Genomic DNA, 72,089 nt, shown 5'->3' with positions numbered 1-72,089 from the left:
TGATATGAAAATTTTTGAGTAAGTTAAATTTTTAGCAACTAGAACTAAAAGACACAAATAAAATATTTTACTGAAATTTAATTTATCTATAAAGATAGATTACTAGCCAAAAGGTATAAAAACATAAGTTTAAAAGACATTTTATAATGGTTTCAAGTATAATCTATTAGTTCATATATATTTTAATTTTAAGTAAGAACTAACTTAAAGAATGAGTTTAAATATATAAGGTAGGTTATCAGTTTCAACACCATAAGTAAACTTTAGAAGAATTGAGTCAAAAATTTCATATTGTAAAAATCTCTGAACTAGATGAAAAGACTTTGTGAACTTTGGAATAAAAACTTCGCGTTGTCTTAACATTCCAGCTGTTATTTTAAGTATTATTTTTTTACGTTTCAGCTTCTTTTTATTAGTTTATTATGTTACTTAAAATAATTTTTTATATAAAATTTTTTAAATAAGTAAGCAAACATTCTTAAATACTTATACTAAGCTTTTCTTACCTTTATCTTATTTTTATAAGTTAAATTTCTAGATAAATTATTTATAAAAAAAATGAAATATCGTATGTATACTTGCATAATTTAAAAGATATTATAAGTTTTTGCTTGTTAAATACATATAGTACAATTATTTTGAAAATAAATTTTTAAAACTTTTCATTGAATAGTAAAAACATAAAAATTAGTTATAAGAAGTTCAAAGAAGATTAATGTAACGAAAATAATGTGTTTATAACAATGTGTAACATAATATAATGTTTAGCGAAAAATAAATAACCTTCAATAACTTCTTCTGCAGTTTTTTTAACTGGATAAGCTTTTACTGTAACTTTTCTTTGACTGAAAAATGTTAAAAAAGTGTATTTTCTAAGTATGAAACAAATCAAACTAATTTTGTATGAAGTATTATATTTCGCAAACAATTTTTAACTGGGAAATTTAGGTAAGTGATAAATATATTAATTAGGAAAATTAAGAACTATTTAGCTTTAAAATAAAACTTCAAAAACTTATACAAACTACTTAAAACACTTTTTAAAGTGCGTTTTACTTAAAAAACTGCTTATCAGATTATTTGATTTCTCTTAATTCTTATTTATTCAAACCTTTAACTTAAACTATTTAAAAACACTGAATTTAGTTTAAGTTTAAACTTGTTTTTTTTTTAAGTTTTTATAACAACCTGCTGTAGTCTGAAGAAGTGTCAATAAGCCCCAACATACAACAAGTAATTGAGTATTGGTCTTTTCGCCCTCTAGACAGCATTTCGTAACGCAGGTTGTCGTAGAAACGGTTCAAAGCCGCCTTGGTAGCTCCATAAGCCGTCGTGTTGAGAGTCTTCATAGAACCTAAATTTTATACACATAAATGGCTAATGTTTGATAAGTTAGTTTTATTAGAAAACTCCTTATCTAAAATTAGAATATTTTTTGAACTTCTAAAAACATATCATGTCCTTTTAACTTAGATGACAATAAATTGTTATTTTTTACATCTTAATAACTAATTAATTACCTGCTAAAGATGAAACAAACACAAGTTGGCCATTGGAAGTAGACAAATATTTATCCGCATAACTTGATATGTGCACATATGATAAGTAGTTTACTTTTATTGACCTGAGAAAAATATTTAGAACATCGAAACATAGAAAAAAGAATTTTATAATTTTATACTTTTGATCTCACATTTTTGTTATAAAAGTCTTTTTAGTTGAAGCTTAATAATTCTTTATGTTTTTTTTGAAACAATGAAAACTCCTTAATAAAACAAACTTACTGATCTAGATAATTTAAGTTCTCTTTGCTGTTAGTCCATTCTAACGTTAAAGTTCTCATTATGTGGTTCAAAACCAGAATATCTATTCCACCTGTTTTTTATATAACTACTTAGGACACTGTTTAGCAGTTTTTGTTTAATTTTACACAGCTGTTTTAAATAAGTATAACCTAGATTCTGGATCAAATATTCTAAAAGTTCGCACTTATTAACTGTTTAAGCTTACAGATACGTTAACAACCACACAAAATAAATAGTATGTTATATGTATCAAAACCTAACCTATCGTAAACTTTAAGGGCTAAAACAAAAATATTTTAACAAAAATTATTTGTTTCCTCGAAAAATAGTACTGCATACCGAACTAACCCATTAAACCAGCAGCTTTACTGACAAACGTAGGTATTTCATCCAAGTGCGACATGTCGAGCGGATAAATATCACAGCTCAATGCCCCTAGTTCCATGCATTTGCTTTGAACCTTTCAACGTAGAAATTACGATTGAAGATGACACACAATAACAAACTAGTTGTTCTACAAAATTTCTATGTGCTGTTTATTTTAAATGGGAAAATTTTCAAGTTAAAAACAACCTGAAATTATGTTTTGTTACATACGAAAAGTAAATATGTACTCATATTTAGCAACAAAGTATACTTCTTGTAATTTATTTTTTCTTCTTGCAGTGATGACCAACTTAGCACCTCGTTCACAATACTCGTATACAATTTGCTCGCCTATATTTTGACTTGCACCAGTCACAACCACTCGTTTCCCGCGATAGGATTCTAATTGTTATAAAAAAATATTTTCGAACTGTTTTTAAATTGTTCAAATCTATTATTAGTTTAATATGTATATTAGTCTATTTAATATTTTAGTAATATATTTTAAAAGATCTACTTTTTTTATCCACCTATAGATTTTTGGAGTAATCTTATTAGTAAAGCTTTTTCGTAAGATTTTTTGATGAGTTATAAATTATATTAAAAACTTAAAAGTACACGAGTCTAAAGTAATAAAACTATGAAAATTAATTGAATATTCAAATACATAACTTACCAGGATCTGGTTTTTTATTTGCTTGCAACTTCAAAGCAACAAATACAGCCAAAAATCCAACTATTATTTTGTACTTCATTTTTATCAAACTATATAAAAAACTCTAAAAAAAATGTTTAATTTATATTAAAACTTTCATAGTAAAAAAGTTTGAACAACTATAAAAAAAATTGAGAAACTGTTTCATTTTACATTTAAATTTCAAGATACTATTTTATACATTAAAAATTTTTCTTCATAAAAAAGTATTTAGAAATTGGAAAACTATTTTTTATATAACAATAATACTATATACATATAGATAACAACAAAACAAACAATTTTTATCTATTGATAATGTAAGTTATGACTAATATTTTTTTATACACTTAAGTGAACAATTAAAATAATTTTGTTATAACTATTGTTAAATGAAAAACGTGACTGGTAAACAAAGAATTTTTATATAACGTTTTTCATACCAAAACAGCTTTATAAACTCTTGGTATTTACTTTTTCACAAGCAAAAACCTTTGCGTTTCAATGGCAATATATAAAAATTTGATAACTATAATATAAATATTGGATATGGTTACAATCATCAGTTTTTACTGTGTTTATATCATGCAAATAGACATTTTAAGTGCTTAAATGATATTTTTGTGCCAATTCAGTACTTAATCAATGTTTACAAAATTTCTAATAAATCTTAAGTTAACTTCAATTATTTCTTCTAAAATCTAAAAAATGAAATTTAATATGGCTGTTAAATAAATTAGAACATTAAATTACTAAATTAGGCAGCTATTTTCAATTTTTGGAAATAAAAAAACGTAAACGTCTGGGTTTTTTGTCGAAATTAAAGTAAGAACAAAGTTGTTTTTCTCTTACTTGAGAAAAGTTATTAGTACTATAATTGATATTGTTACAAGTTAAACGTATTGAACTAAAATACATCTTAAAAACTTATATTGGTAGTCCTAACTTTTATGTATTTAATATGATTTCAATAATAAAAAAAGATAGCAACTGGATGTAACTACCAAATTAAAATTTATACTTTATTAGGTGCAAAGAAATTACAACACTAGAAAAAAATTATACACATGTACAAAACTAACACTTAAACTTTATTGCACACAAATTGTATTCTCATGATTCAAGATTATTCACAAATGACATAATTAATAACAAAATTTTAATCACAGGAAAAAACAATTACAAGCAGCATTTATAATGTAGTCAAACAAAAATCAATAATAAATTAATTGGAGCAGCCGTTTTGACTTAGATAAGTTAAAAATACTAAAGAGCTTTTATACATATTGTCGTCGGAATTTGATATTCAGCAAAACCATCACTTATTAAATTTCTTAGAGCATTGTAACGATAAAATTTTACAGCTCTTCTTCTTGTTTTTCATCGTAGCTACTGAACAGTAACGGAAACATTCCAATTATACATCCGATTGTTATTCCGAATAGTTTTCCCTGCATGTGTTTTAAACGTCTTTGATTAAAACTATTTTTTGGGTTTAATAAATTTGGCGGTCAACACATATTAAAAGTATTTTTTAACTCTATTGGTTTTAAGGTTGTAGCTATAGTGAACTAAGTTAGTTATAAATTCTAAAAATTATTTAAATTTTATTTTTATAAAACATCATATGTAGATAAGTTAAAAATATACAACATGTATCAGGGTTGCCACTCGTTTTTTCATTTTTTTTTTCCAGGTTTTCAAAATTTCTTCCAGGTTTTTAAAAGTACATTTTTTTTAGTTTAAAGTTAAGTTTAAGGTAATAAACTGTGTTAAATAGTATAAAATCATTGAAAAGATACTCTTAAGCTATTAAATGTGTTTTTAATAAAAAAATGTTGATGATGACAAAAATTTTTGTCTATATGATAGATTTTTAGAGTCAAATCTTAATTTTACGACTTAAGATGTTAAAATTGTTTAAAATTACAGGTTTTTCCAGGTAAAGTGGCAACCCTGATGTATATATAACTATTATAACTACAACTATAACTTTAACAACAATCTATACAAACACATGTAAGAGACAGCAGATGGCTTTTTAATTGAATTAACAAAAAGTTCAAAAAATACAAAATGTCAATCTTCAAGGCTGCTAAAGGTTTATTGTGAATTTCTTCAAGTTTTTATGAACTTTATCCAGGTTGTTTAAAACCAATTTTTTTAGTCCAATTTTAGTATAATTGATATTAAAAAAAACTGTTTTCAATAGTATAACAACGTTATAAAAATACTGTAAAGTTACCTTAAATGTGTTTTTCAATGATAAAAAAATTGAACAACACAAGTTTTTTTTTCATCTTTATAAAAGATTTTCGTATTTTGTCAAAATTTCGTTACTTCACATGTAAAAACAGTTCTAAATTCCGTGTTTTTCCAGTTTTTTTATACTTTTGCTTGAAATTCAAGGTTTTTTTTTCAAAATTTGTTAAATTCCAGGTTACACAGATATTTTGCCTAAATTATCAAATTCCAGGTTATTTGGCAACCCTGAATTTTGTCTTATTTTTATTCGAGCTTTTATTGATATACTTTAGGGTGCTTATTTTTATAGCTACTCTGATTTTTCGGCTGGAAAAAGTTTTATGCTTAGGAAATATTATAAAAACACCCTGTGCAAAAATTTAGTTGATTTGAAGAAACTTTCACCATTGCACCAACCGATTTTCTAAAAACCACCTCAATGCAAAATGTATGGGATCCAAAAAATGTGACCGTGGAATTCTAAGCTGAAGTTTTTTTTTTACATTTGGCCAGTTATCACGCAAACATATTTTAAACAATTTAAAGAAAATTTTATGGTGGCATTTCTTAATTTTATGTAAATTTTATCACTTTTTGTAAGTTTTCTTGAATTTTCTTTTTTTTTTTTAAACAAGAAATACCACCATAACATTTTCTTTAAATCGTTTTAAATGTTCACAATGTGTTTGTGTGATAATTGGCCACATGTAAAAAAATTTCAGCTAAAACTTCAAGGTCGCATTTTTTGGATCCCATACATGGGGGTGGTTTTTAGAAAATCGGTTGGTGCCAAGGTGAAAGTTTTTTCAAATCATCTCAACTTTTTTACAGGGTGGTTTTATGATATTTCCAAAGCATAAAAATTTTTGCAGCCGGAAAATCAAAAGTAGCTAAAAATAAGCACTCTAATATACATAACAATGCTTTGATAATATTTATTCAAAGTTAATAGTAGGTTTGAAAAAATATATAAAACTATACTTTTCTAATAGTAAAAAAAAATAGAATAGGAGAAATTTACTTTTTACTTACTAAAGCTACAATTAAACGGGTTTTTCTCAATTCACTTTGTTTGAATGTGAGGTATGGAGATTTTAGTCCAAATTTTAAACACCAAGATTCAATATAAACTGATAATCTGTAAAGAGTAAAGTCTAAGTAACAAAATAAAACGTTTTAGAAGTATTTTTTTTTTAATATTAGTAGAGCAAACTCAATTAAAAATAGTGTAAAACTGTTGAAAATTAGTTTTATTTAGTTAATAATGAGCATTATAAACAAAAACAAATGGTAATGGTTTTGTGTAGTAAATTTATAATATTTTTAATTTCGTTAAATGCATGCAATTTTTATTATTTATGCTAACTAATACATCAACTAACAAACTGCTTTGTTTCAACAAGTGTTTGAAACTGTTTGTTATTTGTTTTAAATAATAAAAGATTTTATTAAAAAGTATAAAAATAAAAATTTAAATATAAAATTTTTAAACACGATTAATTTATATCTATATTTCTCTTGGTAGAATATTTTTTTATATATAGAATATAATTTTCAAAAGTTTACAGCAAACTGTTTTTCAAAGCTCAATCAATTATTAACTTTAGAGTGCTTATTGATTTTTGTTAACATCATTAAACCGAAAACAAAGCAAAACTTTAAGAATAAATAAGTTAAATGTAGTACTAAAATATTAATTTTATTGCTGTGAATTTATGATCAAAAAAGTATAAGACGACGGTTAAATCAAATTATAATTAGAATAATTTTTTTTTTTGATGCAAAAATGTTTAAAATAGACAATACTTAAGTAATTTTTATGAAAGTGCTATATTTTTTAACGTTCACAAAATCAGAAAAAAAAGGAATGGATTATTATGAATTAAAAATTTAAAATACAAAGAACTTACTTGACACCAAAACAGTCGGATATTAAATTTCCTAGAGCTGCAGCTGAAAATAATAAACATCTTATATATTAAAGTTCTCACTTTTTATAATAGGTTTGCTTAAAAATTGGCAAAAAAGTGAGCTATCTACTAGTTTTTCATATCAAAATACATGTAATGTAAATTTGTTTAATACAATAATGATTAGATCAGCAGCTACAGATGTTTAGCAATAGTAAAAACTTAATAATAATTTTATGAATAATAGTAAAAAATTATAAAAAACCAAAAATTAACAGAAGGTTTGAACAAAACTATTTTACATATATTGAATAGACTATTAAAGAACAAGCTTACGTTTTGTTGTTTTAAAAACTTACAAAAGTTAGAAAAAGCTTTTCGCGCAGTCATATATAATAACTTCAATTCGGTTTTTAAATTTCATGAAAGTTATAGCGATAAAATATTTCAAACAATTTCATTTTTCAAATTGAAAGCTTTTTTTTATATAAAAGCAGTTAAATATTTAATTCCATTTTGTATATAACAAAACACTATTCAAAATTAATTTTAGCATTTTCTAAACAACTAAGATTAAATTAAAACAGTTTTTTGTTCTAAACTATAAAATAAAAGTTTTAATAGTTATAAGTATAACTTCATCTCTATTGTATTTCATTTCTTATAAATTTTTTCCCAAACATTTTAGTACTAAAACTACTAATACATGAAACATAAAGTAGATGAAATAAGACGTACCAGCCATTGTCGAAATTCCGAAGACCATACCAAGCTTTAAGTCGATGTATTCACCCTAAAACATATTTATATTTCATCAATTTTTTTTTTTTGTTGTTTATAAACTAAATAGATACAGGGTGGTCATTGGCTTTTTAGAAAATTCTTCCAGACTTTTATAACTACATAGGCGTTTCTTTGACTATCTTTTAACTAATTAAATATAATAAATTAAATTTAAGGTAAAAAACTGTTTTAAGTTTAATGTAAAATATTAAAAAAATATTGTAATTTTACTTCAAATATTTTCAATGAAAAATATAATTCTAAGTTATAAAAAGTGTTTTTTGTACATAATAGATATTTTGTACCTAATTAAAATATAATTGTTTAACATGTAAAAACTATTCAAGTTCAAAGGTTTTTTTAACTCAAAACTCAAGGCTCTGTTTTTTAATATGAGATTCCAGTTTTTTTTTTTGTTTGCCTAAATTTAGATTTTTGTTTATTTCAGGTTAAATGGCCACCCTGTAGATAGTAGTTGTTCGTAATTCATACTTATAGAAACAAAAAGCCATTCATGTGATAATTATGAGGTAATAATCTACTTACTGCAACAATCATTATGAGGTTGTCAAAAAAGCCAAATCCAATAAATGGAACACAGTTGATGAAAAACACTGTTGAAAGTATGTTCAGTATAAACTATCACAGTTTGAGCTAAAACTGCATGTCAAATAAAACTTTTTATATATAAAATGTATTGTTTTTGTTTTTACGAAATCTATGACAAGTAAGTTATATTTTTATTAGTAGTAACAAAGATAATATTTAACAGTCAAAAACAATTTTACATCAATATTTTTCTTGCTAATTTAAATCCATTACCTTTTTTTTTATTTAAACTGAAATAAGCAAGCAAAAACAAGTTGTATAATAAAATAATTTATAAGAATTATTATTTAGAAATTCGCTGTTGTGTAAAACTTTATTAAGTTTCACTATATTATACATTTACGCTAATGACAACGTGATACACTGAATTTTTTAGTTCAAAAAGTATCTGTTTTGAATTTTTTAATATTTTCCAATTAAAGTTTTTAATCTTATTATAATAAATCAAATACAAAACAATATTTAATTAACAAATTGATTGTATAACTAAATTAAAAATATTCTTGTATAAAAGACAAGATCTTTGTTATACAGGGTTGCCTTTTTTTTTGAGAAACTTCTTCAAGGTTTTCTGATTTTCTTCCAGGTTTTTTAAAGTACACGTTTTTGGGTATATTCTTAGTTTAATGCCAAGTTTAAGGTTAAAAACTGTGCGGAGTAGTATAAAAACATTGAAAGGATATCTTGAAGCTACTAATTTGATGACTACAAAAATTTTATTTATATGATTTTTCGTGTCAAAATAAAATTTTACTATCTAGCATGTAAAAATGATTAAAATTCCAGGTTTTTTCATATGTTTTAGTTATTTTGATATGTTTTTTCAAAATTTCTCAAACTCAAGGTTTTTCCAGGTTTTTTTAGCTTAAATTGTCAAATTCCAGGTTTTTTCATAATTTCGGGTTTTTTGGCAACCCTGGTTAAACAGAGTTTCTAAAGTGTGCGTAAAAGAAAAAACAATTAAAAACATTCAGAAAAATGAAAGAACATTTTACTTTAACACAAACATGTTTTTACAATTTTTACGAGAGTGTGTTTACAATTGCAACAGTGTTACAAATAAAATAATTTAAAATTTAAACAGCTTCTAAAAAGTTAAATTTGCTTTTTAATTTTGCGATTATACTTACTAAGGTTAAAAAGTTTAGTTGAATAATTAAAAAAATAAGAAATAAGGCCAATTTGGTATTTCTTTAAAATACTTAAATTTTGAAATACAGTGAAAAACCTTTATTTTATTTCTGTCTTTTATTTCATAAATTGTTAAGAATTTTTTAAGAAAGCAACTTTTTCAGCTCATGTAAGAAATCCTTACATTCCTGGTATTTTACAAAACAGAACAAAACTAATTCAATCAATTAAATAGTTGTAACTATAAAAAATATTTGCAAGGTATCAAAGAATGGAAAAAATAGTTATAAAAGCAACTAATCATTTGTTTTACAACAAAAGCTTTAAACATGTAAAAGTACTAGAACAGTTTTACGTTAGATTTAACTTTTTAATACATACTTTAAAAAGGTTTGAAATTTTGATTGAACACCTACAAAAAAAAAACTTTTCAATTAAACACTTACTTTATATTATGAGCAGAATATAAGAACACGTATTAAAAGTCTAGAGTAAAAATAATAATTACAATATTGTAACATTTGTTGTTTGAATAAATTAAAAACTACTAACAAGTCATTGCTTTGTCATTTGTTATCTTTGAACTGCCATCACTGTTAACATCTATTTCTTTTTTGTTATCTAAGAATATAAAACAGTTTTAATCGTAAAACGAAATTAAAGAACTTTGAATAGTAAAACTAATAGACTAACTATTTAATTTTCATTGAAACTTATCAAACTTTTAATAATACATACAAAGAGAGTTAAACATGTAATTCAATTGTAGAATTTCAAATGAAAAAACTTTTTAAACACAAAACACGCTCATAAACTAAAACAATAAAATATCAAACCCCTAATCAAGAAAATATATAACTTTCTTTAAGTTAACCAATAAGTAAACAAAAATTTATCTAAGAAAAAAATTCTTCAAAAACTGTTTGGTTTGGTGAAGCAAGGATAAATCAAGATATAAATGTATCTTAATACTTTATAGATATTCTAAAAGCTCTTATAGTAAGTTTACATTTCTACAATTTATAAACAGCAAGGCCAACTAAATTATTTTAAACCAACACTTTTCAATTTCGATGAGTAATAGACTTCTTTCTTCTTTATTCAAGTCTTTAATTGTTTTTTGTAAAATAGCATAACTGTTAGATTCTTCACTTTGATATCTATAAGAATTAATATTAAAAATGAAACAAAATATTTCTTTTAATCTAAAAAAATATTCTAAAATGCTTACAGAGCATTTTTTATCTAACAATTTTCAAAAATATTGTTAAGATTTTTTTGTATATTTTCATTTATGTATTTGTTTTTGTAAATCACACAGCATAAATTTTATTTATTTTGAAAACTAATTGAATTATATTAGATTTTAAGTAATCAGCCATGGAAACTATTACAAAAAGCTAAGTTTTAATTTTAAATTAATCTTTTTTAAGATATAAATTATTAAATCATTTTTTAATACATCCATGGCTGTCTATTATTTTTATACTCTATGACTATTTTTTTTTCACAAAGCTTAGTTTTTACTTAATCATCTGTGTACATGAAATCTTAAGGTATCAAATTATTCATAACACATTAAAATATTCAACATTAAATTTACTCAATGGTTATAAAACTTTAAATAACACATAAAAGTTTTTTAGTAAAAACATAAAGTTTAGTAATCATAAAAATAACTTATAATGAAACTCTTGTATCTAAAACAAAAAGTTTTTATCAATAAAAGTAATTTTCCTACCTTACTGTTGTAAACAAATGATTGTTTGATTTTTGACAACTTGCTGATAAGTTTTTTAGTTTGACTTTATTTAAAGTATTGATTATACATATTTTTCTACAAGTGCTAGTAGCTTTGTATAAAATACTCATCTATCTGCTTTTACTAATCTGAGAGTATTATATATTACGTTTTTTTTAAATATAGACCTTTTTTTTTAAATTTGGAGTTGAAAAATATATTTGTAGTGTGTCTGCTCTGACCAAAACTAACTTCTTATTTGTAGAAAATAGTGTGTTAAAAATTTTTAAGAACCTAATTAACAAGTTTGTTTTCAGAATACTAAGATACTAATGTTGAAACACTAACAAAAAGTTTTTTTTAGTTTATTTACATATTATATGTAAAACTTATTAGTTAAAAAGACCTAGGTATTAATTTTGCCAGCTAATGTGCTTGGATCATGTTTTCTGTTAACAAAATTGTCTCATCTGTAAAAAATTTTAAAGAGAGAGAATTTTAAAATTTGCTATAAAAAAATTGGGTAGGTGTTAAATTTTCACGAGGGGATAAAGTTGCACAAGTGCACAAAGATACTTTTGCACAAAGACATTTTTACACACGGGTATAAATTGAACAAAGAAAAAATTGCACAAAGATGCTTTTGCACAAAGAAATTTTTGCACAGGTTGAATATTTTTGTATTTTTTATCAATTTTAATTTGTATTTTTAATTTAGTTCTTTTTTTTACTATTACTGTTACCCCTAACCCTTACCCTCTGTTGGTAGCTTTTTTTTTAATAATTTTTATTTCTTTTTTATTTGATTTTTACTGTCAAAATTACCCCCAAACCTTACCCTCGATCAGTAACTTTATTTTTCTTTTTGTTTTTTTATTATTTAATCTTTTGTTTTTTTTCTGTTTTTTTTTTCTATTTGTTTTACTCTCGTGCAAAAATGTAACTCTTGCAAAATTGACCCTTGTGCAAAATTGTCTTCATGCAATTTTGTTCCTTTGTGCAAATTTGTCTTCGTGCATTTTGTGGCAATATTAACTTTGCCAGCTAAGGTGCTTGGGTAATAAGTTTTATTAAGTTAGATTTTCAATTGCTTTTAAAAAATTTAAAGAGAGAATTTTAAGATATGCTATAAAAAATTACATCTAGTCTTTGTAAAAGATGAAGTAAGAAAGATTTTGTTTACTTAAATGCTTATAATTATTGTTTACTTCTTTTCACTTTATTCAACTTATATGATATGAAAACTTTATAGATTCAGTTCCTATTGTTATTTTATATCTAGATTAAAAATACATGAGCTTTTTTGTTTTTTTTAAACTAGATTGACCACACAAGAGCACAAGTCAAAGGATAAAATTGAGACCCCAGCTGTTGTCAATGAAATATGAACTCACTCTCAATTTTGAGATGAGGTTCAGCGAAATAGCAAAGCTGATACAGACCAGATCCATCGAGTGATTTTACATTAGAAGCTTTTAGGATTAGTCTTAATATAACCTAACTCAAACGTTGGGCGACTATTGTTTTTGATAAAGCTCTGAAATGTAAATGAAAGAACTAGAAACAATGAACATAGAACTAACAACCAGGTTAAAGAGTGGCCAGTCTGTGTAATCATGTGCTAATTCTGTGTTTTTTAGCATTGGAAAGAGAACAGATGATTATCAATAACAAAGTCAACACACTCAAAGCTAGCTTTTTTTTTTTTTTTAAGAAAAATAAGTATATTGCCTGGAATAATCTTCAAAAAAATAGTTGACAAAATGGAAGAAAAAACTGTAATTGAATTTTTTCAAGCTATTGCTTGTAATTATAGTTAGTTTAACAACTAGTGACTTTTTATTTTTTGTTAAAAAAGTTTTTTTTTGTTGTTATTTTGTTAGTCTTTTTGTTGTTTTTATTCTTTTTTTTAAAGTAAATGTAAAAAAATAAGAGAATCTAACAAAAAAAAAACAAAAAAATTCAAGTGATACTACATTTTGGATATTATATATAAAAAAGTAAAAAAATATTTTAAATAAGATTAACTAGACAAGATTTGATCACCATTGAAATTGTTTTATTAATGAACAAGTCTGATTAAGTGTCAGTAATTTTTTTTGCCAAAGATCTAAGGATAAATTTATTAATGAAACAAAAACTAGACAGTCAGCCAACATTAAATGCTTTAGCGTTTTGATAAATGGCATATTCTGTTTTGTAATCTTAATTCAGAAACATTATATCTAAAAATTAAGATTTTCTACTAACAAAACATAGTATTCAAGTTCCTCTAGTGTTTGATTAAATTCTATTATCAAAACAGGTCTGTGCAATTTTGTAAAATTTTTAAGCTAAAATAGTAAATTGACCAACTATAAAGTAGTGTTAGATTAGTTAAAAATAATACAAAGTTGTTTGTGTTAGACTTAAAACTTACAGCGTCTCTTATAAACTGTAATTTAAAGGTTTTTGTATTTGGAAATTACGTTTGTAAACTTAAACTTTTTTTATTTACTTGTGTTAAAATATTCAAGTTCTGTAAATGACAAGAAGATGTAACTTCAATATGGTTATACCAGTTTATTCTAAGAAGTCAAACAAACAAAATTCAAAAACACTGAAAAACTGTTAAGTATATCTTACATTATCAAAAAAAAAATTGATTTAGCCAGATTGATAAAAAATTTAATAAGTTGAACTAAAATAGCTTAAATTTATATTAATATGAAAAATTTATTTTAATTCTAACTAAATACACATTAATAAGTTTTTAAGTTTTTCATTAATATTTTCAAAATTACTTTATTATAGCTTGGCATTGTACATATAATTTTATTTACCTATTATGACGCATAATCTTACAATTTTATTAAATTTACTGTTTTACACAAATATCTTTAGTTATCTTCATGAACTTTTTATAAGCGTAGATTGATAAATTTTAAGTTAACAAAAAATAAATTGCAAAAAGAATTTCTGTCTCCAATTTTTATTTAAATAAACATTAAGTTTTCTTCGAGACAAAATTTTTATAACAAGAACAATTTCATTAATGTTTGTCTAATAAACCCTAATTAAAAGAGTCTAAAGCAGGGTTTCCCAAATTTTTTCAAAAGGCCCCCTTAAAAGAAATTAAAAAGCTATTGCCCTGTCAAAAAAGATTACTCAAAAACTACCATAAAAAACACCTAAGACCTTTTTTTTTTTTTATATATCTAGTGTAAGTTTCAAACTGTTGCCTTGTGGCCTTACTGAACATAGCCCCCTAAATTTCTGTCATGGCCCCCAAAGGAATCACTTGGCCCACTTTGGGAAACCCTGGTCTAAAGAAAACAAATGTTTACTTAATAAGTAAGATATGATCCGGTTAGAAGTGTTCGGGTTAGAAATGATCAGATTATATATGATTGGGTTAGAAATGATTGAGGGTTAAAAATGATAGTAAACAATTAAAATGTGACCCTTAAAAAATTTTTGAGAATGCAGACTAATCAATCCGGAAAAAAATGAATTGGGCAGAATAAGCAAAGTTATATTAGAAAGAGCAGTGACCAAAATAAGAAAAAAATAATACTTATAAAGTAGATAAAATCATTTGAAATTATTGAAAACGTCAAAAACAAAACAATAAAATTCTTGATAAACTTTGAAGTAGTCAATTTTTGGTATAAATGAAACTCAAATGAACAATCTGCAATAAATTTCTTGAGATTCTATAACACAATTGACATTAAGTAATTAAACATACAACATATAAAACTTTGTCAACTTACTTGAGTGACCTTAAACTTTCTTGAGTCATGAGTTTTTTCATAACCTTGAATTTGGAATTTTTTGTTTTTTACTTTTAGAAACTATTAAAAGTTAAGTTCTCCATAACATTGGTTATGAAACAAGTAAAAAATATTGCTACTAAATTGGTTAATTCTTTTTAGAATATATAGAAAACTGTCCTTAAAAATCTTTAAATTATTCTGAGTTTTTTTAACTAAACTATTCTGAGTCAGCCTTAGTTGGAAACATAACAAATTATGGGCATAGGGGGGGGGGGGGGTACACCCTTTTTTGGTTTTTTATCTTATTTTATATAGTTTTTACTAAGCTACAAGATGCTTTTTACAGATTTAAAAAATTCAAAGTAATTTTTGAGATATAGCCGGTCAAAGTCGGAGCCGACAATAGGTTCCTTATGGGAGGCGCAAACTAAAATGGCAAAAATAGACTATTTCACTAAAAATCTATCTTCTCCTACGTTTTTTGAGATAACTACCTCAAACTTTTAGGAAGTGTTCCTTGATATATTTAGAAAATTCTGTCGGAAGGAATTTTTAAAAAAATTAAAAATAAAAAAATTATAAAAAAAATAAACAAAAAAAACAGTTTTTTTTTTGTTTTTTTATTATAAAATTTTTTTTAAATAAATCTTTTTAAATTCCTTCCGACAGAATTTTCTAAATACTGCAAGGAACATTTCCTGAAAATTTGAGGTAGTTATCTCAAAAAACGTAGGAGGAGATAGATTTTTAGTGATTTCTAGTTATTTGCCGTTTTAGTTTGCGCCTCTCATAAGGAACCTATTGTTGGCTCCGACTTTGACCGGCTATATCTCAAAAATTATTTTGAATTTTTTAAATCTGTAAAAAGCATCTTGTAGCTTAGTAAAAACTATATAAAATAAGATCAAAAACCAAAAAAGGGTTTTTACCCCCCCCCCCCCCCCCCCCTATGCCCTTATCCTGAGTTATCATGATATTTTCAAAAACTTCAAAATATCCTAAAAGTCTCAAGTATTTTGAGTGTTTTGCAACCTTAAAAATTAAACAACAAAAAGTCAAATAACAAAAGCACAGAAACTATACAGCAGAGTTTCCCAAAATGGGCCACCAGGATATAATTTAAAACTACTTAAACTAAATATTTTGGAGTTGGTGATTCTATATAATATTATCAATAAACTGATTTTATTACAAACAATATGCATATATAATTAAATGTATAGTAAATATAACATAAAAAAACTGTGTCCTGATGGTGTAGGGGTCCTGATTGCAGTTTTGAAAATTCTCTGATGTCAATGCTGCAAGATTAAAACTCAGTGGTCAACACATATACATTAAAAATGGTCCAGCACTTAACAAAAAGAGTAACATTCTTTTTTTTTTTATTCTACCAGTGTTTTATGAAAATTTTCAACTATCTAGAGAAATATAGTGTAGTGAAAATTCAACAGATCCATTGACCATTGCTTTGTTTCAATTTTTTTTTGTTACTTACAAAAGAGCTTAGGTCAAAATATTTACTACATCACACAAAGTTTTGAATTTATGTCTTAGCTTAGGGAATTACTAAGATCTGAGATGAAAAATAGATGGCTGAACTGAACAGCTTGGTAGATTATTTTCTTAAGCGTTGCTAGTTTTATCGTGATACAGAAACTAAACAAAAATTTTAGTTAAAAACAGCTTACTTTAAGTTTTAATATTTTTAAATGTGTTTTTTTTAATTACTTGTTATAAATATTTAAGTTATGCCTTTAATTTTTTAGCTAAAAAAAAATAAATATTGATTAATTGAACGATAAGAAAATAAGCGCTGAAAAAGCTTGGTGTGAAAAACTAGTACTGGATTATAACCTTTTTTTTTCCGGTTATCGAGTCATATACCACGGATACAGTTTGATGTCTTTTTCAGGATCAAAAAAAAATTGGTCATACAATTTCGATTTGGATTATCAAAAAACAAGCCATTGGTAAACTGAGAGCCGGCCGGGTTTCATTTCTATTTGAAACTCGCCAGTAAGTCCAAAAGAAGAATTAAAACTCGGGTCGGATCTCTACCAGTGGCGTCGCGTGGGGTGTTGCACTGCCGCAATTGCACCACCTTAAAATTTTGTAGGAAAAAATTAAGTATTTTTAAAGTTTTAGTTATTTTTTAGAACAAAATCTCTTATAAAACTCCAACTTTGACAGCGACCGATTTGCTCTTTACACTGCCGCAAACTTTACTGACTACCGCAAATAAACTCAAAAAGCAAAATTTCTTTAAGAATTACCGAAAAATCAATATCTTGCGGTAGGTAAGCTAAGTTGAAAATTCTCTGAAACAGTTCATTTCAGGTTTAAGTATCATTCTACAAGCAATTGTAAACAAAGCTAAGCAGAGCTGAGGCAACTCGAGCAGAAACAACTCGAGCAGAGCAACTCGAGCAGAGGCAACCAGAGCAGAAGCAACTCGAGCGAAGACAAGTCGAGCAGAAACAACTGGAGTAGGGGCGATTAAAGCATCGGCACCTCGGTTTTTTTTTTTCTGCACCACCTATGAAAAATACTACGCGACGCCACTGGTCTCAACCTACCGAGAACTTGTGGTATGGTGATCTTAATGGCAAGATCAAAACTTTATGTTAAATTATTTTTTTCAAAGCTGACAAAAAACCATGCTTTAGCTCTGTAAGACTTCAGAAGATGTTTTGTTTAAGAAACTTTTAGACAGAAAAAAAAATATTGTCAGTTAAGTTAAAAAATAGTGACAAAAAGTAAAAAGTGCAATAGAATTAAAATTTGGATGGTAAATTTTTTTACAGAAGATAAACAAATTATCTTCTACCTTATATCATTCGAATAATTTTTACCATGTATGATTTGCTTTGCAGGCCGCACTTTGTGAACCCCTCAACAAATATTGAAAAATTTCGGGATAATTTACACTATTAATATGAGTAATTGTGATTGACCAGCTATAACATAGTTGAAAACATGCTACCATAGTTGCCATACTAGCCAAAAAGTACTTAAGTGAATTAAACATTCAAAGGTAAAAGTGTCAATGGAAGTTCTTACTAACTTGACCAAATTAAATATATCTTTTAGTTTATGTGCTATTAAACAATCTAAGTTTTTACTTCACGTACGCAAAAGTTAGTTTAGCATACACTGACGAAAAATAAGTTATTTTAACTAGATAATCTATAAGTAAGTAATTTCTTATTTAATCTATATTTATCGTATTAAATTCATTAAATAAAGATGAATATATCAGGCAATTTATTGTAAATTTTATTTCTATATGATTGAAAAAATCGCCTAATGAAAAAACACAAAATTAGTCGACGATGACTTTGCTGTTAACTTTCGAGTAGTTGCTGAAATACGACTCGTACAAATCTTCGCACTGCTTGACTGCCACCGTTCCGCAAACTTCTCTGATAGAGTGCATGCTCCACTGGGCCGCTCCGATGTCGCAAGTCTGCATTCCCAGCTTGGAAGCTATGAGAGGACCAATGGTTGTTCCGCAAGGCGAGTCGTTGCGAACCTGAACGTCTTGCATTTGCACGTCAGCAAGCAACGCACACTGACGAACAATCGTAGCAGTGACTGCTGTTGTTGCGTACCTGTTGTAATAATGATAAATATAATAAAGTTTAATTAGAGTTTTTAGAACAAACCACTAGTGCTTGCACAAAATTCACTTATGTCTTTAATTAATTAAAACAACAACTACCTGGTGTTGTTGTTTGTTTTTATAACTGGACCATCCCACAAAGTAGGCTTCATGTTGGACTCGTGTTTTGAAGGGTAGTTGGGGTGAACTCCATGAGCCATGTCCGCGCTCAGCACCATTGACTTGACAGTTGCCTCCTGGAACGCCATCGGGTTTTCTGAATTGTTTGCGATCCTTTGAAGAAGGTACTCGACATGAGATGAGCAAGCTCCTTGAGCCGATTCCGATCCAACTTCTTCGTTGTCGAAAGACATGTACATGCGGACGTTTGACTCATCTTCAAGAGTTTTGCAAGACTTGATGATAGCCACAAGACCAGTGTAAGTGCTCATGAGATTGTCGAGACGTGGCGCAAAGACGTATTCACCGTTTGCACCGCCAAGCTCGCTAGGAGTGTAATCAGCAAGAAACAAGTCGAGGTCTACAAGACTTTCAGGTTCGATTTGTGCCTCATCGCAAAGCACCTTCACCAGCATAGGGTGGTGCTTGTGGACGCATGTTGAGGCTGGATTGGCTTGGCAAGGCGCGTTGAGCTCGTTGCTGACCGCTTGGCCGAGAACGGGAACGAGATCGGTCTCTTTGTTGATGGGAAATTCTTCGTTCATTTTGCGCGCGAGATGAATGGCAATGAAGGGAACTCTCATCAGCGGCTTGTTGACGTGAACCAGTTTGCTGACAATGTTTTCGCCTTGTTTGACGAGCAGGCGACCGGCGACGCGCAGGTCCCTGTCAAACCACGACAGCCAGTTGCCGCCGCCGTAGCACTCGGTGCCGACCTGCACGTTGCCTTCGCTCACTTTCTTGCTGACCACCTTGACTCGCAGACACGGGCTGTCGGTGTGGGCGCCGAACATGGTGAACCCGTTTCCCGGCTTGTACTGCCCGCCGACGGTCCACGCCATTATGTGCGATTGGTTGCGGGTCATGAAGTACTTGCCCATCGGTTGCGTTTCGACTGCGTCTGTTTCTTTCAGCTGAACGAAGCCTGCTTGGAGAAGCATCTCCTTGCAGTTTTCCACGACATGGTAAGGAGACGGGGAGGCGTCGATGAATTTCAGGAACTGCTTGGCCGAGTCGACGCATTCGTTTGTTAATTGTGAACTCATGGTTAGTTTTATATAGTCTGAAAGATATTACTAAAGTTATTTCAATTCTATAAACTATTTAAGTTACCTTTTATATCGCTTTAGATTTTCTTTTATTTTTTAATGCAAGTTTACATAATTTAAGCTATACTTAATAATTACTTACGAGGTCTTTATTATGATTCTTTTATCATTACAATAGTTGTTTATTAAGTTAGTTTGTCAACTTTGTTTTTAAACTGCAGTAACTCAATATAAAATAACTTATCGTATCTGACAGTATTTAATTACATTTGCTAATTAGATTCGAAATATAGCTGCTTATAAGTTTAAATATTTTTTAATGTTTAAAATATTAAGTAATAAAAGAGAACCTACAGAGTTCTGTTACAATATGCTTGTTTAAACTTACTATATTACTGGAAATAAAATAATTAAGCGATAAGCTCTATACATTTTTGAACTACATTTTTCTTAAATCATTAGTTTAAACTGAAAATGATAAATTGTTCTTGTAGACTAATTATAACTATTTTACAATTAAAATCATTTTTAAACATTTAAAAGTAATGCTTACAATGAAAAGTTTAAGATTTTGAAATGTTTATTTAATATCACTTGTGTAAGTTTTGTCTTTAAAGCTGCAAAGATATTTGAACAGATAAGAGGAGTTTTAGCTCTTTTGGAAGAAAAAAAAAACATTTCTTATTTTTTCACAGACCATTTTTTTAATATGGTTGCCACTGTTAATGCAAAATATTAAACCAAAGTGAACACAAACTAGCCTATGTCAGCCTGGAATGTCGAAACAACGAGCCTAAAACTGAGAAAAATGCTGTTATTTAAACTTGATTACTTATCAATAAACTTAATTAAAAACATTCATTTTGTAGTCATAAGAACTGGCATGAAGTAAACCAAGTTAATCTGAGATTAAAAAATTTAAGTAAATTAAAAATTATCAACAATTAATTTATATCCTATACGTAAACTGGAGTACTTTATACTTTTAACTTTGGAAGACACAATGACAAAAACTTTAAATAATAAATGTTAAGATTGATGATGATAATAATAAAACTTTAGTATTTTTGATTCTAAACACTTTCACTTTGAAACAGGAGGATAAAGGTATAAAAATCTCTTAAATTTAAAAAGATATAAACTCATTACTTTACTACTAAATTTCAAAAGAAATATAGATTTTAGCTTACTAAAATAGTTAATACACTTACATACGATTTTGATAAGTAATTAAAGTCATCAAAACTACTTAATCAGAAACTGTAACTGATTTTTTTAGTTTTAAGAATTAGTCTTACATACTAAATTGTTACTACTAGCTCACTTAGCTACAGCTGATTATATTAAATGCCTTCGGCTGAAATACAGTTTCATTTCAATAATATTTCTGATTGAAAATTTGTCCTTAATTTCAATTTAGGAACTTAACAGAAATCTTGTTAGAACTTAATAGATTAAAAAGGCTTTCTTTCATGATTTATCAAAACTGCCACTATTGTAGCAAAAAAAAACAAGCATGGTTTTTTTAAAGTTAAGTATCAAGTGCCAAAAAATTAACAAAAGACCCTTAATCAAGTTTGAAACCTGAAAAGATAATTAGAAACAAAACAATAAGACTTAACATCTACAAGAAAAATGAAGTTAAAAAAATGTTATTAATAATTCTCAAAATAACCTGACCTTTGCACAAAATCTTCACATAGCATGAGTTTTAAATTAGCCGGAAATAAAAATAAACATGGAAGAGTTGGCTAGTAAGTTCGAGTGACCGACTTACAAAATTAACAATCAGATATTTTAAACATTTAAACAAATACTACTAAATAAAACTCTTGTGTCCTATTTACTAAACTAAACCATCAAAACTACATCATAGTAAAACAATTGCCTTCAAAAAAATACATTAAAGGACTATTTATTTTATAAATTATATAAAAAAAAAGTTAAACACTTAAAACTTAGAAGTTACTTTGTGAGCCTAAGAGCTCAATTGAGAATAAAACAGAAACACAAAGCTTTTATACTGTTTGATAAGCTAGAAATGTTGCATCAGCCAGCCCGCAGTAAATAATAACATTAGTTATTATTACAGCAGCTGTTAAACAGCTTATAAGAAAAACTAAGCAGTTTATATGTGCAACTATGAAGCTTTTTAAAAAAGAAAGTTGCTTGATGACGTTTGAAACAAAACTATTACAAAGCGTTTATAGTATTACTTATCTATAAAACTTAATTTAATTATTTAATTCAATAAACTAATTTGATTCAAATAATAATTATGAACAACTCTTAAGTGGTTTAATTGGATTATTTTCTTTTGTTTCACAGGTTCTTGATAAATCAATTTTCTATATAAAAAAAATTTTGATAAATTTTTTAAGTAACACTTAGAAAAGATTATAAAGTTTTTAGAATAAACTTTTTATCAAAACTAACGGCTCAAATTACACGAAGTAAAAAAGTAAATTAATAAATACAAACTTTAAAAAAAGTCTATTCTGAAAGATAAACTGTTATGTTTAAATAAAATGGACTTCAAAATAATTACAAACGCAATATGTGCTTTCGTAAGGTATTCGCTAAATCTTGAAAACAGTTATTTGAAAATTTTTTGAAATAAAATAAAAATATTAAACAAATGACATTTAGTGAAAGAAAAAATTATCCTAACATGATCAATAAACATCAATTACAATTTTATTATTATTATTATTATTATTGTTATTATTGTTATTACATATTGTTATTATTGTTATTATTGTTATTATTGTTATTATTGTTATTATTATTATTATTATTATCATTGTTATTATTGTTATCATTGTTATCATTGTTATTATTATTATTATTATTATTATTATTATTATTATTATTATTATTATCATTATCATTATTATTATTATTATTATTATTATTATTATTATTATTATTATTATTATTATTATTATTATTATTATTATTATTATTATTATTATTATTATTATTATTATTATTATTATTATTATTATTATTATTATTATTATTATTATTATTATTATTATTATTATTATTATTATTATTATTATTATTATTATTATTATTATTATTATTATTATTATTATTATTATTATTATTATTATTATTATTATTATTATTATTATTATTATTGTTATTATTTTGAGTTTGTTGTCAATACGATGGACCCTAGTATCAAATTTTAAGCTACTTAAACTAAAAGACACAAAACTTAGAGATGGAAAATATAAAATAACAAAAAAAGTTCATAGTTTTTAAAATAAAAATAAATCATAACATAAGTTAAATTTAAGTATAAAGATTATTATAAAAATTAATTATCTTAAAAAACAAACTTGTAAACTCGGAGCCATTTTTATCAAAACTTGCCAGTCAGTCGCAAACGAAAGATGAAACCCGTGTCTCAACCTACCGAGAACTTGTGGTATGATGATCTAAATTGTATGATCAAAACTTTATGCTAGTTCAAGTTCTCTCACGGCTCACGAAAGCCCATTCTTCGGCCCTTGAGATTTTATCAATATAAACTTATCTTCAACTAAAATTTTTAAAGATCTTGAAGTTTTTATTGCTGAAAACTAAAAATGGAACCTCTATTTTAATTTTATTCACTTATTGCATCAACTACATATTTTCAAGTTTTAAAGAGCGTTAAGTCTACGGATATAAACACTCTTAAAAAGTTCTATCTCGTGTAAACTCGTCCTAAGTTTTATTATAACACACCAATCTGGTCTCCTTACTAAAAAAACTTTATTAACCACATAAAATCTGTTCAAAGACGGTCTTCAACCGCTGCAATATTTTTTGTACTTCTTACTTTTATAGACTAAAAATTAAATATTAAATCATTAGAATACAGAAGCCTTGTATTGACCTCATTACTTTTTTTTTAAACTAATGAACGGTGAAACTACAATTAATTTGTAATCAATTTTTGAAGCAAATAAAAATAATTACCTACTCAAAGAAAATACTGCAGAGATTATTTCAATAATGAAGTTTGGTATAATTCTTTTTTCTAACGTTTAGTAAAAATGTGGAACAAACTTCCAAACGAATAAGTTTTTGCAAAAAAAAAGAAAAATTTCGATTAATGTAAAAAAGTTTAAATAAAACGTTTGTTAGTAAAATAAATAAGTAATTTTTTTAGATTTTTTTAATATTGTGCAATAATTTTATTTTTTTAATTTTCTTTAATCCATAGCTCGATTTTATTATCAGCGTCTTTCTGCTAATTAAATCCTTTTTCAATCAGTCCTTTTTTAATGTGTTCGATAAATATTTATTTGGCCAGTCTATTGTTAATGTGCTTTGGGCTTTGGATTTTATTTATTATAATTTTGTTGTTAGTCAATGCTTTTAAACTTTTTATTACTTTCTTCACAACTTATATCTAAAGTTTCAATTGTGTCTATTATGCCCTGACCTTGATAACAACAAATGCAAAAAAAAATTCTGCAGAGTCAAATTTTAAACTTCATGGTTTGTAAAACGGGTTGGTGTTTGTTTAAGATGAAGAACGAGTTTTGAATTTTTTATTGCTTTTTTGTATTTTGAAATTCTAGTGTGTTCAAACTGACTTGAACAAAAATGATCCAGAACCTTATATTGATGCAGAAGTGCGTGATTTATTAAGCTGCTGAATTTTGCACCAGAAGCACTGAAGTGATTGACTTGAGCGTCCCAGTATGTTTTTTCCTGAATTTTGCATTTTAGGATCTCTATGGTAAGAAGCTAGAATTTGATGCAAAAATGGTAATTATGTAGCTGTCTTTGCTATTGATGGATTTCACAGATCAATGAAAGTGTTAATGAAGAAATTTTTAGGTAGTGAAAAGACAAGATTTACAAACAAATCTACATCTAAGCGTAAAAAAGTACAAATTTTTTGGTTAAAATTTTGATTTTTATGTTAACCTATAAATTTAAAATTAAATTAAGTTATGGTTTTTTTTTTTTTTAACAATATAATTTTTTTTTCTGATCTTTTATTTTACGTCTCTCCGTTTTGTGTCTTTCAGTTAAAGCGGCCTAAGTTTTGATGCTAGGGTCAAAACAAACTTGGAATAATAAAAATAATAACAAAATTGTAATTTTATGTTTTTATTTATTTTTTTTATTATTATATTGTTTATTGTGCAATGATGGAATCAGGCATCAAAACCTGAGCCACTTAAACAGGACACACAAAAAGAGAAAAAGAAAATAAACTTATATTCAAAACTTTAAGATAAATTGTATTTATATATATACAAACATAATTTAAATGAAAACACAAAGTTAAACACAATATGATAAACAAATGAACTAAATTGAAAATTCAATTCAAAAAATTCAAACTTATATATTACTTAGTACACACAGTAAAGAAGTTTGTCTAAAATCATCGCTTATAAAACAAAATTCATAACTACAAAAAAAATAAGTAAACTAATAGTTTGTAGGGGGGAGGCGTAGGGAAACGAATATTTTTTCTTTTGTTTACAGTGGAAAATTAGTGAATTTTACTGGTATTTATTATATTTAAATCAAATCTTTTTAGCTTTAGACGAAATTGTTCTACCCTCTCACAAGATACTATATCCTGAGGTAGTCTGTTCCACATAGCTTTTGCTCTGTGAAAAAATGCGCCTTGCCACTGACTGTTTTGAAAATCATGTTTACATTTTATTTTTAAATTATTTCCTCTTAGTTGATATTTACTTTAGGAAAAATTAAAAAACTGGTTAAAAAAACTTTTATATTTGCCATTGATAATTATGTAAAGAGTTAATAAATCAAATTCCCATCTTCTATATTCCAGTGATTTCAAGCCAAATTTAATCATTCTATCATTATATGACGTGTAAGATATGTTGCAACGACTACAAATATGACGGGTAAATTTCCTTTGCACAGATTCAATTTTGTTAATATCCTTTTTTAAATGGGGTGACCAAATTTGGGTACTAAACTCAAGTTTAGGGCGAACGTATGTTTTAAATAGTTTTGTCAGAATTGAAGCAGAATTAGTTTTAAAACTTTTTAATATTTGATAACATGTAGTTTTTGCAATCTTATATAAATAGTTGATATGTTCATTCCATTTCAAATCTTTGGAAATATAGATTCCTAAATCTTTAAAAACTTTAATTTCTGGTAACTTGATGTTATTGATTAAGAGGTCAGTTGGAGAAGATTTTTTTTTGTTAATGGTTATAATTTTACATTTGCTAGGATTTAAGTTTAGTTTTCTTGATTTTAACCATATGTAAATATTATCTAAAGATAGTTGTAATGAAGTACTTGACTGACTAAAGATTTTGGCATCATCTGTTTATTAATCATTTTTTCTTTCACTAAACGCCATTTCTTTAAATCTCAAGTATTTTCAAATAATTGTTTTCAAGATTTATTAAATACCTTACGAGAGCACATAATGAATTTGCATTTAAATTAAAGTTTATTTTATTTAGACATAAGAGTTTATCTTTCAGACTAGACTATTTTTAAAGTTTGTATTTATTAATTTATTTTTTTTTACTTCGTGTAATTTGAGCAGTTAGTTTTGATAAAAAGTTTATTTTAAAGAACTTTATAATCTTTTCTAAGTGTTATTTAAGCAGTTTATTGCGGTTTATTAAAATTTTTCTTATATAGGAAATTGATTTATTAAGAACCTGTGGAACAAAAGAAAATAATCCAATTAAACCACTTGAGAGTTATTCACAACTATTCTTTTAAACAAATTAGTTTATTGAATCAAATAACTAAATTAAGTTTTATAGATAAGTAATACTAAAAACGCTTTGTAATAGTTTTGTTTTAAATGTCATCAAGCAACTTTCTCTTTTCAAAAGCTTCATAATTGCACATATAAACTGCTTAGTTTTTCTTATAAGCTGTTTAACAGCTGATGTAACAATAACTAATGTTGTTATTACCCGCGGGGTAGGCTGATGCAACATTTCTAGCTTATCAAACAGTATAAAAGCTTTGTGTTTCTGTTTTATTCTCAATTGAGCTTGTAGCCTCACAAAGTAACTTCTAAGTTTTAAATTTATGAAATTTTTTTAATGTAATTTATACAATAGATAGTCCTTTTATGTATGTTTTTTGAAAGTTTTTGTTTTACTAAGATGTAGTTTTGACGGTTTCGTTTAGTAAATTAAATACAGTAATTTTAATTAAAAGTATTTATATGTTTAAAATATCTCATTTTCATTTTTGTAAAGTTGGTCGCTCGAAATTACTGGTCAACTCTTCCCTGTTTAAATTTATTTCCGGCTGATTTAAAACTCATGCTATGTGAAGTTTTTGTGCAAAGTATAGACTATTTTGAGAATTATTGATGACATTTTTTTTTTATCCATATTTTTGTTGTAGATGTTAAGTCTTATTGTTTTGTTTCTAATTATTTTTTCAGCTTTCTAACTTGATTAAAGGTCTTTTGTTAATTTTTAGGCACTTAATACTTAATTAAAAAAAAAACATGCTTGTTTTTTTGCTACAAAAAAGGCAGTTTTGATAAAACATGAAAGAAAGCATTTTTAATTTATTAAGCTCTAACAAGACTTCTTTTAAGTTCCTAAATTGAAATTAATGACGAATTTTCAATCAGAAATATTATTGGAATGAAACTGTACTTCAGCCGAAGGCATTTAATATAATCAGTTGTAGCTAAGTGAGCTAGTAGTAACAATTTAGTATGTAAGACTAAATCTTAAAACTAAAAAAAATCAGTTACAATTTCTGACTAAGCACTTTTGATGAACTTAATTAGTAATAATATTCGTATGTAAGAGTATTAAGTTATTGTAGTAAACTAAAATCTATACTTCTTTAGAAAATTAGTAATACTTTTTAAATTTAAGAGATTTTCATACCTTTACCTTCTTGTTTCAAAGTAAAAGTGTTTAGAGTCAAAAATACTAAAGTTTTATTAATATCATCATTTATTCCTAACATTTATTATTTCAAATTTTTGCACTGTGTTTTCCAAAGTTAAAAGTATAAAGTACTCCAATTTACGTGTAGAATATAAATTAATTGTGGATAATTTTAAATTTACTTAAATTTAGAAAATTTCAGATTAATTTGGTTTATTTCATGACAGTTCTTATGACTACAAAATGAATCCTTTTAATTAAGTTTATTGATAAGTAATCAAGTTTAAATAACAGCATTTTTCTCAGTTTTAGGTTCGTTGTTTCGACATTCCAGGCTGACATAGGCTAGTTTGTGTTCACTTTGGTTTAGTATTTTGCATTAACAGTGGCAACCATATTAAAAAAATGGTCTGTGAAAAAATAAGAAAAATATTTTCACCCCTCAAAAAGAGCTTTAACTCATTGCATCTGTTCAAATAGCTTTGCGAACTTTAAGACGAAACTTACACAAGTAATAAAAATAAACATTTCCAAATCTTAAACATTTCAATGTAAGCATTGTTTAAAAATGGTTTTAGTTATTTAAATATTCTAACTAGTCTACAAGAACAATTTATCATTTTCAATCTAAACTAAGTGATTTAAGAAAAATGTAGTTCTAAAATATATAGAGCTTGTGGCTAAATTATTTTGTTTCCAGTAATAGTAAGTTTTAACAAGAATAATGGAACAGAACTCTGTAGGTTCTCTTTTTTTCCTTAATATTTTAATCATTAAAAAATATTTCAATTTAAAAACAGCTTTATTTTGAATCTAATTAGCAAATGTAACTAAATACTGTCAGATACGATAAGTTATTTTATATTGAGTTACTGCAGTTTAAAAACAAAATTGACAACCTAACTTAATAAACAACTATTGTAATGATAAAAGAATCATAATAAAGACCTTTATTTAATACCTTACGAGAGCACATAATGAATTTGCATTTAAATTAAAGTTTATTTTATTTAGACATAAGAGTTTATCTTTCAGACTAGACTATTTTTAAAGTTTGTATTTATTAATTTAATTTTTTTTACTTCGTGTAATTTGAGCAGTTAGTTTTGATAAAAAGTTTATTTTAAAGAACTTTATAATCTTTTCTAAGTGTTATTTAAGCAGTTTATTGCGGTTTATTAAAATTTTTCTTATATAGGAAATTGATTTATTAAGAACCTGTGAAACAAAAGAAAATAATCCAATTAAACCACTTGAGAGTTATTCATAACTATTCTTTTAAACAAATTAGTTTATTGAATCAAATAACTAAATTAAGTTTTATAGATAAGTAATACTAAAAACGCTTTGTAATAGTTTTGTTTTAAATGTCATCAAGCAACTTTCTCTTTTCAAAAGCTTCATAATTGCACATATAAACTGCTTAGTTTTTCTTATAAGCTGTTTAACAGCTGATGTAACAATAACTAATGTTGTTATTACCCGCGGGGTAGGCTGATGCAACATTTCTAGCTTATCAAACAGTATAAAAGCTTTGTGTTTCTGTTTTATTCTCAATTGAGCTTGTAGCCTCACTAAGTAACTTCAAAGTTTTAAATTTATGAAATTTTTTTAATGTAATTTATACAATAGATAGTCCTTTTATGTATGTTTTTTGAAAGTTTTTGTTTTACTAAGATGTAGTTTTGACGGTTTCGTTTAGTAAATTAAATACAGTAATTTTAATTAAAAGTATTTATATGTTTAAAATATCTCATTTTCATTTTTGTAAAGTCGGTCGCTCGAAATTACTGGTCAACTCTTCCCTGTTTATTTTATTTCCGGCTAATTTAAAACTCATGCTATGTGAAGTTTTTGTGCAAAGTATAGGTTATTTTCAGAATTATTGATGACATTTTTTTTATCCATATTTTTGTTGTAGATGTTAAGTCTTATTGTTTTGTTTCTAATTATCTTTTCAGCTTTTAACTTGATTAAAGGTTTTTTGTTATTTTTTTGGCACTTAATACTTAATTTAAAAAAAAATGCTTGTTTTTTTGCTACAAAAAGTGGCAGTTTTGATAAAACATGAAAGAAAGCATTTTTAATTTATTAAGCTCTAACAAGACTTCATTTAAGTTCCTAAATTGAAATTAATGACGAACTTTCAATCAGAAATATTATTGGAATGAAACTGTATTTAAGCCGAAGGCATTTAATATAATCAGTTGTAGCTAAGTGAGCTAGTAGTAACAATTTAGTATGTAAGACTAATTCTTAAAATTCAAAAAAATCAGTTACAATTTCTGACTAAGCACTTTTGATGACTTTAATTACTTATCAAAATCGTATGTAAGTGTATTAATTATTTTAGTAAACTAAAATCTATACTTCTTTAGAAAACTAGTAACGCTTTTTAAATTTAAGAGATTTTTATACTTTTACCTTCTTGTTTCAAAGTAAAAGTGTTTAGAGTCAAAAATATTAAAGTTTTATTAAAATCATCATTAATCTTAACATTTAGTATTTAAAGATTTTGTCTTTGTATTTTCCAAAGTTAAAAGAGAAAAGTACTCCAATTTACGTATAGGATATAAATTAGTTGTTGATAATTTTTAATTTACTTAAATTTTTTAATCTCAGATTAACTTGGTTTACTTCATGCCAGTTCTTATGACTACAAAATGAATGTTTTTAATTAAGTTTATTGATAAGTAATCAAGTTTAAATAACAGCATTTTTCTCAGTTTTAGGCTCGTTGTTTCAACATTCCAGGCTGACATAGGCTAGTTTGTGTTCACTTTGGTTTAATATTTTGCATTAACAGTGGCAACCATATTAAAAAAATGGTCTGTGAAAAAATAAGAAATGTTTTTTATCCCTCAAAAAGAGCTTTAACTCATTGCATCTGTTCAAATAGCTTTGCGGACTTTCAGACGAAACTTACACAAGTGATAAAAATAAATATTTCCAAATCTTAAATATTTCAATGTAAGCATTGTTTAAATATGGTTTTAGTTATTTAAATATTCTAACTAGTCTACAAGAACAATTTATCATTTTCAATCTAAACTAAGTGATTTAAGAAAAATGTAGTTCTAAAATATATAGAGCTTGTGGCTAAATTATTTTGTTTCCAGTAATAGTAAGTTTTAACAAGAATAATGGAACAGAACTCTGTAGGTTCTCTTTTTTTCCTTAATATTTTAATCATTAAAAAATATTTTAATTTAATAACAGCTTTATTTTGAATCTAATTAGCAAATGTAGTTAAATACTGTCAGATACGATAAGTTATTTTATATTGAGTTACTGCAGTTTAAAAACGAAATTGACAACCTAACTTAATAAACAACTATTGTAATGATAAAAGAATAATAATAAAGACCTCGTAAGTAATCATAAAGTGTAGCTTAAAATATGTAAACTTGTATTAAAAAATAAAAGAAAATCTAAAGCGATATAAAAGGTAACTTTATATAGTTTAAAAATTGAAATAACTTTAGTAATATCTTTCAGACTATAAAAAACTAACCATGAGTTCACAATTAACAAACGAATGCGTCGACTCGGCCAAGCAGTTCCTGAAATTCATCGACGCCTCCCCGTCTCCTTACCATGTCGTGGAAAACTGCAAGGAGATGCTCCTCCAAGCAGGCTTCGTTCAGCTGAAAGAAACAGACGCAGTCGAAACGCAACCGATGGGCAAGTACTTCATGACCCGCAACCAATCGCACATAATGGCGTGGACCGTCGGCGGGCAGTACAAGCCGGGAAACGGGTTCACCATGTTCGGCGCCCACACCGACAGCCCGTGTCTGCGAGTCAAGGTGGTCAGCAAGAAAGTGAGCGAAGGCAACGTGCAGGTCGGCACCGAGTGCTACGGCGGCGGCAACTGGCTGTCGTGGTTTGACAGGGACCTGCGCGTCGCCGGTCGCCTGCTCGTCAAACAAGGCGAAAACATTGTCAGCAAACTGGTTCACGTCAACAAGCCGCTGATGAGAGTTCCCTTCATTGCCATTCACCTCGCGCGCAAAATGAACGAAGAGTTCCCCATCAACAAAGAGACCGATCTCGTTCCCGTTCTCGGCCAAGCGGTCAGCAACGAGCTCAACGCGCCATGCCAAGCCAATCCAGCCTCAACATGCGTCCACAAGCACCACCCTATGCTGGTGAAGGTGCTTTGCGATGAGGCACAAATCGAACCTGAAAGTCTTGTAGACCTCGACTTGTTTCTTGCTGATTACACTCCTAGCGAGCTGGGCGGTGCAAACGGTGAATACGTCTTTGCGCCTCGTCTCGACAATCTCATGAGCACTTACACTGGTCTTGTGGCTCTCATCAAGTCTTGCAAAACTCTTGAAGATGAGTCAAACGTCCGCATGTACATGTCTTTCGACAACGAAGAAGTTGGATCGGAATCGGCTCAAGGAGCTTGCTCATCTCATGTCGAGTACCTTCTTCAAAGGATCGCAAACAATTCAGAAAACCCGATGGCGTTCCAGGAGGCAACTGTCAAGTCAATGGTGCTGAGCGCGGACATGGCTCATGGAGTTCACCCCAACTACCCTTCAAAACACGAGTCCAACATGAAGCCTACTTTGTGGGATGGTCCAGTTATAAAAACAAACAACAACACCAGGTAGTTGTTGTTTTAATTAATTTAAGACATAAGTGAATTTTGTGCAAGCACTGTGGTTTGTTCTAAAAACTCTATTTAAACTTTATTATATTTATTATTATTACAACAGGTACGCAACAACAGCAGTCACTGCTACGATTGTTCGTCAGTGCGCGTTGCTTGCTGACGTGCAAATGCAAGACGTTCAGGTTCGCAACGACTCGCCTTGCGGAACAACCATTGGTCCTCTCATAGCTTCCAAGCTGGGAATGCAGACTTGCGACATCGGAGCGGCCCAGTGGAGCATGCACTCTATCAGGGAAGTTTGCGGAACGGTGGCAGTCAAGCAGTGCGAAGATTTGTACGAGTCGTATTTCAGCAACTACTCGAAAGTCAACAGCAAGGTCATCGTCGACTAACTTTGTGTTTTTTCATTAGGCGATTTTTTTTCAATCATATAGAAATAAAATTTACAATAACAAACTTGCTTGATATATTGATCTTTATTTAACGAGTTTAGTAAGCTAAATATAAATTAAATGAAAATATTCACTTATTTATAAATCATCTTGCTAAAATAACTCATTTTTCGTCAATGTGTGCTAAACTAACTTTTGCGTACGTTTAGTAAAAGCTTAAATTTTTTAATGGCACATAAACTCAAAGATTTTTTTAAATCGGTCAAGTACTTTTCGATAGATACTTTCACCTCTGAATGTTTTATTTACTATTACTAAAGTACTTTTCGGCTAATATGGCAACTACAATATCATGTTTTGAACTATTTTGTAACTGGTCATTCACAATTTTTCATACCAATAGTGTAAATTATCCAGAAGCTTTTTTATCCTGGTACAGGAATTCCCCAAGATAGGCCCTCAAAGCAAAAGTTAGCGGTCAGCGATGAAGTTTTTAGCCAAAAAGTATACTTTTTTGAACAAAAACAAGTTAGGCTTCTAGTTTGATAATTACTAAGTACTAGCGACTTGTAACCGCTTAATTAATAAAATACTTGTTTAAAAATATTATTTTTTCTTTTTAAATATTAGAATTATTTTAACAAACTACAAAACCCAAAAAAAAGCTTTTTTCTTTAGATTGCGACGCCTGTGAGCAATTTTTATAGAAAAAAATTACCCATACTTACAAAAGTCTACGAATCCTTGAATTTTATTATTGCCAATTTTAAGGTAATGCTTCGTACTTTTAAAGTTTTGATGAATTCAAACTTTAAAAAGTTTTTTATTCATCTTCTTATTTCAATTTAAGTTGGTCAAAAATTCAACTTTCTATAAGCAATATCTATCCAGTCATTACGTGATATTTATAGCTTAAAAATGATAATATTTTTTGTTTTTAATTATCTACCAGGGGTCGACAAACTGCAGTCCGCAATGCTTTTTTGGCTACATCCATACTCTTAAAAAAAAATAAAGAACGAAATAAATAAATTTTAAAGTTATGTTTCTATTTACTTATGCAAAATGTTAACACATTTTTGTTTTCAATAATTTTTATTTAATAAGTTTCTAAATAATTGATAAGTTTAGATAATTTTTGTTTTCAATAGAATTTTAAAAACATTGCTTCTTTTATTTTAATTCACTGCTACCTTTTTTCTCGCGCGCATATTTTCTTTGAAAGTTGGCAGATAGATCATAAAATTCTGCTGACCCCTGGAATGCACTTTATTTCGTTTACCGTTATATTTCGGTCGTAAGGGCTTTAATTAGTTTTAAATTAGTGGTTACTTGATGTTTAAATAAGAAAATGATGTTCAAAGAGTTGGAAAAGTAAAAATGTCAAAAATATTAATTTGGAATTGAAAACAAAAGTTTACCACAACGTAAAACTTATAAAGTTTATGGTGGTAAAAATAAATAAAAAAAATATTAAAAGAGATCATTTATTCGATAAAAGTAATTTTATTTTGTTAACTTTGAAAACTTGTTTCGGCCATACTTGAAAAAAAATTAGATATAAATAAAAACCTATAAGATTATCCAATTAATATAGAACAATGATAGAAAAAAATTTGATAAAAAAGATAATATTAAACTGCTTAAAATAATAGATGTTAAATATAAATACTTTGAAGTTCAAAAAAAAATTTTGTTAATTGTACCGTGATTCGATTAAAATGTTTTACTTAACTTATTAATGCAAATAAAATGAAAACAAAATAAGGTCTGTTTTCTACTACTTTAGTATAACTTTAAAAAGCTAAAGCAAATATTTATTGATGAAGTTTTTAAAAGTATATTTTTTGGTATAGTAATAATAAAACATCACAGAATGTAAGCTAAAATTTTGCCTGCCTACTCACACATATGTTTCACAAAAATTTTTTATTAGTAACTTTCTAAACTTTGTTTTGTTTTTTTTTTAGTACAGCAGAAGATTTGACGCATTTTGATTTTTTATTATCAAAAATATAGTTTTCTGTAAAAGTTTTTTTTAGTCAACTGTCTACAAAAATTTAAAAAAAAAAAATTTACATTTTGATATGAACGTTATTTAAATCAGCTTTTTGCCTATTTACTTTTTTAGTAAAATAAAATAAGAAAAGTAACTTGATTATCATTAATTAGAAATTTAAGTCAAATAATTTGTTAGATTTGTTGTATATCTGTAGCATAAAATATCTACTTTTTTAATTGAACTATCAAAATTTGTTTTTTTAGTCATTGTTTTAAGTATCTTTAAAAGTTTTTTATAGTAAACTGGTCTTGATACTAAAATTTAGATTTTTTTAAATTCTTGTATGTAAGTTTTATAAATGAAGAAAACTTTAGTAAAAATAGAAACGCACAACAAAACAGTATTAACAAATTTCAAAAATATTGTTTTCAGAAATATTAAAAAGGATATATAACAGTTTTTTAACATTGATTGCACTGTTCAGTATAAATATATCTATACAGTTTAAAGTACAATCTTACAAAGCTTCATTAAAACATTTGCAATACTACTGTTTTTAACTTAGAATAATTGACTTTCAAATCGTTTTTACATCAGACTACTAAATTAGAACAATGCAAGTCAGTTTTGTTTTAAATTCCTAACTATTTAGAATTTATAAAAAAGTTTTTCATTGTTTTGTAATCGATTAGTGTAACACTTTGTATTTAAGTAAAACCTTTCATTTTAAATTAGGTATTACTAAAATAAAGTTTAAAGCTTTATTTTTTAGTTTTAGTGTTATTTAAAATTATGTCAACAGAACAAAAAGATATTAACTTTAAAACTTAGACTATCAATTTTGTAGTAGTTGGAGATAACGGAGTTGGAAAAAATGTCTTTTGATCACGTATGCAAAAAATGCATTTCCAACTGAATTTATACCGGAAGTCTTCGACTGTTACGCGACTACTGATGCGGTGATGGAAAACCTCAAACTATTGGCTTATTTGATACTATGAGTACCGAAGACTATGATAAGTAATTTTTATTTAAGTTAGTATAAGTACTATATGACTCATGCAAGATTAAACCTAACTTAAAAATAGCGTATATAAATAACGCAAAAAAAGAAACAAAGTAAAACTAAATTAAACTTTTATCAAGCCAGTTTCGTTTAATATTAAGATGTTTGTAGTATTCAGTTGAGATACAGAATTGTATATAATTTTTAACTGCTTAAGAAATTTCGCTCTAAACAATCAAAAAGCAAAAAACTTTTGAGGTACTACTAAAAATTTTACAACATAATACGTCCTACTGCGTATCCATGTGCTGATGTCTTCATTGTTTGTTTTTCAGATGTGTGTCCAGAATGTATTGAAAGAGTGAAAGAAAAATGGTACCCAAAAGTAAAGAATCATAGGCCAGGTGTACCAACTATATTAGTCTGCTGCCAAAAATACTTGCATTATGACCAAGCTAGTTATTAAGTTTACTGATTATGCAGATGATTTTTTTTGCAAATTTTAATTTTAGTATCTGAGACCATCTGCAAAATCGTTTACGTATCCTTGATTTAGAGACTTTAAAAGTAGATCACAAAGTAGTTCTAAGTGTATTTAAAACAAACCTAAGAACCTACAAACTTTATGATATTAATAAAATTATCATACTTATTTGTAGAAAACTATTAATCTTAGTTTTATTTATGTCAGAAACTACAATTATTTGAAAGACCTTAACTTTTAGGAATTATGCACATCTTCAAAATCTAAATTTGGCTGTTTTATCAAAAATACACAAAATTTTAAAGGCTATAAACAAAATCATGCTATAGTTTCTCAGATTACTATATATTTTATTCTTTTAATTTAAAAATAATTTTCATATTTTAGCAACTTTAAAAATAGTTAAAAGTCATTTATCTCTAATTATGTACTATTGTTTCGAACAAAACTTTGAGCTATAAAGTTGTATAAAATGTGTATGATTTTTTATGGTTTATTTTATTGAGTTACAATTAATAATTATTAGAACTTAAAAAAATAGATCTGATCAAATGTTAATTATTTACTACTTTTTATTATTTATATTATTACAGGCTAAAACGTTAGATTTACAAAACAAGAAGTCTGAACAAGTTAAGACAGAAGAAGTGCTGCAAGTTGCAAAATCAATTGATGCATATAAATACATTGAATGTTCAGCCAAAACTAAAAAGTTGTAGAAACAGTTATTAATGAGGCAATAAAGGCAGCATTAGTTAACCAGAGTAAAAAGTAAAAACTGAAGTAAAACTCAAAATTTTAATACCTAAAATTACGTTTTTGTCTTTTGTAATAGTAAAATTTAGTAACAAAAAGATAATTTTAATTTATGAAAAAAGTATATTGATTAAAAAAAACATTATTTTACAGAAAGTATACAAAGTCCTCGTAGACATTATTTTTTTATTTTAAATTCTGAGTTTTTTAGTTTGATTTTATTTCTTTACATTAGTCTTAAATAATTATTTAAATATATTTATCGCCTTGTAATAAACGATAAAACACTAAAAACTTGCGTGAATAAAATTGTATTTATACGGTTGAAGAACAACAAGTAAATAAAGTTTGCTTTAAGTTGTTTAAGTTTTATAATGAATCTATATAGATAATAAAGTATACAAGCATTCAAAAACAAACCAAAAAGTTTCAACTCATTTAATTGTTTAACAAAACAACTATTTTTAAACGATTTTTCTTAAAAAATATCAATTAACATTTAAACTTATATTTTTTTTTAAGCTCTAGTGTTTTAATTTGTAATGAAAACGTTTAAAACATTTCCTATTCACTAACAATTAAACTGCCATTTTTTTTAAATCTTTCTACTTATTAATTTAAAAAAAAATTAAATAATTATTACACATATTTGTTAAACATTGTAATCATCATATTAAGTAACTTATTCAAAGTTTTTAAACGACCTAGTTTGGTTGTTATGATAGTTTGAATTGCTATTAATAAAAGATAGTTTTAAATGTGTACCGTAATTAGTTAGGCTTTAAAATCAAATCTTTCTGTGTTTGTATAATAAGCTTTATGGTATATTTTGTACCTTACATGAATAACTAAACAGTTTTTAATTGTGTGCAAACCTTTGTTGGTTTTTTTACATAAACTATATGATAATTTAAATTGGAGTCAGAATTTAAGAGTTCTAAAGTGAATACTATAGTAATCAGACAAAACTTAAGTAAAATTGATTGTATAAAAAGTTTATTTTCTATAATTTTATAATATTAATTTAGAATAACCATTCACTGCGAACTCAAATTAACCTTTTTTAATTAAAAATATTTTTAAAGTCGTTTACTGAGTCATGTAACGTGTTTTTTTAAGTTTAATGCTTTTTTATACTAATGTTTTTTTTAAGATTTGTTTAAACTTTCTAAACCAAACTTTAAATTGAATTTTTTCCTTACATTTTTTGTGTTAACTTGAAAGTAGTTGTTTAAATTGAGTTTTCATTTTAATAAAGATAACTAGTTTTATTTAAAGATATTAAGTAGTATCAATACTAAGTAAAACTAAGCTAAAAACGACAACTTTTTTCAAATAAAACTTAAACTAAACAACAATATTTATTTATTTTTTTTACTTTTAAGGTCATTTTTAATTCGAGACGTTTACAATTTGTAAAACCACACTGTTTCATATCTTAATAACAAAGTAAACAGTAGTATTTGTCTTCTCATTAATATAAATATTATTAAGGTTCTAAAACTAAATAACATCTTTAAACCTAATTGAAGAATATTTTATTTCAAACTTAAATACCACTTTTCAGTTCGAACATTTTTAGTTATTGTTTGATATTTAATTTTGGAGCTAGTTATTTGTTTATAATACAATTTTGTTTTAAAACAGATATTCAAATTTAAGTAATGATGAAAAATACAACAAATTTATTTTTTTTCAAATCCTAACTATGATTTAAATAATTGAATCAAACAGAGTTCGTTTAATGATTGAATTGCCCAAAGTAAAACGTAGGTTTCTTAGATTTTAATTTAAACTTATTCATTGTATAAAACAAAAACATAAGATAAATTTAACTTTCTAGTTTGCGTAATAAATGTCTTAGATTATATATGGTTTTTAACTGGTGTAACTTTTTTCCGACGTTAAATAGATATTCTGTTTGAAATATTGTTGTTTAAAATACAGTTTTATGTTGTATTCAAAATCTCTAAATTACTTTGAATAAAGTGAAAAAAGCTTACAATAATGTAAATATTTGCTTTTTTAGTGATTAAAGGGTGCGGTGTCAAATACGTACGATAGATACGTTTGCACTAAGAGTCATTTTTTCACGAAGGGTCACATTTACATGATAAAACTGATGCACAGCGTCACTTTTCCACGGGTTGAAATTTGTTTTTTCTTAACTAATTTATCGCTTTTAATAATTTACTATTTTTTTAATTATAACCATCACTTTAACCCTTTACCCTTGGTCCGAATTATTTTCTTTTGTTCTTCTTATTTTGTTTTTTGATTACTATTATACCCCCTAATCACCACTCTGGTCGGTAACTTTATTTTTTTATTTGTTACTTTTTTTTAATTCTAATTCTATTTTTTAATATTTTTTTACATTCGTGTAAAGTTAACTCTTTGTGCAGAGCGACCATTCGTGCATGTTTGATCCCCGATTCAAGATAAATAAATAAACTTTTATTATATTCATTAAGTTCTTGAAAACTACAAGCCAACAAAAAGTTGCCAAGATCATGAGTACGAGTGTGAAAATTTGTATGGATACAAAATTTGTGTTGAAGAGAGAATAAAACATGTAGCTTGTGCAAAATACTCAAAGATTATGTGTCATGATAACAAATTGCTTGTTAAAAGAATAACTTCTAAGGAAAACAATCTTAACTTCTATGAGTCTGTTGAGTTTATACCAAATCACTATTATTACATTAAAAATATTATCTTTTAAAAAATCAACCATCTTAAGTTAATTATTAAAATAAATTAACTATGTTAACTAAAATACAAACATTTAAAAATATATCTAACCAAACAAGTTTTCAAACTTGTAACTTTGTTTAGATTTCAATCACTTAATTAAAGAACTTTTAGTTGTTGTATTCATTCAACTAATGACACTTTTCTTAGTTGTTTTTCGTGTACTTGACAAAAGCCTTACGATGAAGATTATTTTGAACGGAAGCTCCATCGAAATGACAGAGGAAAAAATTTCAAAAATGAAATTGCAGCTCTTTGTGATTATCAAGAAGTCAGTAAAAGCAAATATTTTTCTTTCGTAAAATCGAATTTTCAATATGAAAAATTAATTGTAAAATTGTTGCTACTATCGTATTAAGAAAACTATTGTAAATGAAACCAGTACTTTCAGTCGTTAAAATTTATCTTTATAAATCAAAAGGCTGTCCGGACCAAATGTGAATCTAATTTAAATTTTAAATGCAAATCAGACAACTCAGAGTACATACCAAGAAGTTCTGTCAATGACGGGTTACAAGGTTGCATTGATGGTTCAGATGAAAACGTTCAAAATTTTACTTGTTTTCAGTTTGAGTTTAGCTGTTCGGCGCAAAATAGCAAAACTTACACAAAACACAATAGGTGTCTTTCTTAAGAAATGATAAGGGATGGTAAAAATGACTGTTCTTCCGGTATAGAAGAAAAAGCATTTATTAGAAACTGCACTCACGATCAGTTATTTTTATATCTAGACCAAAGCAGATGTTTGCCTAAAAAGTTACAGTGTAATGGATTCATAAATTTTATTGATAGATCGGATGAAATAGAAGGCTGTATAAATAATAAAACAGCTTTTAGATATTTTCAGAACAACTAAGCTGTAGTTCATGACCGATTAAACTATTTAACAAAGTTTCATAACGAGTCTCTTTCTGACATAGTTAATATAGACCAACAAAAGCTGCTAAGACGAGCCGTAAACGTTATCCAAAAGAAGATGTTCGGCTTTAGATGCCTATCAATAGAAAAAAGAACATTGACGTACAATTCAGTACGTTATATGCCAGTACCTCAACCAACAGTTTTATCAAACAACACATATTGTTTAAATCAAGACGACAAATGCTTCAACGACTTAGGAGAATTCACGTGCTTTCGATGCTTTGACGGTACAATCGTTCATGAAAATCAAGTGTGTAATGGAATAATTGATTGCAAAGATTTATCCGATGAATGCCCGTGTGAAATTATTACAATCAAACCTTTATGCGAAGCTTACTATGAGAACACAAAAAAATCAACATTTATGGCTTTGGCATTGTTTGTAATTTGATTTCAGAACTGCCTGATAGTTTAGATGAAAAGTACTGCAGTGTTGATGATTTTAGTGACCGTGTAAAAGATATTATTAAGATACGAAAAAGCGCTCAAGGACAAACTGCTTTAAACCGTTCACTTTCAGTAGTGCCAGGTGATATAGGAGACGGTGTTTTGTTTGCAAGATTACTAGGACTCAGAGAAAGATATAGAGAGCAGTTTTTCGATAAGGACAACTTGGGATACGATATAATATTAAAAGAAAAGTTCGGTTCATTTTACTATGAAAAAGCTCTTTTTTGTCTATTTGATTCGTACGGTCAATGTAACCAAAAGTTCGAATGCCCTTACCGAGAAGACTAATGCTCTAAAAAATGTTTTAGTACTGTCAGAAATACCGACGGTTATCAGTACTTCCAATTTTTTAGATGCTTTAGCTTTCTGTTTCGTAACTTAGAACACTTTTCAATAAAAGATAGCGAGAGTGTGATAAGTTATGAAAGGATAGTGATATATATTGAAAAGATAATATATTGGTGATTAACAAATCTTTAAAAGTATTAAATAAAACTTAGTAACAAGAGTTCTAGTAAATATTTAAATTTGTTGCTAATATTTAACTTGTCCCTTTCAGATTTAATATCTGGTTTAGTTCTAGCTGCAATAGCTTTTACATCAAATAGTTTTTCGGGTGCTTATTGTTCAAAAGACCTTGCGTGGCGTTCAAGTACTACTTGCAACGTAATTGGAATGCTAACTTTTATATCATCTCAAACTTCTTTGAATATCCTTGTAGTATTAACAGCGCTTAGACTGTACACTGTTTATAAGCCTTTTGAAAGTCTTACTTTCAAGAAAAACAGAGTGCTTTTCGTCTTGTCATTTTGTTGGCTTTTTCCGTTAGTTATGTCCGTTGTAGTTTTGAAACTATAATTCACGCAAAAAATTATAATAGCTTGTAATGTATTTTTTATTAAATAAGAACGTCGATCGAATGATAACACTTGAAATTTTATACAACCTATGTGAAAATATTGAAGTTGTCTTGACTACTTATACACGTAAAATAACATCACCATCAAACTGTATTTTTACCAATCGTGACTTTGACATGTGGCATATTAACTCTGAAAACTTTAGAAACAAATTTCCGAAAACAAGTATAGAAGTTAACAATGTATTCGGTTTTTATAGTTCCTCTGCTGTTTGCTTACCTGATATTTACTCAGATTTTTCTACAATTTCAAAATTTAATTTTGTTTTAATTAGTTATAATTTGTTACTCATTGCTTTTATTACAGTTAGATACTTATTTTTTGTTTATTACTTATATTTATACAGAATATAATTGTTAATATTATATTATAAGTGTAATAAATGTAACAAGAATTTTAAAATCAAGTCAAAAAAGGAAAATGCTCTGTTTTTCAGAGTATCATTAATTGTGGCAACAGATATAGCTTGTTGGTTACCTATTATTTTGTTTTCTTTTGCAAATTTCTTTGGATACTCAATCTCTGATATGCTTCATTCTTTTACATCTATTGTTTTATTACCGATTAAAAGTTTGCTTAACCCGGTAATTTACTCAGAACTTGATGTCACCATGACTAAAGAAATTTAAAAAAATGTGTCTGTTGCGATTAATAAAACAATAAGGCAGAAAAGAAGAAACTAAATAAAGTAATAGTTAAAGAGCTGAATTAATGATCAAATTTACCGTTACAAGGCATAATTATTATTGCTTAAGTATTTCGCTCGGTAATTTATTTGTTATTGCAATCAATCTTGATCACTTTTTGTTACTTATGTTGAGGTTTTAAATGTTAAAAAAAATTTTAACTGGTAGGTTTGAAATAATTTTTATCTTAACGGTTATTTGAGTACTTATATGGGTAGTCATCATGAAAAAAACGATAAGGCTATTAGGCTAGTGAAAGAACTTTATACTGATAACTTTTAAAAAGCAGAGAAATACAATATTTTTTAATGATGAAACTAAGACGTATTATCTACTTGATAAAAGTTGATGCTCTTGTTGGTAATTGGAAAAAAGTTTATATAAAATCTGTTAAAATATATACAATTGCGCTAAAACTTAGAATAAATAGTTTATACACCTAGTGAACTCTAACTCTTTTGTGCTTGTGCATAATTTGATAACATATATCTTTTTGGAAAAAGTGATATCATGCATCGATCATTAAGTTCTGTCTTCAGTATGATACAGAATATTTCAAATCGAAAGAAATCGCAAGAATAAACGTAGCAAGAAAACATGAAACTTTTGGAAAGAAATATATTTGTTGGTTGGGAACACATAATAATTAAAGAAGTATAAACACTGTTTACTTACTCAAATTTAATTTTCAAATTAGTTGCTAACAAAAGTAATAAATAAGTGTTCGCTGAAATCGACTTTACTTGTTTGATTAATAAAAATGTTATTGATGAATCATGTCTCAAACTTCTGTTTAATATAAACTCTGTAGAATCATATGATGATTTTTCTAGTACTTGTAAACGAATGACAAGTATGATTGAAAGAAGTAGTCGTAGTGTAGAAATTACTAGAAGCAAGTTGCAGCTCGAACCGTGATTTTTTTGAAAAAGCTTTAAAAAAACACAATTAATACATCTGAACTTCAAGGAGTTTTAAATGATACAAAAAATCTTCTTTTTCAAAATGATACAAAAAATATTTTATGTTATGGATAAAAACGAATGTTCAGAAGAACTTAAGTTTTATAAAATTTCATAATACAATTTTAAGCTAAAAAGAATTATTATCGTAAACTTAAATAATCGTAAATACCCTTTTATTCTTACACAATAGTAGGACATTTGTAATTTTCTGTTTACAGATGCCAAACAGTTATATCTTAAGTAAAACAATTAATAACCTTGATTATTTTAGCATTACGTGCTCAAAGAGAATTTTAGCTTTATTTAGATTCTAAATAAGCAGTGTGATTTCTATTAGTTATATATACAAAATACTATTGTGCACGTAATAAACAAAACTAATATTTTTTTTAATGTTTATAACTGTTGCAGACGACCTACAAAACTTGTTATAAAACGTACATTAAGACTAAATACTATTTCCGAAACACTACACTAATAAATTCATAGTATAAAAAAAATATTTTGAAGATAATAAAGCTATTGAATATTCGTTAAATAAATTAGCAATATAGAGCCTTTTAATCTAAATTACGTTTGTTCATATTTAAATATATTCAAGAGATAAACTATTAAGCTAATTGAATTTTATTTTTTTTTATTTACAAAACACTCGTCACCTTTATAATTAGAAGTAAAAAAGTTAAAATAATGATAAATGAAGTTTCTAAATAAAACATTTCAAGACATATGATGATATCTAACAAGTTTAATATTTCATTTACGAAACGCCTAAATTATGCATTTAAAGTTTTTAAGTTTTAAAGTGAATTAAAGTAAGGTTTATTAATAGTTAGACAAATTACAATGATTTTTGTAAATGTAAACGTTCATCTTAAAAAAGTTTTTCAAAAACTACTAGTAATTGACAATAATAACATTTTAAATTATGATTTTAAATTTCAATACACACAATATATGAATTTTCTATTAATTAAAAATAGTTGTTTTAAAAAAGTTTTGGTCAAACAAGAAAATAACCAAAAAAAAAAACTTGTAAACTTTTATATGCAACAATCAAATAAAATAAAGTGAAGTTTGATTATAAAGACAACTAAGTAGCATAGGACAACAATTGAATAAAAAGACAGAATGATGTTTAGTTTACTCAAAAAAAAAACAAATAAGAAAATAAACTAAGCAAATAGTTTAACTACTCCGGAATCATTTCCGATCACTAGTTGCTTCTTGATAGGCAGCAATTTAATACATGTTATGTTACCCTTCATTATATCTGATCTTATTTTAGTGTTAATCCTTGGTTCATCGAAAACCTTTTTCTGATCCGTAGACACTGTACCATTTTTTTAATCTCATGTTTTAATTATTGTAAAGACGGTACATACTAATTTGTACATCGCACTTTATTAGTTAGTAAGAGAGCTAAATTTAGTTTTTTGTTACTTCAGTGTGGACAATGTTCATAAACAATCTGGTTCAAAAATACATAAAAAATAACTACTTTTTCCGTATTTGATATGACAAAAAGTAGCCAAAAAATTATTAGGAAAACAGAAAAGTTATAGATGTAACTTTTTTAACTTGAAAGGTTTTTTTTAAATTTCAGGTCACTTTAAAATTTATGCAAAAATGATTGACTAACATTTAAAAAAGGTACATGTTCAATATGTTCAAAATATTTTTCAACTTCATATTTACATTGCATAAGAATGATATACTTACAAATCCTACTCGCGCACAATTCCCACCCCTTTTTATTTATTTATTATTTATTGTTATTTTCTATTATTATCACTGTTACCCCTAACCCTTACCCTTGGTTGGTAAACAGTTCTCACATTTGATCGGGCGGGAATTGATAGCGGGTTGGAACAGAACGGTTATCCACCAAAACAACAAATGTATAAAAAGTTAATTTCTACAAAAATACTTATGATTTTTATTTTAACTAAGTGTTTTTTTTTTAATTAAATAATATAACTTTTTTAGATATTTGACTTTTAAATATTTAAAACAGACTCAATCACTACTTAATTTTAATTAAAAAGAAACCTACTCTGGAAACAGAGGTTTATTTTCTAATAAACTTAGTGCAAAATATTTAAATTGTACAACTATTGTACCAAAAAGCGTTGAAGAGGAAAGATTACAGCGAAATTAACAATGATTAGTTAAACTTACTTTTAGCTAAGTTGTACTCATTAGGCAGTTTATGAACCATCAGTTTATTGCTGTTTGTACTTGATATGACGTCACAATCATAAGTGTCAAAACTCGTAATAGATTCACTAAAAGTCTTGTAAGTTATCAAAGGGCCGCTGCTACTATTTTTGTCCCAAACCTATGAAATTAGTTTGTAATAAAGTTAGATAATGTTAATACAAGATGAATTATATTTTAGTAAAGGAAAAAGTACAGTAATAGAAAATCAGCTATTAAGAAGGATTGACTTTTAATAACTGATATGTGTAATACACTTTAAATGATCTTATTTTAAGATGGTTGACAATGAAATTTTAAAACAGCGTATAACTGTTTTTAAAAGAGTAGTTGAGTTTTTAAAAGGGTTTTTTTCTATCTTAAGATTTATTTACTCTGTTCACTTTTCCCATTTACATTTTGAGCTGAAAGTTTTCTAAGCCAGTGTTCTTTAAAGTGTGCACCAGTGCATACTAAATTTATTTTGGTGTGCATGAATACTAGTTTAAAAATTTATCCTAAGTTTTAAAACTTACACTAGATATTCTTGAGTCTGTGATGACGAGCAAAAATAGGTCTTGGGTATATTTAAATCAAACTTTGAAGCTTAGAGTTATGAGAAATTTTTGAAAACTACCTTAAATTTTACAGAAAAATTTAAAACTTATACAAGTTATTCTGGAGTTAGTGATGGAGAGCACAAATGGGTTGCACATAATCTTTAATTTGCGATTCATGGTGAAAAATTTTTGATTAGCTTGAAGACCATTGTTCTAAAAATCTAAACAATGATAATAAATACTTTTTAAACATGCAAAAACCTACATAATAAATTCCTGTCGGAGAGATCAAAAATTCTATGCTGATCATGGTGCCGTTTTAACTTAGTTAACAAGGAAAGATAAAATGCATTATTGAAAGAATTTCAAAGAATCTATTTGCTTTGGAATTGATAAAATAACTATAATAATAGATATGCGTTTAAAATAAATACTTCAGGATACTAACAGCTAAGAATATTATACTAAAAAGTAAAAAAAAATTTTTTTTTTTTACTTAAACACTAAAATATTGCAAAAAAAATTCAATCAAAATAACCTTCATTGATTGGTCGTGGGAGAAAGTGACGAGAAAGTTTTCCAACCAACTGCAGCAGCCGGTCACTTCGGCATCGTGCGCCCGCATTATGGTGATTCCCCTCGACTTTCTGATGTCGACCAATGAGAAGGTTCCGCTGGTGAACCCGCACATTATTGTCCAATCACCGCTCGTGCACATGCACCTTGGATTTTATTTTCAACATACCGGTTTTTGAACAGAAAATTTTTGTATGTAAAATAGAATAAAAAACATATTTTAATGTTTTGAATCTTTTCGAATTATGATTGTTATACTTTTTTACTTAAACTGGAAAAACCAGTGACAAAAATTACCACTATCTTATGTTTTAAAAATTCTAGGTTAATAGACAAGACAAAACAAAAATTTAAAAACAATACTTAAAAAAATAACTTACTTTCTAAGTAAAACATCAAGACTTTTAAGCACTTTATTTATTCAATTAACTAAAATTAATTTATTACTTAACATTTAATTACGTTTTTAGTTATGTGTTATGACGTGGAAACTATAACCTATAAATAATTTTTTATCTACCATTATTGTAAACAGTTTTGACAACAAATTTTCTACAAGATTTTTTATCCTATATGCTGCAATACTTTCTAATTTCGATAGTTAAGAGTACCGATAGAAAAAAAAAACTATCTAGCTATGATTTTGCTTATATTAGTTGTAATGTAACAAAAAAAAACTTAGAATGGCTAAAATTCAAAGAACTTCTTTTAAAAAGTTGGTAACTATAAAAATGTTGCAGTTATAAAAAATATCATAAAGCTCATCACATAAAAACGTTTAATATATAAAACAATCTAGTTATATATTTAAATTTTTTAAAGTTTCTAAAAGTAAAAAAAATATCAATCAAAGATTTTCAACCAACCTCACCGTGCCTATTGGTTGATCGGGAACTGCAGTTTTAATTTCCTGAGACAAACACTTCATTCTGGCATCCAACACACGGGCAGTTGAATCGGCGTACACCGCAACTATGCTGCCATCGAGCTCACGTATCGACACGATGCTCGACTTGCTTTCCGACGTGTCCAAGCATTTGAGCTGAATGTCATTTCAAAGTTATTAAGCAAAAAAACATAGCTAAACATGAATAAAATCTATTTATCCACGAGGCTACACTTTGATGAATATAGGCATTAGTGTTATAAAAAACTAGACGTTTTATTTCAGAATCTCTCAAAGAATGCTGTAAAAATATTTTAGTGAAATTATATGTTTCGATTAATACTTTATTAAATTAATTTTATTAACTTAGATATAAAATTGAAACAATTACTAAATGAAAAATGTAGTAAATATAAATGAGTAAAGTTAAATTAATAAGTAAAATTATATATATAAATACTTATTGTAAAAACTGTATTAAACTTTTAAAACTGATCAAAAGTTATTAAGTTGTTTTTTAAGTCTTGTAACAAAATACAAAATGGGGTTTTTTATTGAAGAAAGCTTATAACAAAAAAAATAAAACAGAAACGTATGACTTATTTTATTATATTTTTTAAACTAGAGAAACGCATATTATAATATAGCAAAAAAGTGTCATTATGTTCATTACGTATTGTTTTACGGAAATTAGTAAGCAGAACAATAAAAACTACTGAACAGCTATTGAAAGGGACGACAAAACTGCGCAAGTAACTCAAGACGGCGAAACGCGTCCTTGCAACAAACTTTTTCACCTGTTGTCCGGTGGTCGGGTCCCACACGTGTATTGTTGAGTTGTCGCAGCTGACCACTTTCGACTGGTTGATCAGCTGCGTCTGCTGAACCGTCTTCTTGTGCTGCTTGTACGCCACCCCTGATCCCTGGTCTTCTCCCGACGTCGAGTGTCTCAAGCTCCACACTCTCACCGTCCTGTCGCGAGAGCTCGTCACCAGCCAGTCTTCCGAGTCGGCCACCGTCATGCTCCTGTTGAATATTTGCTTGTTTGTTACCGGACTGTCTTTTAATTCAAACAGAAAACTTACTTTTTATCAAGTTTCTTAGGTTAGCATACAACTTGCAAAAGGTTTTTAAAAATAAAGTTTTTTGTTGTTATTGTTTAAAGAGAATACAACGTGTGATTACTTTTATAAATTTCTTTTTAATTTGCAGGATATCGTTGTTTAACTTAAATAGGAAAGTTAAAAATAGTTTCATATGTTTTAATAAAAAGTTTTTACATTTAAACTAAATTTTCAATTAAATTTTAGTATGTAAAAGTATAATAATTGTATAGCTAATGTTGGTATAGTGTTTGTAAAACTGTACTTATTATAAATATGATTTTTGTCAAAGACATTAAGCAAAAATATTTAGTTGAAATGTTCCATAAGACTCTACCTATAAGAGACATTTTGTCTTTAAGTATCAGATAAGTCACACAAGTACCTTCTGTATTATAGTAAAACACTTATAAGATACACCACAAAAATATAGTATTTAAGTAGTAATACGAAAACTACCTACTTGATTGTGTTTGTATGACCAACCAACGATGAAAGATAAATTTGATTAAACTGAACATTGTACTCTGTTTCAGGCAGGCCTATACTGTGCTGCCAGTATGCAAGCCAGTTAGAATTCAACTTTGGTTCACAGTCTGAATAAAATAAAAACAATCAAGTAAGAAAGCTATAAAGTAAGCATAAGAAAAAATATATTGTATATTCCAAAAAAAATCAAAACATTTACGCCAGTCAAAAAAAAGTCAACTAAACCTAAGCTGTCTTGTGTTTTGTACATTGCAGCCTTATCACTGGCACTTTCACCATTAAACGTAATTTTGTTACCAACAACTTTGACTTGTTCGACCGTTTCAACTTTATTCTTTTGGTCAATCTCATCATTAATTTTCTTCCAATCACTGTTCTGAAAGTTATTTTCTATTTAAAAACTTATCTCAGGCCATTAAAATCTTTTACAGCAACACAAGCCACCTTACAGTCGCCTGCAACCTCCTCGTTTTCGTACTGCAGGTACATGGAGTATATGACGTCATAATGACCCCGCAGCATGTTTTGAAAGTTGATGCTTCCCACCACTCTCGCCAGCGATATGTAGGAGTGGTGGGCGACCTGGCTGCAGAAAGCCTCTCTTATCTGCCTCTTGTTCCCCTGCACAACGTCGTCTTGTTTCGATTTTCTTTTGTCTTCTGCGTCAGACGCTCTTTCTTCTTCGGTCTGGTTGTTAAACTAAAAATGTGTATAAAAGGTTATACAACTAAAAGGTGTATAAAAATGAGTATAGGAAAGACATATCTTTCTGATATGACGTACATAACTTTTTTACATACAAAGTATTTGAACTAGAATACAATCACTATCATATTGGTAAATTTCAGTTGCATACAAAAAAAAAGGAAATTTTAAATTGGCATGCTAAGTATTTTTACTTTAGTTAGAAAACTCAGCACGTTAAGTTTTTTTTAAAGTTAAAGTTAGTACAACAGTTCTAAAAATACAAAATTTCTAGCTGTTTACGTTTCTTAGTTTATTAACGTTGTTGAAATATTATTGTTAGACAATTTTTCGCTTATCGGTCAAAATAATTTTTCTTTTATTTATAAGTAAAACTATCAGAAAATTCGTAAAACAAAAGATTGTACAATATAATTTAGTAAGAAAAAAGCCAATTTATTAGCAAGTTTATCATTTAATAAGACACACTCGGTTTTAAAATTTTAGCGTGATGCTTCAAATAGCTTTGTTTTGTTTCTATTTAGTTTAAAATAAATAAACCTTTGATTATAACAGCTAATACAAGAAAAAAAAATAACAAGATCGTTCGTAACCTGTGTTAGATTGTTTATTTCAACTTTTTTCTCAACCATGCCATTCTTAACAACAGAAGATAACAAAACATTGCTGATTTGCTCCGTTTTAACGAGGTTCGTATAGGAATCATTTTTGAATAAAACTTTTGTAGAAGAACCCTGCTAAAATACTTTTGATAAGACAAGAACAAACATTTTAAAGAACTAACTCTTACCTCTTCATCAGTTATTTCGTGAGCTCCGAAGTTTCTTTAAAAAAACATAAAAAGTTTAAATAGATTGACAGAAACAAAAATTACTTAAAAAAAAATTAGAGAAATTTATTGAAAAAATTGAAAACATTTATTGGAAAAAACTAACTTGAAAAAGTTATAAATTTCATCGTTCAGCAACTGAACAGTCATTTCTCTTCCGATTTTCACGGCCAACTTCGACAACAGCTGAGCAGTTTGTAAGCACAAAGTCTTCCTTCCGAATCCTTCACAGGGGTAACTGAAACGAAATTTTTTCAAAATACCTAAACTCTCTAACGCTTCTTCAAAAAAATATCAAACTCGACAGTTCTAACGTGATCTTGGTCGAAGAAAGGTGAGCGATCAGCGGTTTGATGATTTCCTTCGACATCTGACCGATGTGCTGCATGATGGATCGCGGGTGCAAGTGCGAGATGAAGTGCGAGAGTATGCACACGCAAGCTTGCAACGCGGCGCACGCGTGCTGTGTGAACTCCAACTTGCAAATCACTGAAGAAACCTTAAATGACAAGCAGTCTAGACTGGTATCAGCAATAGATAGTATATGAAAAAAATTACAATTTTCTAATGAATATAGATATTTTTAAATATCAATATTTAGATATAGCTTGTAGATCACAGTAAAAACTAACAACTTTCTTTGATATATTTTATATTACTTTTAAATTCGCAAAAAGTCTTGAGCCAACTAACTGTAAAAGAAATATGTGGAATGTATCTTAAATGAAAGAATGTTATACCATAAACTTCTGTGACGTGAACTAGAAACTTTAAGATTTTTTCGTGTCCAGTACACTCATCTCTTTTTTCTGAAATTGTTAATTAGTAATACCAATTACTTAACAATTGAAAACTTAGATATAACAATAGTTATTTTAAAATATTACTTTTAATTTATATTTTACACATTTAAGTTATACAAAAAGAGAATTTGAAAAGCTCTATAACTTGTCATAAATTTTATGACTATTATTATAAAAATAAATTTTACTTTTAAAATGTTAACAAATATTTAAAAAATTTAAATTAAAGTTAGTTTTACTACAAAACAAGTCTTATTAATTTATAAATTTCTGATAGAAGAGGATTGATTAAAACTATCTATTATAAACGAAGTTCATGACATACATCTCCTACAAAAAAGTAAACAACTAATTCATTAATGCGCAAAACGTAATTTCTAACTCAAATATGAATGAAACGATTGGTTGATAACACGAAATAATTGACCAATCACGTTACGAGAAGTAAGAACCGGGCCAACTGTTAAAATGAACCATTCCAATGATGCGTATACAGTCTCTGTTTAAATTATATAAAAATGGTATATTTTATAAACGTTGTAAACAATTTCTATCAGAACATAACTTTCTAATTCAGACTTTATTTCATTTAATTTTTGGTTTAACTTACTTAGACAGTAATCATAGAATATTTAAAGCAATTATCAAAACCTGATTTAACTTATTTACTGAGTCTTTATGGAAAGCAGTAACACTGATTTCTAACTATACTAAGATTTTTGGCAATATTAATATAGGAAGATTACTGTACAATTTGTTATTATTTGTATTCCTGTGAAGTTATTTCACTAGGATCTTTTGTTAGCAAACGATTAAACCTATACTTTTGAAGACTTATATCTGATATGATAATGTAATAATTAGTTGTAAGGACTTCTATTTAAAAATCTTCTTGATAAAAACTTCTTTAATAAAGCAGAATGTCTACTATAAAAATAAAAATCAAATAAATTTAACTACCTGAAAGGTTGTTTTTGACCACAATGCAGTTAATAATAAGCTGAAAAAAATTGTTCAAAAAGAATTTTAATCCAAAGCAGGTGTATAAAACCGTAATAAATGGTTTTTCAAATATCAACAGCAAATTCTGGCTTACACTTTCATTAGTACTTGCACTATATGAGTATACTTTTTGGTAAATTTCACTTATTACAGCACTTAATTCTTGCTGTGTTTTCTTTGATCCTATAAAAAATATTTCTTTCTGAAATTTTAAAAAACCTATAAAAAAAAACTACATCTTATGTTAAAATCAGGTTATTACAAATAACAAAACTTTTAGATAGTATTGCAACTTTAAATGGCTTTATGATAAAAGATAAAACTTGTAATAATATTTAAATATATACAAACATAAAACTTTAAACAATTTTATTTTAAAAACTATTACATTTAAAAATTTATTTATAAAAAAGTATAAAAATTTAATATTAAGTATGTACATTTATATACAGAAAAGTTTACTTTAATATGTTAAGAAGTTTGCTTTGCACAACTTTAAAGCTATTTTAAATAATTTTACTAAAGATTGGCTAGGAGAATATATTGCTTTAAAAAAGATTTAAATCTTAAAAATAAGTGTTAATAATAAAATAAGCAATCTTAGTTGAATAATTGCTCATTTTAGCTGACATAACTTGTACAGATTTTTATTTTGTGTTTTTCCCATGATTAAAAAAACTCATAGTTTTAAAATCATTTTTTTTACAAATTGTCCCATTGTGCTATTCATACATTTTTCACAAGTATTTTTAAGATTTTTTAGGTATGTAAAAAAATAAATTAATATTTTAAATAAATTTTTAAAGTCAATTAGGTAACAACAAAAATACAAACCTAAAGCATTAGATATCTTTTGAAAACTTTTATTTAGAACACGAATGCTATTTTCCAAATAAGATTGTTTAAGGAGCTTAATATAGTGTGGTAGAATTAGATACAAGCACTCTTTATTTTCATTTGCAAGATCAATTGTTTCTAATAAAGTTTGAACGATTTCATTCAAGTCTTCTTCCACAGCAATATGTTTATAGTTGTTGCTTAATTTCTGTAAGTTATTGTTTTCTGTTTGAGTGTTCGATTGTCATGGTACAAAATCGTAAGTAGTTGAAAATTTACTTTAACAGTGACGAATATTTTAGTACTACGAATTTACTCAGAGTCAAACATTAGAGTTAAACTAAACCTAATCATAAATACTTTAAATAAATCTATTGTAGCAAACAATTCTTAGAACAATTTAAAGGATCGAATATGCTTATTCAGACAAAGTTACACATATTTTTTTTATTCTAGCAAGTAATATTTGAGATAACAATTTTAGCATTTTCAACAAGTATGAATCTAATTTTAGACGAAAGTTTTAAATATAAAACTATATAAGTTTTATAAGATTAAAAAACAATTTTTAATTATATCATTACAACAAAGTACCAAAGTCATGTATATCCAGTCATAGACGCTTGCAAAGTAGTTAGGAAAGTTAAAAATAGTTGCATCATTCGCAATGCTGGAGAATGAAAGTGGATGTTCTATCAATTCATCTGAAGAGTTTAGCTTGAATAAGGAAACGTATTGATCAAGTACTTCTCTATCATTATTTTCAATACTTTGAAGAGAACAAATAACCCTGTTTTAATGTTGAAAATCAATTTTTCAATATCTTGTTTGAAACGAAACATTACATAACTATAAATACATTTAGAAAACTTTTGAAAATTTCCGATTATAAAATACTTTGCAGCACTAAGACTTTCAATGAAAGCTCAAAAGTAACTAAACTTTAAAAACAAAACTTACCAAAATAAAATAAGCATATAGTTTACCTAGAAGCTCACTAAATGTAAAAAAGCTAAATAACAAAAATAAATTAATTAATAAAAATCGAAAACACGTGCAAAACTAGTTTATATGGGTATTGCAATAAATTAGTCATGCAAATAAGAAAAATTTTCTAAAATAAACAGAGTTAGTAAACTTAAAAGTTAAATTTAAATACTAAAAAAATTTAATGTATAAAACAAACGTTTCAGGTTCAACAAGACCATCAACAATGGTTTGCAGTCCCCTTTTTACACAAATTGGAAGCTTCATTTTGCTTCTGTTAAAGGTGGCAAGGGCTGCTTCGAACAAAGCTGACAGCGGTTTGTCGGTCAGTATGTGCAAGTTGTCCAGCATGTACAGCTGTAGCGTGTGGCAAAATAAACACAAAATATTGCACTCAGCCACAACTTGCTCTAGGGAAGGTCGCTGCAATTTTGCTGCTCCTTCTTCAATTACAGGCAGTAATGAAGAAGAAAGATTTAACCTGTACAAAATTAATGCTTTATTACCAACTTTTATTCAAAATAATTTAGCTGAACATTTATTGTTAATTAAAGATTGTTTTTTTTTTTTTTACTTTTATAAATACCTTTTTTCTTCATTCTTATAAAAGTTGTAATAAGTTTCAAACTGTTCTAAATTTGAAAGAGGATTGTATGTTTCAATATCAAGTAAATCAATTTGACTTATTTCGCTGATGCTTTTCTCCTGTAAATTTTATGAAAGTAAAAGTTTTTGTTAAAGTCTTAAATCAGTATATTACTTACAATTGAAACGATTAAACTTGAGTTTAGAGCAAACAGAAAGTATGCATAAATTGATTTAAAATATATTTTTTCAAATTACATTCGGCAAAAAATTGGCTGTGTTATACTCACAGTGGTTTGAGTGAGAAAATTTTCTAAAGTTTAAACAAATTATGTATTTTAATTACTTATAAATAAAATTTACATGAAAAAACTTAACTGAACTCCTAGTTAAAATCAAGAAGGTTTATAAAAACATGAAAACCATGAAATTATTTTTTTAATAAATGTATGAAGCTTATTTAATACTAAAGTTTTTTTTCTAGGAAAACAAGTATTTAATACATCCAAATGTTTACATAAATTTGAGTTTTAAATATAGTACTTTTACTTCAACCACTTAAAAAATATTACTGACTTTGTTGCTAAAAACGTTCTTTCTTGGATGGGGACTTGAAAACAGTGAGGTAATTCCGTGATCAGTTATATTTGTGTGTTGATCCACCAGCTGCAAGCACACATTGAGCGAGTCTTCAGCCGCTTTGCCTTGCAATTTGTAACCAAAAGTGACGTCAATCCATTTGTGCAAGTTTGAAGAAACACGATCGCTTTCAAGTAGTTCTCTGCAACCAATTAATTTAACTTGATTTAGTCGAAAATTTATTAAATCTGATATGTCTTTAAGCTATCTCAAAAATAGTATAAGATTAAACAATTAAAGTTGAAATTGTTGTTAAAAAGACCAAACAAACTTGTGATATTCAATAAAATCTTCATGAGAGTCGCACCAGTGAGGAACTTGAAGATCCTGCATGTTGCAGTGAAGAGACTTAAACATTGAAGGATCCGTGAAGAAGTCGGGAATGCACTCATCTGGTGTCCACATGAACATCCTCTCCATCGACTGTGGATACTCGTTCGGCTCCCAGTAAGATCTATTGAGATAATTTTTTAAAGTTATTAATAAGTTCAAACTGTTTGGTATGTGGTACTTTTTTCAAAGTAAAACGGTAGATAGTCAATAAACAGACATTTTTGAACTTTGCATTACACTCTAAACCAAATAAAACAGGATTTTCCAAATTAATTCTAGCGGACAACCTTTTCAAAACATTAAAAACAATCGCCCTCTATTTACAAAACCCAGAATATCTAATGTAAACTAGTTATTGTTGCCTTGTATGTTATCACCCCTTGATGCTTTGTTTTTTTTTTTTACTCTTCATTATAAACCCCAGAATATCTAGGGTAAGTCTATTGATCCTACCTTATTAGTTATTTCCTCTTCACTGCCCGAAACATTAAAAATTGCTCCTGAATAATTATTTCCCCAACTAACTAACACCATCCAAAGGGTTGTTGAAACCATTAATTAAACAGAGACCCCAAAATTGTGCGAAATCTAAACAGTTAACCATATTAAAAAAAAGTTGTAATTACAGCTCAATATTCAACAACTATTGAGACAATACAGTAACTCAAACAACTTTACATCTCTCTACATTAATTCTCTCAAACCTGACATGCTTTTGCAAGATGGTGCGGTCCGTCCTTCTTGCCTTGTAAACGTACACTGTGATGTCGGAGAGCATGTCGGGGACGTGATGCAGCTGGTGGTAGGGCACTCCTGGCTCCACCTCCATTTCGTACTGAGCACGCAGCTGACTGTCCCCTTTTTTCAACCTGCAGTTTGAAAATTAACTAACGATGTTAAATTGTGAAACAATTCTTCTTTATAAATTTCAAATTAAGTAAACTATGTTTTAAGCTAGTAAAATACCCATTAAACTTGATACCCATTAACTTTAGTTTTAAGATTTTCATGATGAATTATAAAACAACAGTAGTAATGTACAAAGAACGTTTTAATTTATAACATTTTTTTATACAATAATAGCCGTATAACTTCTTTAAACAAAATTTTACCAATAATTTTTTTAGATCAAGTATACCTGTACTTGGATTTTGACAAATCTCTCCAGCCTCCATACTTCTCACTGAAATCAGACACCCAAGGAAGCACTGGATAGTGTTGGGGATTGTTTACTTTTCTGCCTATAAGGGTTATAAACATTTTACTCTTTTTAAAGAATTAAATATCATAAAGAAGCGATTCATTATAGAAAAATTAGCAAAATAAATACTAATAAATTTTTTCTAATTACACAATTCTTTAATTATCAACAAACTTTTTATAGCTGATAATATAAGTACTTGAAATTTTTTCATACAGTTTTCATAATTTCATATGATTATTATAAAATATAAAATTTCTTGAGAGTTCATATTTCAAAAATATACAAGAACCAAAAAAAATATTCTAAATTGAAAAATAATCTGTTACCTAAAAAAGTAAATTTTACGTTTCAATTCATGTTTTATTAGATTTTGTCTTTTGATAAATTATTCACTTACATAATTTAGCACTTAAATCAAGTAGTTAATAAATCACTTAAAGATAAAATAATTTTAATTATTTATCATAAGTTATCTTATACTGTAGATGTATTAACTCCTAAGAACATTCCTGATTGTAATACATAACTTAAATATAAAACACTATTAACTTTTTAGTTAGTGTTTAAATATTTAAAAGTAAGAACAGGCTACTTAAATAATTTTACATAAATAAAAGGGATGCACTATTTGTTTTAACTTTTAATAATAATTTGTTATAAATATTTTACCTGCTAGCTCATTAAGATGCATTAAGTACTCATAGTTTGAAATTTTTCCAGTGATCTGTAAAGATTATTAATTCAAGTATTTATATAAAGATTTAAACTATAACTAAAATACAATCTAGGCTAACTAGCATTGACTTTTTTCTGGCTATAAAATCAAACTAAAAGTTAGACCTAGTTTCATAAAATTGGATTTCTTGTTTTCAAAACTGTTTTTTCATTAAATAATTTAAAACTTTGGCAGCTTGAATTGACCATACGCTAAGACTTTAATTAAGACTTAATATATCTATATTTATGGTTATTTTTTACATTTTTTTTTTTGATATCATATAAAAATCATAAAAAACAAGAGAAGTTATAGAAAAACCCTTTTTTTTTTATTTGAACAAGTTCATTTTTTTTACTCAAGGTTGCTGGGAAAGTTCAAGGGTATATTAAGAGTCGAATAACTAATAAAAACTTTCAAAAAACTTCATCTCATTTTTCCTAGGGTGAACCACATATAGATAATAAAGGTAGAATTAACTTACGGAAACTTCTATTGATGGGTTCATGAAACTATGTTGTAAATTGATAGTATTTAAGTAATAAGATGAGCACATATTATAAAACTTGTATAACAACTGTAAATCTTTCTATTCAACATTGAATAATCATTAGCATATACAAGAAAATATAACATAGTATAACAAAATATTAGTACTAACCCATAAATCTACCTTGGAGGTCAACTCTTGTTTTCTTTTATGAAGGTCCTCAGATACTTTATCATTACCAGCAAGACTTAATTCTTTAAACTTAGTAGAAAATGCTGAATAACAAATCTTTATCCATGAATTTTTATCAACATTAATACTATTCCAAATAGAAGGTTTTAGCTGCCAATGTGGTTGAAAATTTGAAAAATGTTCATATATTTTTACCAATTGGTATACAACAAATAGTTGTTTGTTTGGAAAATTCAGAAGGTTATAGGGACTATACATTAGTAAATCTTGCACAGTAAGCTCTGGTTTTTTATAAAAAAACAAAACATTTTTATCATTGGGTAGTATGCCAACCAATTTTACTGACACAATATCTTCCAATACTTTTATGGTCTCAGAATTACTACAGATTTTTTCTAAAGAGTAGCTTGACAAGTAATTCAAATTGAAAGAATGTTTAAAGGTTTTTAAAGTATTAACTTTTTGGTATGTATTTATTATAGAAGAGTTTTTAAATAGCAAGTTTTCTATAGAGCTAGTATTAGTTGTTTCTTCATTTTGTATATAATTATCAAAAAACAGCTTCGAAATTACTAAACAAAATACTTCATTTGAGTTCTCATCTACTTCAGAATAATTTGCTTCGTTTAGTAGATTATTTAGAACATAAATTGACGAATTTGTAGTACAAAACGATTCATTACTTTGTAACAAATCATTGATTGTTTCGAACAAACTTGAAAACTCCATTTCGATTAAACAAATTTGAAAACTTTTTTACAAAACAAACATGCCTTTTTCTGTTAAACTAATTGTGTCATTCATAATTATAAAGATTTATTATACAGTAAAACATACTTTAAAAAAAGTGTACTTTTATTAACTATATTAGTAAATATATTTTCTAGTAAAACTTTGTTGTTTTAATAGTATGCCTAGGTTAACTTTGAAAGTCTATAAATTAGTATGTTTTGTTACTCTTAAGTTATAAAAAAAGATTAATAGATAAAAACTTTTTATTTAGTTTTTTGAAAAAAAGTTTCGGTAAAGTAATAACTGCTTATTATATCAGGGTTGCCACTTTTTTATTAAATAAAATGTCATAAGTGATTGAAAATTGTCTGAAGTCATTTTGAGTTTTTTCCAATCCTTTAAAATTTTTTATTTTATTTTTCAAAATTAATAAACTATAAGTTCTTCAAAAGAATTTGTTATAAAGAACAAAATATTGAAACTAATTTAGAATTTTAAAAAAATGATTCTTATCTTTTTTTTATCTTTAGACTATCCTTATTGTTTTGAGAAAAATACAAAACTATCCTGAGTACGCCAAAGTTTAAGAAAATATATGTTTTGTCATCCTAAGATTTTCAAAAAATTTAGATATTATAAGTTATCCTAGATGTTTGGAAATCTGTTATTTCTAGTAAATTTCAATTCACTACAACTATAGTTTTGTCAATGACTAAATTAATTTACAGAAACTTATAATGAGTATTACACGATTAAATTTTTTTGATTAATAATAACTTTGTGGTAATTTAAATAGCTTCAGAAGAGAAAATTTTTCTATTTTAATAAGTATTGTCAACAAATAGAAAACACCTGGTTTTGTTAATTCAGTCATAATGTGTACCTTATTTAGCAGAAGCTGAAGTTAAACTATTTATGTTTTTTTCTTTTTTCAAATAAACTTTTATACAATACATTAAACCCTTGTGTTCAAACATTTGAAGTTTATTTATAAACTAACTGTAAAAAATTGAAAATATAGCTCAGAAAATGTAATTACGATAAATTTTTATGGAACTAGTCTTTCAAAAACATAGAGTTTGTACTTTTTTTAATGAAACCTGTTCAACGTTCAATTTGTTAACAATTTCATCTTAAGATAGGTATCCTAATATTTAGCAAGTTTAAAATCTTAAATTTGTATCCTAAATTTTTTGACAAATTTTCATAGAACTCTCTTTATAAAGCTAACATATATTTATTTGTGTTAACAAGTTAATAATAGAAGTTTATGGTACTTTCTTTTGATTATTTAAATTCAAACTATTTAAATAGATATGGCCTATGGAAAATCACAAGAATTTGATTTTTACAAATTTGATTTGAAGCACTTTTACTAACAAATCCCTAAGTTTTGTGTAAAAAATCCAAATGTTTGGCTAGAAAGAAGTTTGAGATTTTAAAGTTTATTCAAAAAACAAATGGTTCTTAAACTTATTAAATTATTTATTCTTAAGTATTTGAACTGAAGGTTTGTAAACTTTTCCAGAGAATTTGGTTGATTATCTTGACATGTAGAAACCTTATGCTAAAGTAAAATGTAAAAAAAGGTTGTAAAAATGGTATTTAAGTATATAATTGTTAAATACAATGACAATTAGCAAAAGTAAATTAAATCATCATATTTCTTAAGTTGGTAAGATATATAAATGCTCACACTCAAAACTATAGTCAGTAGGCCTGTTTTAGTAAAAAATAAGTTGGTCAATAAGCTACACAAAATAAAATTTTAAAGGATAAAACTTAAAGTATAAAAAATAATAAATAATAAAAAAATTGACTTAGTAATCAAAAATCATTGCAAAAAAATAAATAAAATTTATCAATGGATCTGTTGTGCAGTAAAACCATTTATCCATTGAGTAACACAGCTGAAAATTTTATATCTATTAGGCTTCTTAATTTAGTTTAGTTATAACATAATAATTTAGGTTATTGTTTCAAGAGCACTTCAGTAACATTAAATTTAATTATTAAAGTCTTATAAACTACATCAACATCTTTGAATTTTTTTGGCGCGGTAATGTACAGCAAGCAGGCCAGACTTTGCCTGCCAAAAGACATCTCAGGCCTGTCACATAATTTTTAGCTTATTTTTTTGTTTTCAATCAAAAAATTTGAGCTTTTAGATGACAAGTATTGGCCAATTGTAACTTCACCTTTAAAAATATCTTTAATAAATTTCTGTCTGCTAAGAAATTTTCGTAAGTAAAAACTACAAATGATGATTTCTAATAAATCTGGTCACAACACTAAGTAAATATCAAATTCAATTTCAAATGATAAGTTTTGGAGTATTTATTTATTTACTCATTCTTCATTTTAAGTTTTAGTTATTAATTAGGTTAATAACCCTTTTAGTAACTTTTAAACAGCTGATTTCTTACAATACAAGCAACAAACTTCACTTTAGCACTTACTTGAAGTCGACTCGACACTCTTAAGTCAGGAGGCAGGACTAAGGAGCATAGAAGCCAAATGTAGCTGAAACGCAGAAAATTTGTTAAAAAATGAGCTATTTTCCACAATAGCTGTTAGCTTAGCATAAACCTCTTTTAACCTAAATTTTTATTTTTGTAGCAGAACGGCCTTAAGGGGCGTCACGTAAACGTATCCCGTTATACAAAACATTTTGAAAAATAATTTATCAAACTTTATAAACTGTAGTAACAATGCTTGTAACTACAAGTTGTAAGGTTTAAAACAATAAATTTAAACTGTGACAAGTTAACTCATTGTAAAAGGTTCTAAAGGAACACTGCTCTTCAAATAAAGTAAATTTGGAAATATTTTAAAAATGCTCATGCTCATAACTTTTATTAAAAAAATCATCAGTATGAAAAAGCCAATTTTTAGTATGTTTTAAAATTTCAATTAGTTATATATAATTTTCATTTTTTCAGATAGAAAATTAAACAACTTATTTAAATGTTAATTTAAACTTGTTTAAACTTTTTTATATTGTTTTACGAAAATAAGACGAAATAAGACTTTCAGCAAAATAGTAAGCTTAGTAAGTTGTTTATGAAACATTCCCAAATCCTATTACACTAAAAATACAAATTTTTAAATTTACAAAGTGTTCAATTTAATGTTAAGAAGCAAAATAGAGGAGGGTGGAGTAAATCTGATGGTTGTCTACCATAAAAAATTAAAATATCCTAGAAATAAAATAATAAATTGTGATAAAGTATTAGAATACTTAAAGATTTTTATCAAAAAGTTTTCCTTTTATTTAAATTTTTGTATTCTATTTTATATATTTGAATGTTATAATGAATTTTCAAATGCCTTATTTAAATTTCAAATTTTATGATTTCATTCAAGTAATATAGTTTATAACCAAAACATTACTATATTCAAATTACTATTTATTCAAACATAAGTTTATCATTTTTTCAAAAACAAAAATAAGGTTTAACATTTTTTTTAGTTTTTAGAAATGTCTCTTTGACTTAATTTTTGCACACTTTTGCTGGCCACTCTTTACTCAAAAAAAAAACAACAGATTGAGTCTTAATGAAATTGGTAAATAAGATTTCTTGTAACAATCTATCTGCAAATTTTAATTTAATTATGTCTTGCATTAATAAGTCTAGGACTGTTTGTATAGTAGCCATATACAAAGTAGCCTACAAATGTGCATAATTGTGTTAACCATTGAAATAATGAAATTGGTTAACCTGTGTTATTAAATTAGTCCAGTTTTATAAGCTAACTCTTAATAAAAATATCTTTGAAGACTCTCCTTTTGTAACAACTAAATATTTTAACTGTATACTTATTAATTATTCAAGAATTATCTAAATGACTTTAGACTAGTAAAAAACACTTTACCTATTATTTTAGAACTTAACAGTTATATAATGTTTTCTTTTTAATATTTATCATTTTATTTACTCTTTTTAGCTCTTCTTTGATTTCTTAAATAAGTTCTTCTGTTATTTGATAAATATTTTTCTCACAATTTTGGTTTTGATAAATTATGTTTTACAAGAGTTCTAGAAGTTATGATTTTATAGCTTAAGTTTAGAAGTGTACAAATTTTTCTAAAAACAGCTGTGTTTAAATCAAAACTAAACAATGTCTTTTATTCAATAAAAACAATTAATCAAGTATTATGTAAAATTATCCTAAAAAATTAAAAATAAGTTTTGTGTAATAAGTATAACAAAATAATAGTTAAATAATTTATCTTAATCATCTAATTGTTATATAAAGAATCATTAAGAACATTTTTAATAAAATATTCATTATAAAATTTGATGGATTTGCTTCATTAAAAAAGTTTTCAGCTCACATTTCCCATATCCTACAATATATGAGCAAACAAGTAAAGTTATGGCTTTTAAAGCATTCAAATAGTCAATGAAAATGTACTTTAGTTTTTGTGGTGGACTTTAGATAAAATGTTTGTGCTAAGAATTAATGTTTCAGTTTTAAAGTGTGTTTGTATCATGTAAAAATTTAACACCAGTAGATTAGTTTTTTTTTAAAGTATCATCCATCAAGTCTATACTAAGATATTTTATACAACCAAAAACAGTTTCAATTAACTTTTAAGATATATTCAGTTAAAAATAAGTTTCAGATACATACTGTGTGTGTGGCACTCTTAGGCTAGTATGAACTTTTTTTGAAATCTCATGCTAGTGTTGATATCCTTTAAGTATCTCATACCAGTTTTTATGCCTTAATTATTTCTTATTTCTTACAAATATTATTTTTTAAATTCTTCTGTAATTATTTAGGTATCTTTTTGTATTTAAACTTAATTAGTATTATATTTAATCAAAAATTTTATAACAAAAACGTTTTGTTTCTATTTAATTATAAACTCTAACTAGTCTTAGGTAACACAGGCTGACTATTTTGTCTCAAAGAGTGGCAATTCTGATTATTATTAACTCAGCTAAATTATAATTACTTCAACTTAGTAGTTAAAATAGTTAAAAGCAAAGTATAAATTTGTAAGTTGTTTAAAAAGTAGGAAAAACATCTATCTAACTAACTAATGAATTTTTATTAAGTATTAAGTAAAGAAAAAATAATAATATTTATTTTAATAGCTTATTACTAACAAAACAATGTTTTACTCCTATATTTGCATATAGGAGATCCTCAGTTGTTGTTAACAAATTTGAAAAAAAAGTTTGACCAAATAAATGGAAGTAAAATAAAATTAAAAACAAAATATTGAAATAGGCATTTAAGTCAAGAACTTTAAATTGATTAATTTAAAAAAAGTAACAATATTACTAAAAAAATATGTACAATTATGATTCCCAATATTTATTTAATCCAAAATACTAAAAAAATATTATTTGTTATTTTATGATAGTTAACTTTATAACAGCCTATTTAATATAAAGCACTAAAACATTTATTTGTCACAGCTGGTTAAAGATGATAACTGTCAAAATTGAAGCACCTACTAGGAAGAATAAACAAAAATACACTTCTAAATGGAAATCTGTTCCTGAGTTTAAAGGTAAAGTAATTTGATTATTGCTTTACATAAATAAGACTTATCTATTAAATATAGAATATGATTTTACTAATAGACTGGATTATGCCTGATGTTTCTAGTTCATACCACGTAATGGTGTAGATATTTTAAGAAGAGATTTATGTCTTAAATACCATGCTAATACTAGCCAACATTTGAAAAAAGTTAGTTTTAATTAATCATCCTACCAAAAATTTTGAATAACAATTAAAAACATATTAAGGGTATAGGGATGTAGATCACCATTTTTACAATTTAGTCTTATAATATTGAATTTTAACTAAACTCCAAGTTGCTTTTTACAAATTAAAAAAATTAAAATTACTTTTTGAGATATAGCAGGTCATATTGGACAGCAACAATAGGTTCCTTTTGGGAGGGGCAAAGTAAAACAGCAAAAAAAGACTACTTCACTAAAAATCTATGTTCTTCTACGTTTTTCGAGATAAATGCCACAAACTTTCAGAATATGCTCCTTGCAATTTTTAAAAAATTGTGTCGGAAGAGAATTTTAACAAATAAAAATAGATAATTTGTGACAAAAAACAAAAAAAAAGCTGTTTGTTTTATTTTTATTTTTTTATAATTTTATTTTTTTAATTTTTAAAGCATTCTTTCTGACAAAGTTTTGATGTACTTTAAACAACATATCCTGAAAGTTTAAGGTATTTATCTCAAAAAACGTAGGAGAATATAGATTTTTAGTGAAGTAGTCTTTTTTTTTGCTGTTTTAGTTTACCCCTCCCTAAAGGAACCTATTGTTGCCTCCCACTTTGACCTGATATATCTCAAAAATTTTTTTTATTATTAAAACCAGTAAAAACCATCTTGTAGCTTAAAAACTCAATAAAATAAGATCAAAATGTGAAAAAAGTGTTAACCCTCCTATGCCCTTGATACTTTTATTAAAATTTGTTTGCATTTCTTGATTTTAAAAATAACTAAATTAATTTTCATACTGCTCTACTATTAGCATGTAGTTTTCATAGATATTCATGATTAAAACTTCAATAACAGGTTTTATTCATTATTTTTTTCATAAATGGGCTAGATTATGCATGCTTGTTTTCTAAAATATTATCATTTTGTATAAACTTTACCAGAACACAGTAAGCTGAAAACGGGTTAAAGCGGCCATTGGTTATAATAAAATAATCTTGCTAAAAAAAAAATTCTACAAAGTTTTAAACATATTTTAACAAAGTTTGATTCTTTTTGTTTTAAAATTGGTTTTGTTGTTTTTCTGCTTTAAGTATTTAAGAAGTTATGTAAGTTTAAATCCAACTAGTTTTTGCCTATACAGTTTGAAAACTACTCCGAATTCTTAATAGTTTTGACAAAATTTTCTTGCAGAATGTTAGAGAAAAATTTCTGTAAGACTAATTTAGAGAAACTTTTTTAGCATTTTTCTTAAACTTTGTTGAAATAGTATTGGAAAATACAAGAAGTTATTTAAAAACTTAAAATTTTTAACTTAATTTTTTTTATTTGATATTTTTTCAAAAAAAAAAAAGTGCAAATAGGCATCAGGATGTTGCTTGTATAAACCTAAAATTAGTTAATTTCCTAATGATTGTTTTATTTTGTAAAATTGTACATAGAATTTTTATCACATTTGCTTAAACATAAAAAAATGAAGATATTTCAGCACCAAGCAGTTGAAATATTCTCTTTTAAAAATACTTTGTAGTATAATACCATAAATCATCAATGAAATTTTCAAAAGATTATAAGTTTTAAATTGAGAAAATATACACTTTTTTTTCAATTTTTTAAAGAATACTGACATTTTTTAACACTAAACCAAAGAAATCGAAAAACCTAAAAAAGTTTTTATATAAAAGCTTCTAAAGTATTTTTAAGCAGTTGATGTTGGCCTTAATTTTGATAAAAATTTTAGGTTTTTTCAACTTATTTTTCTTTTTTTAAAAAGTAAAAATTTGCTACATTTAAGCTTACATAATTAAATTTTATTCACAGGCCACAAATGAGATATTTATATATTCAATACTTTTATAATTTTTTTTACTGAGATATTGTTTCTTCCAAAGTGTTTAAGTCCACAGTTTTCATTTAATAAGAATGTTTACTATTAAGTTTTTAATTTAATTTAAAATTTATTATCAAAAATAATTAAGAATAATATACTACACGTACATTTTTTTGCATATAAAAGCAATTTAAATCTAACTAAATTTTATTCGAACATTTTATAAACATGATAAAAGTATTATCAGTAAATAGACAATTATTTCTAGTAATCTATTAAGTTTGATAAAGTGTATTTGTATGAAAGTTGTTTTTTATTTTTTGTTTACTTTTTTAATTGAAATATTTGTACAAATTAATCAATTTTTAATGTTTTATACTTGAATAAATTTTATAGCTTTCTACTTTTAATTATATTTTTTGTTTAGTATTAAATGTGTTTGTTCTAGTTCAACCTATTTTAGAAAAATTTTTTGACTTAACAGGAATTTATATCACTTGAAGCACTGATTTTAGTAAAGCCAACCGCAAAAAGTTAGTTAAGATTTTAAGAGAATTTTTCAATTTGATAGTGCCTGTCAAAGTTGTAAAACAAGTAGGATTTTAATTGTCCCAGGAGCACTCATCTCTTTAAGTTAGTTTTTGTTTTAATATTTCATTTATTCTATATAACTCATCAGTGTTTGTAATTTATCTATTTATTTATTTTTAGACCATCTTCCCTAATTAAAAAGATACTTTGGTCTTTAAGTTAGTTAAAAAAAAGATTTTTACCTTTCTAAAGTTTTTTTTCAACTTAAATAAAAGTATGATTCCAATTTTTCCACTTCATAATATCTATATTGTTTTTCTAACTCTTCGTTTTAAAATGTATAATAATATTATATTTAACTACAATGGATTTTCAAATATTTGAAAAAATATTTTAGAGTGATAAACAAGTTTTTGAAATTCTACTTCTCTATAAAAAGTTTCAAATACAAACATATGTAAAACAAAGCTTTTGTAGTTATATTTAAAAGTTTTAACTAATTTACACAACTTTTCTTATGTTCTTAAGCAAAAAACCTTGAATTAATTTTTTTTTTTTGCAATGAAGAAAAACATAAAATTATCAATTAAACTTAGATATAAATTTACTCAAAAATCAACAAATTTTAAAACTTTTGTATAAAGATTTTTATTAGAATGCTAATCCAAGTTTAAGTAAACATTAGAGATTAAAAATACTCAAAGTGCTTCATTTTTGTTATAATTTGCTCTTGCTTTGTGTCATGTAATACAACTTTCTGATCAAAAGAACTGTAATTTTTATTTTTGGTTAACTTAAGTATTACTTCATGAATACTGTATCAGTTGAATTGAAGTTTAATAGATTCTAAAGAATTTTAAAACAATGTATAGCTCGATCTTACATTGTAGATTTTTACCTAAATTTTATGTTGTTTATTTACAGTTTATTTAATTTATTAAACAAATTTTTAAATATAACTGTTTAAAATTGAGAGCACAATAATTTTTTAAATATTTAAAAATTTTAAATTTACAATGATAAAAAATTAAATGATTTAGATAAACATCTGAACTAGAAGAAAAGTTTTAAATTAGTTTTTAATAAATATATATAAAGGTATATGTTCTGTAACTATAAATAAATGTTTGTTATATGCCAGTTATTTCATTTCCTAATTGTTTGCAATTTTAATTATTATACATTAAAAATAACATAATTCACTGCTAGGGTAACTTGAAGTAATTTGTTCTAAATGTTTTTTCAGATTAATAAAAAAAAAATATAACTCTTTTAATTTTTAATTAGTTCAGTGTATATTTATTATTTTATTACTAACAGTTTTATGTTCAAATTTTGCACTTAAGTTAATTTAGTTGTGTTAAATATGTTCACAAAATGTTGTTCTTGTGTTTTTTGAAGTTATAGAACTAATAGTTTTATCACTAACTGTTTTGTAAAACAACTTTAGTAATTATATAAACTACTTGTTTTTTAATTAAAATGTGTTTAAAAAATATTTTTTGTTTTATTAGATCCTTTAAATTTATTAAATTTTGAACAAAAACATAAATTGTTATTATTTATAGTCATGTTTATTAAAAGAACAAACATTTTAAAAGTTATATACTGTAGCAATTGACTTTTTAAAGTGATGTATGTTAAAAATTAATGGTTTCAATAGAAAATTCCTCCTTTGTGTAGTTTTGTTCCATTTTAGTGTTATTTTTGAATCAGAAATAAATAATTACGTGGCTTAAAAATAAAAACAGTTACTGTTTAAAGCAGTTTGTTTTAATTGCTTTAGAGTTTCTTTATGTTTTAAGCCAACTTTACAATCTACAATATTATTACTGATATTTTTTTCTATTTATTTTTATTAATTAAGAGTTTATTTAGTTTTAGTCTATTTAGTCTATTTTTTACTTTAAATGTAAAAATTTACTAATTTAGTATACTAACTTTATTAAAAATTTTAGAAATAGTAAACAGTTTTTTATTCAGTGTGTCAACTTATGAATTGTTGGTTTTGTTAAAACTTATTTGTCTTGTTGATTTACTGATTTACTAGTTTTTTAGAAATGCTTAAACAAATTAAGTTGTATAAACCAAGCTTATGTAACATTTCAAAATATTTTTTAATTTAATTTGTGTTTTTATTAAACCGATATTTTCGTTCAGATGCTTAAAACTAAGTGAAATTTTTACCTTGTACCTTGGAAGTTTTGTTTTTAATAGAACATTTTGATTTTCAGTATTTTCAGTATTTTTGATCTTAAAATGCACTTTAAGCTGTATCTTTTTATCAATTTTCTTTATACCAAATTTAAAATTTTTCATAATTATTTTATCACAAAAGCTTTTATAGAAATGAAATTTTGAAACTACAAAAGTAAGCTCTACTTTTTATGTGAAAACTACCTTTTAAGAATAAAAAGTGTAAAAAATATCTTAAATCTATTTGATTAGTCTTTTTAATTTCACAGTAGATTATATGATGTTTTTTGACCTATTTCTTATTAATTTTTAAAATTAATACCTAAAATAATGACATAAAACATTTAATTATAAAGCTTAAATTATTACCTATTATTTTTATAATTTATTTTTAAGAAGTACCAATAGAAGCAATTTAATTCTAATAGCTTTAATCCATTTGTTTTTCATTATTATGATGAACAAAAAAGATTAAAAGACCAGCATAAAATTTGAAATAAGTTCTTCTAGGTGTTTTATATTGTAAAGTTATTGTAAAATAAGTTTTACTGTTTATAAGATGTTTTTTAAGGTGTTTTTTAGTTATGTAAATAGTTTTGCTGGATTTTAGACAGTGAACTATTTACAATTTCTGCAATTGCTTTGATTTGTTTTTATTGTTTGTAATTATTATATGTTGACTATGATAAAGCTTTAGTTTTTAATATGTTCTTTTTAGCTAATTTATCGCAAATTTTTTCAACAAATAACTTAATATATTTCAAGTATTGGAAAAAATACTTAAATTAGCTTCAAAAACAAAACTTTAAACTAATGATTTTTTTACATTTAAAAGTTTTCTGTATCCTAAAGGTAAATGCACCGAATTTGTACACGTCCAATTGTTAGAAATGATATCATTTGTTTTTCTAAGGTTATCCAAAAATCCTGTTCACTGTAGGAATATATGCAAACTTAATAAACTAAAGAGTTTTTTTTTTATAATATTTAGTATAAAACTGATAAATAACCTTTTTTTTAAATACACTTACTAAATTTCACTTTGTGTTCAGTGTAAAAGTCTAAAGCTATATAAATATTAGAGTTCAATAGTTAATAACTGTATTTTATAAATGAATCTATTAATAATAAAAAATGCTTTTATTCATTGTTATCGTTAAAATTTAAACCAACATTTATTACAAAAAGGTTACATATTTTGAAGTTACTGTAAATTAAAAAAAAAATCATAGTCTAAACATTAAGTACAATTTCATTTAAAGATTTTTAAAAGAATCGTCTTCTAGTAAAAATTGAAAAACAATCTTATAATTTACTTTTTTTCAAACAAAAGTGTTTATTACTGTTATTTTGAGACTGAGTTTACAGAAATATAAAATTTAAGTTTTGAATTAAATTTATTTCCTTGATTAGAACCTAAAGTACATTTAAAAGTTTTATGTTTTGTTTTTTTTCTAAAGTTTTTATATATTTATTTAAATACATTAGAAAAAAATTACTCAATTAAAAATAATATTTTGAAGCTTATGTTAAACTCAAATTCACTTAACTTAAAATTAAAAAAATTACATACTAAGCAAATATTTTAAATTTAAAATCCAAACTTAAACAGCAGTGCGAACTCAAATTTTGCAAATTTAAGCGACTGTGCGAACTCAAAAAACACGAACCTAACGGATTGACTTCTGCATTTGAAAATTTTAAGTATGAACAAAATACTGCAAGCAACTTTCAAATCAGCTAAAGAATGATATCGGAATTTGTACTTTAAGTTTGTAAGAATTATTCTTTTAGTATTTTAGTATAAAGAAGTTATTTTCCGTAAACTGAAAGTTAATAAGAATAGCACTATAGTATAGTGTTTTAGTTGTAGACTAATTCATTTACTGAAATTCAAAAAAAGCCAAACTTAGCTCTTGGGCGATACTTAACGGTTAAAAATCTGTATATGTCAATTTTCCAAAGCAAGTTGAATGAGGGCAAAAATAGCAGAAAAATTCTGGCAACTATGCTAAGGAGTAAGCAATATTGTACGAACAACAGGACAAATTTACAATATTTCTTCTCGCGAACTAAAATTTATTATGCTATCTAAAATTATATAATAGGGTGATGCTAAAGTTTTTAGACTAATGCAAAAACGGTTTGATATAGTAAAAGTTTATTGAACGGTAAAAAAAGACGTGCAAAATATTTGGTTCAACGACCTGGTAAACGAAGAACCTTTCGTTTATT

General features: G+C 26.2%; 4 protein-coding genes and 1 pseudogene across 5 annotated transcripts; 1 reads left to right on the top strand and 4 right to left on the bottom strand.

Annotated features, from left to right (window-relative positions):
- Positions 1-124: 124 nt before the first annotated feature.
- On the bottom strand, positions 125-2,945 carry LOC145829585 (hydroxysteroid 11-beta-dehydrogenase 1-like protein). The gene is made up of 8 exons (XM_082937425.1): positions 2,848-2,945; positions 2,443-2,573; positions 2,154-2,265; positions 1,785-1,875; positions 1,521-1,624; positions 1,189-1,354; positions 784-845; positions 125-368 (listed from the first exon to the last, which is right to left on the bottom strand). The coding sequence occupies exons 1-8, from the start codon at positions 2,924-2,926 to the stop codon at positions 205-207; spliced, it is 909 nt and encodes a 302-aa protein (XP_082793551.1). The 5' UTR covers positions 2,927-2,945; the 3' UTR covers positions 125-204.
- A 1,114-nt stretch (positions 2,946-4,059) lies between these two features.
- On the bottom strand, positions 4,060-15,093 carry LOC145829779 (transmembrane protein 65-like). Its single transcript, XM_082937647.1, has 8 exons — positions 15,039-15,093; positions 10,602-10,702; positions 10,095-10,163; positions 8,349-8,416; positions 7,758-7,812; positions 7,020-7,062; positions 6,142-6,247; positions 4,060-4,316 (listed from the first exon to the last, which is right to left on the bottom strand). Exons 1-8 carry the CDS (start codon positions 15,077-15,079, stop codon positions 4,224-4,226), a joined length of 576 nt encoding a protein of 191 aa, XP_082793773.1. The 5' UTR covers positions 15,080-15,093; the 3' UTR covers positions 4,060-4,223.
- Positions 15,094-18,366: 3,273 nt separating this feature from the next.
- Positions 18,367-19,829, bottom strand: LOC145828465 (aspartyl aminopeptidase pseudogene; annotated as a pseudogene).
- An 11,479-nt stretch (positions 19,830-31,308) lies between these two features.
- On the top strand, positions 31,309-32,779 carry LOC145829990 (aspartyl aminopeptidase-like). The gene is made up of 2 exons (XM_082937880.1): positions 31,309-32,381; positions 32,491-32,779. Exons 1-2 carry the CDS (start codon positions 31,381-31,383, stop codon positions 32,777-32,779), a joined length of 1,290 nt encoding a protein of 429 aa, XP_082794006.1. The 5' UTR covers positions 31,309-31,380.
- An 11,982-nt stretch (positions 32,780-44,761) lies between these two features.
- On the bottom strand, positions 44,762-59,578 carry LOC145829030 (WD repeat-containing protein 81-like). 2 transcript variants are annotated; one of them, XM_082936768.1, is made up of 25 exons: positions 58,837-59,578; positions 58,130-58,184; positions 57,395-57,497; positions 56,961-57,125; positions 56,195-56,377; positions 55,861-56,065; positions 55,286-55,404; positions 54,899-55,180; positions 54,307-54,502; positions 53,710-53,920; positions 52,834-53,058; positions 52,256-52,372; positions 51,764-51,879; positions 51,385-51,569; positions 51,177-51,308; positions 51,032-51,065; positions 50,835-50,978; positions 49,981-50,235; positions 49,762-49,912; positions 49,511-49,643; positions 48,742-48,970; positions 47,925-48,100; positions 47,021-47,204; positions 45,905-46,064; positions 44,762-45,056 (listed from the first exon to the last, which is right to left on the bottom strand). In XM_082936768.1, the coding sequence occupies exons 1-25, from the start codon at positions 59,113-59,115 to the stop codon at positions 44,899-44,901; spliced, it is 4,197 nt and encodes a 1,398-aa protein (XP_082792894.1). In that variant the 5' UTR covers positions 59,116-59,578; the 3' UTR covers positions 44,762-44,898. The 2 variants fall into 2 exon arrangements, with proteins under 2 accessions (XP_082792894.1, XP_082792895.1); XM_082936769.1 differs by having other exon boundaries at positions 50,835-50,975.
- Positions 59,579-72,089: the final 12,511 nt, after the last annotated feature.

This window comes from Thalia democratica, chromosome 2 (genome assembly GCF_965202585.1).
Source record: "Thalia democratica chromosome 2, ktThaDemo2.hap1.1, whole genome shotgun sequence".
Classification (NCBI taxonomy): Eukaryota; Metazoa; Chordata; class Thaliacea; order Salpida; family Salpidae; genus Thalia; species Thalia democratica.
This window is presented reverse-complemented; position numbering and strand designations above follow the sequence as displayed.

Bases quoted from the DNA above. Each gene is read 5' to 3' on its own strand.
- LOC145829030 (XM_082936768.1), bottom strand. From the start codon at position 59,115: ATGTATAGTCCCTATAACCTTCTGAATTTTCCAAACAAACAACTATTT. The intron at 55,181-55,285 runs GTATTTATAAAA...AATTTTGTACAG, and splicing joins TATAAGAATGAAGAAAAAAG to GTTAAATCTTTCTTCTTCAT. The intron at 50,979-51,031 runs GTAAGAGTTAGT...AAAGTATTTTAG, and splicing joins ACGAAATAACTGATGAAGAG to CAGGGTTCTTCTACAAAAGT.
- LOC145829990 (XM_082937880.1), top strand. From the start codon at position 31,381: ATGCTCCTCCAAGCAGGCTTCGTTCAGCTGAAAGAAACAGACGCAGTC. The intron at 32,382-32,490 runs GTAGTTGTTGTT...TTATTACAACAG, and splicing joins AAAACAAACAACAACACCAG to GTACGCAACAACAGCAGTCA.
- LOC145829585 (XM_082937425.1), bottom strand. From the start codon at position 2,926: ATGAAGTACAAAATAATAGTTGGATTTTTGGCTGTATTTGTTGCTTTG. The intron at 2,574-2,847 runs GTAAGTTATGTA...TATAACAATTAG, and splicing joins AAATAAAAAACCAGATCCTG to AATCCTATCGCGGGAAACGA. The intron at 369-783 runs GTTATTTATTTT...TTAAAATAACAG, and splicing joins TGCAGAAGAAGTTATTGAAG to CTGGAATGTTAAGACAACGC.
- LOC145829779 (XM_082937647.1), bottom strand. From the start codon at position 15,079: ATGAAAAAACTCATGACTCAAGAAAGTTTAAGGTCACTCAA. The intron at 10,703-15,038 runs GTAAGTTGACAA...TAATTCTTATAG, and splicing joins GAAAGTTTAAGGTCACTCAA to ATATCAAAGTGAAGAATCTA. The intron at 10,164-10,601 runs GTTGGTTTAAAA...TTATATTCTTAG, and splicing joins ACTCATCGAAATTGAAAAGT to ATAACAAAAAAGAAATAGAT.